Source organism: Chaetodon trifascialis, chromosome 12, assembly GCF_039877785.1.
Source record: "Chaetodon trifascialis isolate fChaTrf1 chromosome 12, fChaTrf1.hap1, whole genome shotgun sequence".
In the NCBI taxonomy this organism is placed as follows: Eukaryota; Metazoa; Chordata; class Actinopteri; order Chaetodontiformes; family Chaetodontidae; genus Chaetodon; species Chaetodon trifascialis.
In genome coordinates, this window is record NC_092067.1 from 355,757 (window position 1) to 416,704 (window position 60,948).

Sequence of the window (60,948 nt, forward strand, 5' to 3'; positions counted from 1 at the left end):
TCACGGTTATAGTGATATATAAATGTGGTGATTTTCAAGTGGAGACTTCGGAAAAAGGACCTGCTCTGCAGGCACAGCGCTTCTCTGCCACGCAGTTGAGACGCAGTATCCATGGGTTTCATGTGATGTCACACAGCAGTCGCGGCGCCATCTTTAGGACCAAACATCAACAGGTCGCCTATATTCTGTATGTTGTATCATATATGACATATAGTCTCATCTTCATGAGAGTAAATTGCCTCACAATAGGAATTTCATGTCCTATTTGGTTGTTAACTGTTGTATGATTGATCACAAAATTATTTGCATTTGCATGAAATCAGTAACTTCATGCAAACGGGACTAGGAGAAAACAATACACTTTGGTGTAATATCGCTTGATTAACAAACTGCCGCTGAGCCTTCCTGTGATGGAGAAACGTTTTTTCTCGTCCAGATGAAACACTTTCGGATCATTAAACATCCTAAGGTGACGTACCGGAAGGCTTCAGTGCTCTTGAATGTCTTGAGGGACTCTTCGGTGTACAAAGAAGGATTCTGGACTAGATAGATGTAAATGAAAGCGTCAGCTTCGGCAAAACTCCCGCAGATGAGAGCAGAGTGAGCAGTTCACTGCTGCTGATTTGGTCTGCTTGTCTTGATCAGCGATTGGGCGCAGACACTTCAAGTTGAGTGGCTGAGAGAAAAGAAGGGTGGAGATTATTATCATACTGGGAAAACGCCGTTTTTTATGCGCGTTGTGATGTGCACAAACACGCGTATTTTACGCGCGTTGTGATGCACAAAACTGCGTATTTTATGGGCGTTCTCGGAGGACTTCATTACGGTGTAAAAAGCGACGTTCTTTTTGCGCATTATGGTGTAAAAAACGGCGTACAGTCTGAAAAAACAGCATTTTTTACGCCGTAATGCAGTTGAAACACGACTGAATGTGGCGGATTTCTGACAGAAATGGCTTGCCATAGTCGAAGCCACTAGAAAGTCTGTCGCGAGCGTAAAAGCGTTAGCATAAAGCGGGAAGTCGCTGCTAATAACCAGCATAAGGCTAGCGGCTTCCTGCATTCCCAAATGAACGTAGCATAAGGCTCGCCTTTATGCTGGCTGTTATCAAAATTAGCCTGGTTCGTACCTGAATTGAATCTTTATTCAAGGAAGTGTCTCTGTCGGAGGTAGAGCCAGGTTGGAGACTGAACGCCGAAGCAAAGGGGAGGAGGGAAATGCGTTCCTTGAGAGTGGATTAGCTACACGGCTTTCAGCAGCTGTGACATTGCAATTCATTACAGCATTCTGCTGTGGATTCAAACATAGACATAATAAGCAGTAGACGCCGCTCGGGGATCTGCGCAGCGAGAAATACGGCCGCCATCTTGGTCCGGTCGGGCTTCCCGTACGCTCCGGTCATTCATATGGTGATTCAGCGATGCCGTAGCACTGTGCGGCTTATTCCTGCGCCAACAGGCGGACGGTAGCGAGCAGGGCTCAAGGAATAACTTTTCACAGGTAGGATTAAACGTTTTTTCAACAAGGGAGAAATTCACAGTAAGTGACGCATCTGCGCTCTGTAGTGAACACTTCAAAGTACAAGATTTCGACCGGACAGGACAGGTTGTCCGTCTTAAGGCCCATTTATACCCTCCGGATCCGGACGAAATCCGGGTATAAATGGGCCTTCAAGGCCCATTTATACCCTCCGTAAATAACGAAAGCGTCCGTATCCGGAGGCTGTTTCATCCGTCAGTTTGTCCGTCGGCTCTGAGCTTAGCCATCCGGAGCTCTCCGGACGAAACCACTCGAAACCACCGGAAGTCGTGGGGGCAGTGTAGAGTCAAAATGAGCAAAATGAGTCAAACTAAAAACCGACGAAGAAGAGAACCGGCTCTATGTCAAAAAAAAGATTTGTCTAATCTTTTTTTCCTATTTCTCAGTACTGTCATTATAATAACCTCCTCTACTGACGCCATTACTGATGCCGGTATATGCTGACAGAAGCGTTGACAAGGCATCAGCTGCCATGACAACGGCTCTGTAATTTATGACTCGACATTGCCCCCTAGAGGACACACTGACAAAACACTGAAAACGGACGGAGGTATGAAGGCCCCCTATGGAGGCAACGTGTGGGACGGACGGACAGATTTCGTCCAGATCCAGAGGGTATAAATGGGCCTTTAGAGATGGCGTTATTCCGTCCATCTTCAAGTTTCCAGATCACCTCCAAAGAGTAGGTGCATCACAATAAGGCTGTTAGCATTCTTGAAGGGAAATATTCTATTGATTACAGAGCATAAATTACTTATCATTGTGAATCTATCTATCTATCTATCTATCTATCTATCTATCTATCTATCTATCTATCTATCTATCTATCTATCTATCTATCTATGTCTTTCTGTATTGTCGCAGCAACACATCTGCCTCCAGAAAATCTGAGGAGAGCCTGTCTGAGACTCAACAGGATGACCCAGCGGCCTCAACCTCACATTCAGAACATCAGCCTAAAGATGTGAGTATTTCAATTTGACATCTGAGCATGTCATAATGGTTTTAGAGACGGGTAGCAGATTTAACAGCTGATGACTTTTAGAAATGATGCGAGCCCATTTGTGTCATGTGTGATACAGCTAGTTTCAGGGCATTCAATCGATCGCAACTGGACTTTGTCAGTTTGTCTTGGAAGACGTTTCGCCTCTCATCCGAGCAGGCTTCATCAGTTCATGCGCACCGGACTAGATAGGACAGCTCTAGTCCAATGAAATGGTGTTAGGTTCAAGTATTTATCCTCTGAGTGAGGCTAAACCCCCAAAACCAAGGATGGTATCACTCTATTGTGAGGCAAACGATCCCCCATTAAGGTGGGGTAGGGTGCGACCCTTGGGTGTCAGCAACAGTCGTCTGCCTCGTTAGTGTCCCATTCTTGTCATTGGGAGGCTCCTTGAACCATGTGTGAATGGCTTTGTTGTTTATTTTCAGAGGCTAAGTTTTTGAATCTCTTTGGAAGAGATGAAAGGACAGCATTGTATGTGGGAGATAGGTGGTATCTCAGGCCTCCCCCTCTGTTCAGAGATGGTTTTTCAACCTTGACATGGATGGCTTCTCTCACTCCTCTTTCAAACCATCTGCCTTCTCTGTCCAGAATATGCATATTTTTATCCTCAAAGGAGTGTGCTTCCTCCTTGAGATGCAGGTAAACAGCTGAGTTTAAACCTGAAGAGTTAGCTCTTCTGTGTTGTGCCATGCGTCTGCTCAGTGGCTGTTTTGTTTCACCAATATATAAGTCTGTGCATTCCTCACTGCACTGGACTGCATACACCAGATTGTTCTTCTGAGTATGAGGTGTCCGGTCTTTGGGGTGCACCAGCCTTTGTCTGAGAGTGTTCCCAGGTTTGAAATGTACTGGGATGTTGTGTTTGTTAAAGATTCGCCTGAGTACAGCTAGTGAAACATAACTCAAACAATGTTCATCTCTCCTCATCTCCCCATCACAGCTATGTAATGCCTTCCTCCCCAGCCGCTTTAAAGGCCAGACTCACCGGGGCTCTGGAAAGAGTTGACATATTGGAGCGAGAAAAAAAAGAATGCCAAGGCACGTGAAAAGAGGGCAAAGACCAATGTGAAGAGTCTTCTTGCACAATTAAGTGACAAGAACCTCATTAATGAAGAGCTCAAAGACAGACTTGAGTTCTACTCAAGTACGATGAAATTACCACTGTGAAATGTATTTATTAGCTAAAACTTTTAGTCATAATTGAAGGTGACTTGTGAATTTTGCCTCATACTATTTCAGATCTTAAACTCGACTTCATGGCCAGGCGGGGTCATGAGTACTTAAAAGAGCACAAAGAATTTGGCCTGACCCTCCATCTTCATAGTCCTAAGGTATACAAATACCTCAGAGACACTATGAATTTTCCCCTCCCCCATCCACATACATTACTAAGGTAGTCATAATGTTATCAAATTCAGTTTCGGGAAGTTACATCCAATAGTATTTCTCAATATTTTTTGTACAGGTGGCTTTGTTCTGTGGATGACAAGCCTGGCCTGAACAAAATGATGTTGGACATGCTGGAGAAAAGACGGAAGGCTGACCAGGCTAAATATGGGCGTGTTGCACTCATGTTAGATTCCATGGCCATAAGAAAACATGTGCAATATAATCCACACAACCAGTCAATGTCTGGCTTTGTAGACATGGGTGATGGAAACAATGAGACTGATGTTGCTACTGAGGCGCTTGTGTTCCTGGTGGTTGGCCTTTGGAAGGCTCCCATTGCATATTACCTGACGAAGGCTCTGTCTCCAGACACACAAAGGGTCCTTCTCACTCATGCTTTGGAGGAGCTGCATGCACGGGGTATTCAGGCGGTATGTGTCACAATGGATGGCCATGCTACAAACATCAGCATGTTCAATCAACTTGGTTGTGAGCTGAGGGGTAACCCACAAGAGCCACTTAAAACCAGTTTCCCACATCCGTCGACTGGTGACCAAGTATTTATAATGATGGATGCATGCCACATGCTGAAGTTGGCACGTAATATGTTCCAGGTAAATAATTATTGTTGTATACCTATTTGTACAAGTTATGTCTCTGCTACTAAAAGTTAACTCTTAATATTTTTGTCTGTTCAGTTGCACATTTATTACTGGATGTGAAGATCAACATTGTGCTGTTTGTACTTGTTTTTGAGTAGTGACCAATTCTTTCTCTGCAGTCATACAGTCCGATTGCATCTACCAGTGGACAGATAAATTGGAGGTACATCGATCAGCTCAATGATGTGGAAAAAAAAAAGATGGACTGCATGCCGCAAATAAAATTACAGACAAGCATGTCCACTTTGAGAACCACAAGATGAAGGTTTCCCTAGCCGCACAAACACTGAGTCGCTCAGTGTTAGTGGCTCTCCGCACAATGCGAGATCTTGGGTACTCTCAGTTCAGAGACTGAGGCAACAGCAGATTTCATCGAGGTAATTCCCTAATAATTCTGATTGTATCATAGGTTTATTATATTTAACTGACATGACATTTATATGCCAATATTTTTTTTATAGATGATTGACAGTCTCTTTGATATTATGAATGGACGCAATCCTCGTGCCAAAGGATTCAAAGCTTGTATTAAGTGTGTTGCAGGTCTTAGAATGTCTCTCTAAATGGGTATGTATTACACAACATCATGTACATGTAAGTCAAAACGGTAAGTATTGCATGTGTTTGTGCGTGTGTTCGTGCATGTGTTCTTGTTCTCAAGTTCCCAAAAACATGGATGCAAACTAATTTTGTATCTGCTCTGGTAGCTGCTTTCATTCTCTGAGTTTTCACCCAAGAAATGCAACTTTTTTCTTTTGCAGGTATTTGTCTGTCATTGGATTTATCATTAACATCGACACATTGATGGTAAAGATTCCAGAGCTCCTCCAAGTTCAGCAGTATGTCCTAACATACAGATTTAGCCAGGATCACTTGAAGCTCCTGTTTAATTCCATCAGAGCGTCAGGTAGGCTCTTTTAATTAAATGAATTCAGAAAATATTCTTAATGAATCTTATGTCATGTGAGTAATGCAGTGAGTATTGTCTGCCTGTTTTACATGCAAGGTGGCTGGAATAATAACCCATCTGCGAGCCAGTTCCAGGCCATTTTCCGCCGCTTGATGGTTCGATGTGGTGTGTCACCCAGTGAGACTGGCAATGTTGCAGCCCAAGATGAGACTGTGTGCCTAGCTGCAGTACAGATGTCCTCTCCGGAAACAGCTGAAGAACAGCCATCTCCATTTGCAAACATTTCGGCCGTTGTGACAGATCACGGTTACCTGCCCTCTCAGTTTGGGGGGCTGGTGGAAAATGCCCTTGTCTACATCGCGGGATTTGTGGTCCGGCAGATTCTGCAAAAGCTGTCCTGTGATGTATGCCGTGCAAGCTTGGTGAGAGATGCTGTACCGTCATCATTTGATGAAAACTACCACCTGCTGACACTGAAAAACTGTGGCGGCCTTGTGATTCCATCACAAGGTACCATGAAGGTGTTAAGAGCTGCAGAGAGGGTCATCCGGCAAGCATCAACAAGGCAGGCACCAAAGTTGTCAACAGTCACCTACATTGTCCGGGAGGAGGTTGGAACAGAGGACATTTTTCATCTTGGGGAACACATTGAGGAGACACAGTTTGGCATTGACAACCTCCATTTTACACTGTTGTCATTGGTTGTGTCTGTGTTTCTGAAAATAAGGCTACACCACATTGCAAAACTCACCTCTCTGGAGCTGCAGAAAGGGAGCACTAGGAAAAAAAACACCAAAGCAGTCCTCTTTCAAGGCTTTTAGGGCCTGAGCAAATCGATGTAAATATGTAGTTTAGGTGCTGTCCTGTTAGGTAGGGTTGTGTTATGTACAAAAATAATACTTTTGGCTTCACAGTACTTGTTTGTTCACAGTGTATAGTGCTATGACAACAAATTGAATATCATCTCATCTGTTCTTGTGTGTGCATTTTTTTTTTTATATGTAGGCTATATATTTGTGTGTATTTCTTCATTTTTCCAATTATTAAAATAGACAGTCTGCTTCTATATGACATTATTTGTGTGTATACAAATAGATAAATAAAATTAAACTAAATAAAATATAATCAAATAAATATTAAATTAGCCTAATAAAACCGCCAGTTATTAATAATTATTGAGACATAGCAGGAACCTAGCTCTAAACCTAGATATACCCTTGATTAATTATTATACTATGGCATCTACAGCCACTGCCGCCATCCTCTGAAATATTATCTTATTATTCATTTTGAGTATTTGAAAACGCCAAAAAAAATTATGGTCTCTATCATGCCTCTTTGATGTTTGCAGAGGAATAAAAAATTGCGTAGTATTGAGCGAACTATGATTCATTTAATGCGCTGAGACTTCATTGTGCCGGTTAAACAGCAGTGCAGAGTGAGGCGGACAACTGGACCAAGATGGCAGCTGCATTCCTCGACAGCACCTATTCGTGGTAGCGGCCGATGCGGGGTCTACTCTTTATTATGTCTATGGATTCAAATATCGACGTGGGTTGTCCGCACAAGGCTCCCAGAATGCAATTTTCCTTGCAGCAAGTTGCCGTATTCCACAGAAACGGGAGTGGGCTGTAGAATTTCGCCGTAAATATACAGCAATCGTTAACAGTGCAGGATCCGATTGTAAACTGGAAACAAAACAAAAATAGGCACGCCTCACGCACACATTTGGTCTTGCCTGCTCGCTAGCTGTAAAAGAGTAGGCTACCGGTTTGTGTGGATGTCAAGCGCGAAATGCCAGAATGGATGCAAACAAGATTCTGAATGGAGAGTTTAGTTTAAAAAAGTTGCCAGATGGGTCAACTGACAAGACCAAAGTTATCTGCGTGTACTGTTGATGTGAACTGAGTTATCAGTTCACAGTTAGTTATCATCCAGTCTGAAATACCACTTGATAGCCAAACACATTGCTAATGTGAATTCTCCGCCACCTCCTTGTCAAAACCAGATGACCAGATGAGGCATATGGCCACCGCAACTAAGAACAAGCTTGGAGCCATAGCCAAGTAATGTTCATTCTTTCTGGAGAGAAATGAGAGACTGGGGTGATAAGCCTCTGGTGAATAAATAGAAGAGCATTATAGTCTGACTGCTTATATGTTCAAAGGAAACTTAAGAAAGGAAAGTTTAAGCCATGGTTTAACGGCACTATAGCATGAGTCCTAGTTTACAATGATGTGCACTTTGTAACTTTATCTTGTGTCACCCTGTTTTGATCACTTAGAAAGGGTTATTGAAGGGGCTTTTTTGTAACCAAGTATTTATTTTTTTATCACCTGTTTATTGACAGTGTTAAATTGTGTGAGATTTTGCTTCACATGTGAATGACTGCTCAAAGTGACAATGTTAGTGTGAAATATAACACTACATTGTTTTTAATAAAATACATTTGCACAAAGCAAGCCTATCCACTTTTCCATGTTGATAAGAGTATTAAAATGATAATTAATGGGACATGCAGAATAGATAAAAATGTGCAATTAATTTGCGATTAATCGCAAGTTAACTATGACATTCATGAGATCGCAATTAAATATTTTAATTGACTGACAGCACTAATATATATAATCTCTTTCATTTAAATCTCTTAGTGAATATTAATCAAAGATCAATTTGTAGATAAATCAACAATTTGAGCATATAGCTCTATTAAAAAAGTTGTAGCTAAAACATTAATCATCTAATTTAGAGAGGATGAGAGATTGGTTATCTGGCCAGTGCAATCTGTCTCTTCCTGCACAAGAGTGGAAACCCACAAATTGACTATAGTTTTTCTAAGTCCTCCTTTCTGCTGTCAGGCTCCTCATATTCTCCTTCTCATGAGTTGGCTTGAAGTTGAAGAGACTAAGGAACAAGAGCCATGTTTTCTACTATTTTATACGCCTGTCTCTTAATCCCTCCTCTTTATTGCACACATCCTTTTACACACAACATGTTAGACCAGTGCATGCGCCACTTTTACGTATGCATGTCCTTTTGGTAATTTTCCACTAAGCTTGAGTTTGGTTTGGCTTAGGCCACTGGTCACAGTCTTCTTCTGGCTCTCAACAAAGGCGGATGCTTTTTCTCTCGCTCCCTCCCCGTATTTATCTGCCCTGCTGCTGCTCTTTGTCTTGTGGATTTGATCAGCTGGTCCCTCAATGCAATCGACCAGATTTTCTCAACAAAGAGACTGGGTAAAGGAGAGCCCGTGTGCCCTGACGGAATGTCTCCAGCCGGATACATGATGGACTCCTGGGAAAAGTGGAGGATAGTGTGCCTGTCTATCCTTTCCGTTGAGGATGTTGAAGATGTCTACATATTGGAATTATGATAACAGGCATTCTGCTGAGGGCTGCACAGTGGCGCAAGCAGGTAGTGCGCGTGCCTCACAGCATTCCCGGGTCGGGCCTTTCTGTGTGAAGTTTGCATGTTCTTCCCGTGCATGCGTGGGTTCTCTTCCTGGGCTTCCTCCCACAGACAAAAAACATGCTCCTTAGGTTGATTGGTGACTCTAAATTTGCCCCTAGGTGTGAGTGTGAGTGTGAATGCTTGTGTGTTTGTGCCCTGCGATTGGCTGGCGACTGGTCCAGGGTGTACCCCGCCTCTCACCCGTTGACAGCCGAGATAGGCTCCGCCCCCCCCGAGACCCCGAAAGGGATAAGCGGCGTAGAAAATGGATGGATGAGTGGATGGCATTCTGCTGTTTGAGTAAGCAGCTTCCTGATCTATCTGTTGGCGGCACAGATGTTGGCTATCGAGAAGCTGCCCATCATGACTGAGGGAATGTGCAGGGCTGTCAACACTCAGACTCAAGCGATATGTGAGCTCCATCACAACAGGATGCAATTCTGGATCAAATTCACAGGCTGGATGCGATTCCTGAACTCCTTTGCAGGATGGATGCCAACTTGGAGAAGTTGTCAGCTCGGCTCGGCTGAAATAAAGCCACTGGGAGACTCAGAGAGACTCAAAGGCAGACGGAAAATTGCTGTGTCGGCCTGAACCAAAACAACTGTTATCTTCACTGGCTCCCCGAGATAACCGGCCTTCCCAAGGCGACACCTCCCCTCTCCAACACCCTTCCCCCCCTCCCACATTTGCAAGTCTTCAAGTTTTGTTGTAATGTCTTATTACATTGTTTATGTGCAGAGGTGTTTTTTCCTAATCCCACACTGTGCCCAGTGGTGATGGCGGGCCCCCCCACCACCACCACAGGAGCCTAATTTGGGAGTTGCTTTTTTTCCCTCTTCCTCTTGCTCTCCTCTTTTCTCATCTAAGTAAATGGGGTGCCGCTTGTGTGGTGACCCACAGTTCTCCCACTCCTGTCCTCCCACTGTTATGTGTCACTGTCTTTTTTATGTTTCTTGGACGAAATGTAACTGAAAGGCAATTTCCCCTCTGGGGCACCAATAAAGGTATTTGGATGTTGTTCAGTGGAAATTTACAAGATTCACTTGATTCCACACCCATGATCATAAAATTGTTTGTCATTATATATACAGTATGTATAGCAAGCACTACCCCCCATGGAGAAAGAGGCTAGAGGCCAGGGTCAAGCCAACACAGAGAGAACTTCTCTGAGTCAACTCTAAGAACTCCAGAAAAGTGTGGGGGAGAAATAGATTTGCAGGAAGTACCACCAACTGTCCTAACCAGAGGCACTAGCAACTGACAAGCAAAGACTCATAGCTCTGGCTGGCTACCCACCTTAAGAGATACACTAGATAAGTAGAAGCCAGGAGAATAAATAGGATATTCTCCACAGAACCATCCAAAGTGTACTGTCAGTGGCAAAGTAAGACCATGAGAGTAGATCCACCCAGAACTGAGACTGAAAGGTAGCAGAAGCATCTTGGGAAAAGGCAACACCTAACACCACTGCAATCTCCTAAAGTAAAATCCGGTAACTATCACAATGGCAGACATCAAAAAAAGAGTGTATCAGAGCAATGTATGAAGAGCTGGACAGCAACAGGCCTGGACATGATTAACATCTACTGGCTGAATAAGCTAACTGCACTTCATGAATGCCTGGCAGTACAGGCACCAACTACTGATGGATGGAACCCACCAAGAGTGGTTGACCCAAGGGTGGGTGGTCCTGATCATGAAGGGCCCCCAGAAGGGTGTGATCCCATCTGACTACCAACCAATAACCTGCCTCTGTACAACATGGAAGCTCCTGTCAGGCATCATACTGTCTAAGATGAATAGGCACATGACCCAATACATGAACAGGGTCCAGAAAGGAATTGGTAGAAAGACCAGGGGACCCAAGCACCAGCTACTGGTCAATAGAGTGGTCACCAGAGACTGCAAGGCCAGATAAATCAAACTGTGAACCGCCTGGACTGACTACAAGAAAGCCTATGACTCAATGCCACATACATGGAACGTGGGATGTTGGAAGACAGCCTTCATCAAGACCTCAATGGGGCTGTAGAAAACGACTCCGGAGGCCAACTCTAAGCCAAATGCATCAGTCACCATTAAGTGCGGCATATACTGTACCGAGGTGATACATTGTCACCACCACTGCTCTGCATCAGCCTGAACCGCCTCAGATCATGAAGAATGGCTAAGGATATATATATATATATATATATATATATATATATAGTGTGTGTGTGTGTGTGTGTGTGTGTGTGTGTGTGTGTGTGTATATATTTATATTTATATAATGGCACACACACACACACACACACACACACACACACACATATATATATATATACAGTACCAGTACTCCTCCTTGAACTGCCACCTTATCGTGGTGGAGGAGTTTGAGTACCCGAATGATCCTAAAGGCTATGTTGTCCGGGGCTTAATGCCCCTGGTAGGGTCTCCCAAGGCAAACAGGTTCTAGGTGACGAGTCAGACTAAGAGCAGTTCAAAAAGCCCCTTATGAAAGAAATCAAATCAAGGAAGTGTACGTCGCCCGGATTGGCGTCACCGGGGCCCCGCCCTGGAGCCAGGCCTGGGGTTGGGGCTCGCAGGCGAGTGCCTGGTGGCCGGGTCTTTGCCCACGGGACCTGGCCGGGCACAGCCCGAAGGAGCTACGTGGATCTGCCTTCCCGTAGGCCCACCACCTGCAGGAAGGATCAGAAGGGGCCGGTGCTATGTGATATGGGTAGCAGTCGTGGGCGGGGGCCCCGACGACCCAAACCCTGGACAACGACTCTGGCTATGGGGACATGGAATGTCACCTCACTGTGGGTGAAAGAGCCTGAGCTAGTGCGGGAGGTTGAGCGGTACCGGCTAGAGATAGTCGGGCTCACCTCCACGCACAGTCTGGGCTCTGGAAACCAACTCCTTGAGAGAAGCTGGACTCTCTTCTACTCTGGAGTTGCCCGCGGTGAGAGGCGGCGAGCTGGTGTGGGCTTGCTTATAGCCCCCCAGCTCAGCCGCCATGTGTTGGAGTTCTCCCCGCTGAGCGAGAGGGTCGCTTCCCTGCGCCTTCGGGTTGGGGATAGGTCTCTCACTGTTGTTTTGGCCTACGGGCCGAACAGTAGCGTAGAGTACCCAGCCTTCTTGGAGTCCCTGGGAGGGGTACTGGAAAGTGCTCCAACCGGGGACTCCATTGTTCTGCTGGGGGACTTCAGTGCTCACGTGGGCAGCGACAGTGACACCTGGAGGGGTGTGATTGGGAGGAACGGCCTCCCCGATCTGAACCCGAGTGGTGTTCTGAACACCATGTTCAAGCATAAGGGTGTCCATCAGTGCACGTGGCACCAGGACACCCTAGGCCGGAGGTCAATGATCGACTTTGTAGTCGTATCATCTGACCTTTGGCGGTATGTCTTGGACACTTGGGTAAAGTGAGGGGCTGAGCTGTCAACTGATCACCACCTGGTGCCGAGTTGGATTCGCTGGCAGGGGAAGAAGCGGGACAGACTTGTTGGGAACGTCTGGCGGAACCCGCTGTCAGGGAAGTTTTCAACTCCCACCTCCGGGAGAGCTTCAACCAGATCCCGAGGGAGGTTGGAGACCTCGGGCCTGGTTGGCTCATAGGACTCCTGAGGCAGCTGATGGGTACCGGCAGGCCAAGCATGCGGCAGCTCGGGCGGTTGTAGAAGCAAAAACTCGGGTCTGGGAGGAGTTCGGGGAGGCCTTGGAGGAGGACTACCAGTTGGCCTCGAGGAAATTCTGGCAAATTGTTCGGCGCCTCAGGAGGGGGAAGCAGCTTTCTGTCAACACTGTTTACAGTGGAGGTGGGGAGCTGTTGACCTCGACTGGGGATACTGTTGGGCGGTGGAAGGAATACTTCGAGGATCTCCTCAATCCCTCTGTCATGTCTTTTCCGTAGAGGAAGCAGAGACTGGGGACTTGGAGGTCGATTCATTCATCACCGGGGCTGAAGTCACTGAGGCAGTTCGCAAGCTCCTCGGTGGCAAAGCGCCGGGGGTGGATGAGATCCGCCCTGAGTACCTCAAGTCTCTGGATGTTGTAGGACTGTCTTGGTTGACACACCTCTGCAGCATTGCGTGGCAGACGGGGACAGTGCCTCTGGACTGGCAGACTGGGGTGGTGGTCCCTCTTTTTAAAAAGGGGGACCGGAGGGTGTGTTCCAACTATCAGGGGATCACACTCCTCAGCCTCCCTGGGAAAGTCTATTCCAGGGTACTGGAGAGGAGAATCCGGCCGATAGTTGAACCTCGGATTCAGGAGGAACAATGCGGTTTTTGTCCTGGCCATGGAACACTGGACCAGCTCTATACCCTCCGCAGGGTGCTTGAGGGTTCATGGGAGTTTGCCCAACCAGCCCACATGTGCTTCGTGGACTAGGAGAAGTCATTCGACCGTGTCCCTCGCGTCATTCTGTGGGAGGTGCTCCGGGAGTATGGGGTTGGAGGCCCTCTGTCGAGGGCTGTACAGTCCCTGTACAACCGGAGTAGGAGCTTGGTCCGCATTGCCGGCAGTAAGTCAGACCTGTTCCCGGTGCATGTTGGACTCCGGCAGGGCTGCCCTTTGTCACCGGTTCTGTTCATCATTTTTATGGACAGAATTTCTAGGCGCAGCCAGGGGCCGGAGGGGGTTCGGTTCGGGGGCCGGCAGATTTCGTCTCTGCTTTTCGCGGATGATCTGGCTACCTCGAGCCAGGACCTTCAGCATGCGCTGGGGCGGTTCGCAGCCGAGTGTGAAGCAGCTGGGATGAAAGTCAGCACCTCCAAGTCCGAGGGCATGGTTCTCAACCGGAAAAAGGTGGCTTGCTCCCTTCAGGTTGGGGGAGAGTTCCTGCCTCAATTCAATTCAATATTCCTTTATTAGTCCCACGAGGGGAAATTCAAGTGGAGGAGTTTAAGTATCTTGGGATCCTGTTCACGAGTGAGGGAAGGATGGAGCGTGAGATTGACAGGCGGATCGGTGCAGTGGCTGCAGTAATGCAGTCGCTGTACCGGCCTGTCGTGGTGAAGAAGGAGCTGAGCCAAAAGGCGAAGCTCTCGATTTACTGGTCAATCTACGTTCCTACCCTCACCTATGGTCATGAACTTTGGGTCATGACCGAAAGAACGAGGTCCCGGATACCTCTGGATGGATGGATGGATGGATGGATGGATGGATGGATGGATGGATGGATGGATGGATGGATGGTGAGAAAAAGAAAGAAACTAAATCAACTTAAACATGCACAAAACAAAGCAGACCAAAAAAAAAAAAAAACAATCTGGTGCAATCAATTTACGAGAGAATCAAATATTTAAATTAATCGTGTGTGTGTGTGCGTGTGTGTGTGTGTGTGTGTTATTTATTTGTTTCTTTTTATCTAAGGTACCTCATGTCTGTAGTAGTCTGTTACAAAGAGTGTGGAGCATCTCTTTGATTGCCCCTAGTTCAGACATTGGTGTAGTGATTAGGAGGGGGGTAGGACTGTTCATCATGGACGCGTAGGTCATTTGTTGGTGATGATGATGAGTCCTCTGTGGCTGGGTGGGGTAGGAGGGTGGGATGTAGGATGGGGATGAAGTGCTGTAGGGGGATGGAGTGCTGTCGGGGGGCATGGTCTTGCAGGGAGGTGGGAGGTAGGGTTCCTCTGACTTTCTTGTTGGTATCTCGGTGGTTTATCGTTCCTGGGAGTAGCAGCTCTATGGGTGGGGCTGTTGGTGTTGCGTCCGAGTGTAACATCCTTCATCCTTCAGCCGTTTGGTATCCAAGTATTTTCCATTGGAGTCCATGTGTAGGACCACTTGGGATTCTGGTTTGGTTGGTCTGTTAGGGTTGGGTACTGTGTTAAATACGGACTGTACAGTAGGGAGGGAATCTATGTCATGGGGGGTGGGGGTCTGAGTCATAGGTAAAGGCTGTGGGAGGGGGTTGCTGCTGGTGTCGGAGGGAACTGGTGGGTTTGGAGCAGGGGACAGGGTAGGTGATGGGACAGCGGGATGTGTGTTGCTGGGTGGAGACACATGTCTGTACCTCATCTACAAAGATCACCACCCCTCCATCCATCCTTGCAGCAGACTTAACGGTGGAGGCTCCCACCACCTTTGCTCCTGCTAAACTACAGTCCCTGTGGACTACAGTCCAGTGCATGTGTGCACTTGCATATGCGCACCCACAGATGTGAAGAATTCATGTCATCATAAAAGGTTGGGTGTCTTACCTGAGCACTGGTCCTTCCACTTTCTTCATCCATCATCTCACATAACTCTCACACACACAGACACACACACACACACAGCCCAAGAGACAAAAACACACAGACACACAAACACACAGAGAGACAGAGATGCACACACAGTAACAGAGAGACAGAAACACGGTCCAGCCTGTGTGTCAATTTTGCAAAGTGAGGAAAGAAATGTTTAGGGAGGCAAGGTTTATCATTGGGTCCCCACCACATTGCGTTTTTCCTTGTGGTGTGGCAAAGGATTGTATTGCTGTAAGGAAGCTGGAAATAGAGACTGGGGTTGAAACAAACAATGACTCAAGGATAGTGGGTTGGGTTGCAGCTCTTTTTTGCAGCAGCATCAGCTCCTGCTTTTCCTAAAGAGACAGAATCCGAGTTGTTAGTATGAGCAAGGCATTTGCAAACGACAATTGACTGGTAGCAAAATGGCATCTAGGAGAGCTGCAACCTTGTCATGATGGAGAATGGGTTTTCCATCAGATTTTAAGAATTGTCTGTGTTTCCATAGAGTGCCAAAATCATGCACAACACCAAATACATAACTAGAGTCAGTGTAGATAGTTACAGTCCTGTTGCTTTCCAGTTTGCATGTCTCTGTCAATGCTGTCAGTTCTTCCGCTTGTGCAGAATAGTGAGAGGGGAGTGAACCTGAGACAAGAGTTTCATGATTAGTTACAACAGCAAATCCAACTCTGTTGTGACCAGTTTGTGGGTCACGTGAAGCAGATCCATCTACAAAAACAACCAAACCAGTGTTAGTTAATGGTGTTTCTTGGAGATCCGGTCTTGGGGAGGAAACCTGTTCGAGGGCAGCAACACAGTTGTGTTCTTGTCCATCATCTGGTGAGGGAAGGAGAGTGGCAGGGTTTAAAACATTGCATCTTTTGACAGTGATATTTGGCATTTCTATAAGCAGTGTTGTATCTTAGCCATCATACTGTGGAGAGGTTAGAATTTTTTTTGTTGTTGTTCAAGTAAAATCATGGACACAGCATGTGGAACCAGCAGAGTTACATCAGAGTAACCCTCTATGTCTCTGGAGGCTATAACTGCCTTTTCAGCAGCAGCCAGAGCTCTGAGACAACTTCACAAATTGAAGTTTAGACAAGCTGGCTTTGTGACCACTATTTGCCAGATGTTTCAAGAGTTTCACTGTGTCGACTTCACACTGCTTTTCAGTTGAACTGCAGATCAGGTCATCAACATACTGGAACAAAGCAGTGCCTGGGGAGAGAACAACAGATTCAAGACTTTGTCTGAGAGCTTCATTGTAAATGATGGGACTTTCACAGTAACCTTGGCACAGGCGAGTGAATGTGTAGCCCCGCCCATTGAAGTTGAAAGCAAACCAGAATTGACTGTCTGGATGAACTGGAATATGAAAGAAAGCATTTGAAAGGTCCACCACTGAAAAGAATTTTGCATTGGGTGGGACCTGAGACAAGATGGTATAAAGATTTGGAATGTTTGGGGCTCTGGGTTGGATTGCTGCATTTACTGCTTGCAGATCCTGAGCAAAACGCCATTCTGTTGGTTGATCTTTATCTCTCATTTTTTTTGACAGGGAACAAAGGTGTATGTACTGGAGAGTAACCACAGGGAACAATTGCTCCTGCTGTTTTAAGAGACTCAAAAAACAGTGTTATGCCATTGATGGCTTCTTGTTTGAGTGAATATTGAGTCTTGCAAGGTCTGAAGTCTGATTTTGGAGTGATGACAACAGGTTCAGTCTTTGATGAGGCCAACTTCATACTTACTGACAGCCCACAGTGTCTTAGGCACCTGATGTAGGGCTGTAATAGAAATTCTACAAAAAAGAACAAGAAAAAGGTTTGGAAGCGCTTTTTGGTACCAGCTGGGTTGTTCCTTGAGTGTGCACAACAGATGTTAAACTCTTAGAGTAGCACTGCAGTGTTGGTAAAAATAAAATAAAATAAAATAGATCGATCAGATGTTCGGCTGTGCGCAGACATGATTTCATAAATGGGCCCAAATCTTCCCAGTTATCTGATGTGTGTTTTGCAAGTGTGATGTGTGACCAAATGGTCCATGGTGTACACATCACATTGATCTGGTGTGAGAGAGACTGATATAGCGCATTTATGCTGTCCAATAAATGCGTGTTAATGTTAGTCTATCGAATCTCTCTCAACCAACATTCCTCATATGGCTCATCAGGTCCTGGTGACACATGAGAGATACAGTGCAGATCGTCTGGTGTCATGAAATGTGTTGCAGCTGTTAAGACTACTTTTCTAGCTTCTGCAACAAGCTCAGAAGAGGCAGTCAATGATTGCAATTTCCACTGATATGCATACTGCAGGTTTAGGGTGTGGTGAACAAAGGAGTGTGAGAAATTTGGTTCCAGATCAGATAGTCTGTGAACTTTGATACCTCCTGGGGTTGAGATCAGACAAAGGCCTAATTTGCACATCAAATCTCTGCCCATCAGGTTAATGGGGCAGACTTTAGAGAGCAAGAATGCATGTTTGAAGCTTTTATTCGGTCCATCCGCACATTTGAGTGGGACAGTGATGTTTCTTTGTTTCTTTGCTTTGTTTTCTTTGACCTGATGAACCAACAGAGTACACATAATCTCCACTCAGTTGTGGTTTTGTAGTTAGTTTTAAATCTTTAAACACAGAATGTGTGGCCCCTGAATCAACTAGGAACACAACATTTCGTTCTGTCATGGTCAATGTATGTTGTGGAAACTTCTTGAAATGATCAGATGTGTACTGCACAAATGTTAGAGAAATTGTATACCTTCTTCCGATCTCACAAGTTGGTCTGGCTTGTCAGCAGGAGTCCATCCCCCTCCGACAACCCCTGGCCATTGTCAGTCCTGTGTGTTTGCTGGATTTGATGATTCAATTCAATTCAATTCAATTCAATTCAATTCAATTCAATTCAATTCAATTCAATATACCTTTATTTGTCCCGCAAGAGAAAATTCCAATTTACAGCAGCACCAGTAAAAGATAGAATTAGGTAAAAAACAGCAAGTATATACAAAAGAGTGTAATAAAAATAAACATTATCTTAAATTATAAATTGTATTTGCGGACTGTTATGTACAGGATGAATAGCACAGATTATTGCACCAGTTATTGCCCAGATTATTGTACTGATAATTTGCAGATAAATTACATATAAATGCACAGATTATTGCACCGGTTATTGCCCAGATTATTGTGCAGGTAATTTACAGATGGTTTACAAATAAATTATCAAAAAATTACTTTCAGCAGTTCTTGTTGTGTAGTCTGACACCTGCAGGAAGGAATGACCTGCGATACCACTCCTTCACACACTTTGGATGTAGCATCCTATCACTGATGGAGCTTCTCAGTGCAGTGAGTGTGTGTTGGAGTGGGTGGGAGTCATTGTCTGTCATGGGGAGAGGAGGATGTCAGCTTGGCTGTCATCCTCCTCTCCCCCATCTCCTCCACCTGTTCCAGAGGGCATCCCAGGACAGAGCTGGCCTTCCTGATGAGTTTGTCCAGCCTCTTCCTATCAGCTGCTGTGATACTGCTCCCCCAGCAGACTACACCATAGAACAAGGCAGAGGCCTCAACAGAGTCAGAGAAGGTCTTCAGGAGTGCCTCACGCACCCCAGAAGACCTCAGTCTCCTGAGCAGATAGAGTCTGCTCTGTCCTTTTTTATAAAGTACAGTGGTGTTATGAGTCCAGTCCAGTTTGTCGTTCAGATGAACACCCAGGTACTTATAAGATGTCACCATCTCAATGTCCCTTCCCTGGATGTTCACTGGTGATGGGGGAGAGTGCGGGTGGCGGCGGCGGAAGTCCGCATTAATCAGGAGGTGGTTCTACTGACACCAGTCCACAAAATCCTGGATGAGTCCTCTGTATGACCTATCGTCCCCATCTGTGATGAGGCCGACAATGGCAGAGTTATCAGAGAACTTCTGCAGGTGGCAGGTGGGTGACAGGTGGGAAAAGTCAGCCGTATAGAGGGTGAAGAGGAATGGTGCCAGCACAGTTCCCTGGGGGACCCCCACACTGCAGAGGACAGTCCCTGACACACAGTCCCGTGTCCTCACATACTGTGGGCGGTTGGAGAGGTAGTCCACTATCCAGCATGTGAGGTGTTGGTCCACACAAGCTCCAGCTTGTTTCTCAGGATGGCTGGCCTGATGGTGTTGAAAGGACTGCTGAGGTCCAGGAAAAGGATCCAAACAGAGCTCCCAGGTGACTCCAGGTGAGACAGGGCTCGATGGAGGAGGAAGATGAGGGCATCGTCCACTCCGATGCCAGGCTGGTACGCGAACTGTAGCGGGTCCATGGATGAGCTCACCAGGGGGCGCAGGTGGGCAAGGACCAGCCGCTCCAAGGCCTTCATCAGGTGTGATGTTAGTGCCACCGGCCTGTAGGAGCTAGGGTCCTTGGGATGTGGGGTCTTTGGTACAGTTACCACGCAGGACGTCTTCCAGCATCGCGGCACCCTTCCCAGCCTCAGACTCAGGTTGAACAGATGTCCAATGATCCCGCTCAGCTGATCAGAACAGGATCTGAGGAGCCTGGGACTGAGGCCGTCTGGTCCTGCAGCCTTCCTGGTCTTTAATCTCCTCAGTTGATTTCTCACCTGGAGAGGTGTGAGAGACAAGTTGGAGCAGGGGAGCTGAGTGTCTTGTGATGTGGATGAGGGGCTAGGAGAGGCAGTGGGGGATGGCGTTGGTGACGGTGAGCTGAATACTGTGGTGGGGGGGTCAGTAGGGTACTTGGGCAGAGTGCTGGCAGATCAAAGGAGGGCTGCTGCAGGGTTGATGTAGCTGGGGGAGGGGCAGCTGCATCCTCAAACCTGCAGAAGTAAGTGTTCAGCTCATCTGCCCACTTTGAATCCCCAGCTGCCTGAGAGTTTGGCTTCTGGTGGCCTGAAATAGTTTTCAGGCCTCTCCAGACTCCCCTGGTGTTGTTCTCCTGCAGCTGTTCCTCCATTCTCCTCCTGTATTTGTCCTTCCCCTCCCTGATTTACTTTCTGAGCTCCCTCCGAACAGTTTTCAGCTCCTCTTTGTTTCCTGACTTAAAAGCCCTCTTCTTCTCCTTTAAAAGAGCCTTAATGTCAGGATTAATCCAGGGTTTGTTGTTTGAGTGACACCGTATAGTCCTGGTGGGTACAGTGTTCTCCACACAAAAGTTTATGTAGTTCGTGATGCTGTCCCTCAAACTGTCCTCCTCATGAGAGTCACTGAATATATCCCACACGGTTGTCTCGAATCAGTCCTTCAGAGCCTCTTCAGCCTCCTCAGACCACCTCTTCACTCTGCGGGACACAGCTGGTTGCCTGTTAACAAGGGGCTTGTAGACAGGCAGGAGATGAACCAGGTTGTGATCAGCTCTTCCCAGAGGAGGGAGGGGTGATGATTCGTATGTCTCCTTGGTGTTGGCATAGAATAGGTCCAGTGTTTTATTGTCTTTGGTGGCACACGTGACATACTGGATGAATTTTGGCGGAGTGGAGGACAGAGAGGCATGCTTAAAATCCCAAGAGATCAGTAAGAGGGCCTGTGGTTTCTGAGTCTGCAGCCTGCTGATCACGGTGTTAAACTCCTAAGAGTCTAGAGAGCTACTGTAAAAGGCTGCCACTCGTACGGCGCTGGAAGTTCCACATTGTTGTTGATGTTGATGAGGGACAGTCACGTCTCCAATGTCCAACTTTGCCACAGCTGAAACCGATATCATTGGGAGCTCTTCTTCTCCAGTTCCCGTCTCAACCATGTCTTTTCCGTCTGTGTCCATGACTTGGTTGTCCTTGTTCTTGGAATGTGTTACACATGGTTATTGTGCCATGTGAGGTTCTTTCTGTGTTGTCTTTTTTTTTTTTTTTCCTTGGAGAGTAGTTGGTCATGGGTGTGTATGGTATATCGGCAAAGTTCAAACAGGCGTGCATCACGCCAACCAATGCAGGAAATTGTAAAAGTTTGATGCAATATCTGGTTTCAGTCCACTTAGTCAATCACAAAGATGAATTTCTCACACATCTGAAGTGTTGCTCAACTCATCAGGCAGTTGAAGGCCACTGTAGGTGTTGAATACCTCTGTCAGGTGAGTGAGATATTCGTCAGGGTTTTGTCACCATCCTTTTGCTTGATGCTGTGGGGTTGGCCAGATGATGAAAGGCTGCTGTGAAATCAGCAGAAGTCCATGGAAGGTAAACAAGTGTTGCAACTTCTGGTCCAGCTATGTGCAATTGAAGAAAAGGGGTAGGTTGTAGAGTTTTGTGGTGGAACAGACACATCAGGATGAGCTGCTCCCGAACTTGTGTTTTGTTGTGGCATGGTGGAGTCTGCTTCTCTTCTTTCGTTTGATGTTGCAGGGTTGTATGGTGGTGGAGTTGAAGAATGAATTGGTGGGTTGCTGTCAATGTCTGGATCCAGCTTCAAAGCCGCCAGCTGTGGAAACAAAAAAAGAAGAGATCTGCGAGTCTGGTGTTATTTGTGTGTGTAAATTTTGTTTTTTATTGGTTTCAATTTTTTTTTGTTTCGCATGAAAAGGGTAGTTGTTTCTGCATTACTTTCCAGTTTCATGCTTCTGTTTCCCCTTTCCACATTTGTAAACATTCTTTTTGACCTTCTATAATTTCATTTTTTTTACAGAAAGTTTCTCATTTCTTGTTCTTTCCCCTCAGTTTTACTTCTACCTGTAATATGTTTTTCAAACTGAGCGATCCCCCTATTGGGAATCCAAACTTAGCTGTCCAGACATTTAATATTTCAAAATTTTATCCCCTTATTTCCTTCTCATGAAATCCATAGTCGGAGATCCAATCTCAACAGAGCCTTGCTCCACAAACCAGCTGTGGAGGTTGTGCACGACAATTACAATACAGACATCTCTGTAAGGACTGCTTCGTCCCTTGTCACAAGCAGTAAAAAGCCCTCAAAGTTTGTACACTTTGACCTCTGAGTCTTGTTACGACTGCAGTCATAATTTCTGTTAGTTCTTGTGTTTCCTTGTCTGTGTTATATAATTTTCTTTATGCAGATTGGAGTGTGTCATGGCAGAGACGTGATTGGTCAGTGGTTCCCGGGCTTGGCTGGTGGATTGGCTGTTTCCAGAGGTGCCAGCTATAAAAGGATCCAAGATGGCGGCCTGCAGTGGGACAGTAGCAGGCATTCAGCATCTCCCTCTTCTCCCAACTGGCCACACGTTTCCTAGTAGGGGTGGGCTGCCAGTTTTGTTAACTTATTGTTTTCTCCTGTGTTGTGTAGTTAGGGAGGTAAGTTTCATGTCTTTTGGTTCTTTTATTTTGGTAGGTAATTTATATCCTCCTCAAGTAGAATTGTTTTGTTTGTTGTTTTGGCCTTGGTCCATCCTGAAGCCATTATTGTTTGGAACCTTCTGTTCATAAATTTTCTGTTGTAAATAAATCTTTATAATCACTGGTGAAACTTGCACTGGATCTGTGACTACTTGGGACTTGGGAATGATGGGGGGCTCTTTTCCTGTTGTGCCTGTGCTCCCCTAGGCCAGGCATAACATGAATTGGGGGCTCGTCCGTTTTCTTTTCACGCCTTGTTTCTTGGTAAGTAGGGTGAGTATATTTGTTTCTTCTGGTTGGCAGTTTTTTTAGGGGGGTGTGTGTGGGAACTATGGAATTTTCTTTGGATGAGTTGACCAGCCCATCATTAAAAAAAACTGAAGAATGCAGAAAAACAGATTTGTTGATTGTGGCCAAGTTTTATGATGTGCAGGTGCCTTACAATGCCAGAAAAGCGGAGCTCAAACGGGTGCTGTGTGAGCAGTTGGTGGAGCAAGGGGTGCTACCGAGGCTAGCTGATCCGGCTGAGGCTGCTGATGACATGCCAGTGGTGAATGCGAAAGCGGCGGAGGTTGCTGGCGTGCTCACTGCTGGTGTGGAGCCTGTTGCGCCCGGTGGTAATATGTCCATGGAGGATCTCCGTTTGGCCTTGCAAATAAAGGAAGCGGTGAATCGGAATAAGCAGCTTGAAGTGCAAGCGATGCCTCCGTATCAGGGCTCTTGAGCTAGAAAGAGGAGCACCTATGGTCTCCACCAAAATGCCGGTTCACCAAAGCACAGTTCCCGCTCCTGCTTTTGACATCAGTAAGCACATTGCATTGGTTGACTCGTATTTTAGTGCGTTTGAGCACATAGCTGTTGCATTAAATTGGCCTAAGGAGTTCTGGTCACTTTTGCTGCAGTGCAAGCTTGGGGGGAAGGCTCAGGAAGTCTGCGCCAGTCTGTCTATTGAAGAGAGTCTTGATTATAAAACGCTAAAAAAGACTGTGTTGCAGGCTTATGGGCTTGTTCCTGAAGCTTATCGACAAAAATTTAGAAATAGTGATAAAACTGCCAACCAGACGAGTTTGCGTGTGACAAGAGTGTATTATTCGATAAGTGGTGCCAAGCATCTAATGTCAAAACTCTGGAGGAGATGAGAGAATTGATTCTTTTGGAAGAATTTAAGAAATGTCTCCCTGAGCGAACCGTTGTCTACTTAAACGAGCAGGAGGTATCGTCAGTAACTAATGCAGCCACGCTGGCTGATGAGTTTATTCTAACACATAAAAGTGTTTTTTCTATGCCGGCACCTCACGTTTCAAATACGAAGCTGGAGCGCCGAAACCAGTCCCCAAAGCTTGCGCATAAAAGCGTCTCACCAACTGCGGGTGAGAGCCGTGAATGTTTTTATTGTCATGAGCCAGGACATCTCATTGCTGTCTGTCCCGCTCTGCCTGAAGTATGAAAGTTCCCTCATCTATTGTTCTAACTAAAACTGAACCACTCTCCACAATGAGTACGACAGAAACTGACGCGGAGAGAGATGAGGTCGATGAAGCCTTTAGGCTGTTTATTTCCTAGGGTTTTGTTTCTTTGGGGGATAATGCAACGCCAGCGCCTGTCACTATCTTGCGAGATTCTGCGGCAAAACAATCGTGCATTCTCAGTCACATTCTACCCTTTTCATCACAGTCCTACTGTGGCTCTGACATTTTAGTGTGGGGAGTAAAAATGAGTGCTGTGCGTGCGCCTCTACACTTCGTTCAGTTAAGTTCCAAATTGGTGGCAGGAAGATTTTAGATTGCTATACGTCCTAGGTTTCCAATAGCCGGTGTCGATTTTATTTTGGGTAATGATTTGGCCGGAGGGAAAGTGTTTCCCCCGAAGTCGTAGACAACCCCATTGCTGATGCGTCTGCCCACTGTCCTGCTTCTGTCTCTGTGCCAAGTGTGTTCCCTGTGTGCGCAATTATGCGGGCCCAGGCTTGTAAAATGAGTGAGGTGGTGGATTTGTCTGATTCGTTTCTGGCTACATTAGATGAGAGCGAACCTTCCTCGTTAGTGTCTCCCACCACTGAAATTGAAAAAAATGTGTTAAAGGTTAGCTAGAGTTTGAGTGTTTTCCATCTGACTCAAAGCTAAGTTTACATGTGACAAGAGAAATGCTGATTGATGCTCAGAGAAATGACCCGTCTCTAACGTTGTGTCTGTCCTCTGTTGTAGCCGGTGAGGGAAACGAACTCCCATCGTTTTTTTTAGATAATGATGTTTTGATGAGACGGTGGAGCCTCGACTCCTGTGAGATAAATGTCATTAACCAAGTGGTAGTGCCAAAGGACTACCGACCGCAAGTGCTCAGTCTCGCACATGACTCCAGCTTAGCTGGACACCTTGGTGTTAAGAAAACTTATCATCGCGTGCTGCGCAATTTGTTTTGGCCCGCGTTAAAAACTGATGTGGCGAAATACTGCCGCTCCTGTCACACCTGCCAAGTTGCAGGGAAGCCCAATCAACCTGTTCCGCCAGCCCCCCTGCATCCGATCCCTGTGCTCAGGGAGCCGTTTGAACAGGTGCTGGTAGATTGTGTGGGTTCGCTCCCATAAAACTAAATCTGACCATCAGTACATTTTGACTTTAATGTGTGCTGCGACGCAGTACCCCGAGGCCATCCCAATGTGCACTCTGAAAGCTAAACCTGTGGTGAAAGCATTCACCAAATTCTTTTCAACTTTTGGTTGTCCTAAAATTGTTCAAACTGACCAGGGCACAAATTTCATGTCCAATGTATTTGCACAAGTGATGACAGAACTAAAAGTGAAACACATAAAATCGAGTCCTTACCATCCAGAGTACCAAGGTGCACTTGAGAGGTTTCACCAAACGCTCAAATCCGTGCTGCGAAAGTTCTGCCATGAGTCTAACAGAGAGTGGGATGAGGAAGGAATCGTTAAGATTTAGCCCTTGTGATTTAGTTTTTGGCTATACCGTATACGGTCCTCTTCGGCTCCTCAAAGAAAAGTGGCTGTCAGAGTCGCCCAAAATGGAGCATAGTGTGCTAGACTATATCAGTTCTTTCCGTGAGCGTCTCCACCAGCTGTGTCAGCTGGCCAGAGAAAATTTGACCCAAAGCCAAATAAAAATTAAGCGTTGTTATGACAAAAAGTCTGTGTTCCGTGTTTTCCACCCAGGTGAAAAAGTTTTGGTGCTGCTTCCTTTACCTGGATCCAGTTTACAATCCCAGTTCTCCGGGCCATTCATGGTGGAGAGAAAACTTAATGATACCGATTATGTCGTTCAAACCCCAGACCGGAAAAGAAAGTCCCGTGTTTGCCATATTAAGATGTTGAACGTTACATTTCCAGAGAAAGTATTCCCCAGCCGCCGCCTCCTGCTGCGCCCATGATGTCCATGTCCGCTGCTCCTTCCCAGTATCACCTGTCTGATGACGGGTTGTCAGAGAAAAGTGGTTTGATGCCAGCTGCTCGCTTGAGAAATTCAGAGGTACTGAGTTATTTGGAAGTTTTCTTGTACCATTTGTCTGAGTTGGCTCATGCAGATATCATTGCTTTGATTGAAGATAACTTGCTGCTTTTTTCGGACCATCCCAGTCAAACCTCTGTTCTGTTCCATGACATTGATGTGGAGGGCCACAAACCCATTAAGCAGCATGCATAACGCATTAATCCGACCAAACGGGCTATGATGCAGCAAGAGGTGAGTTATCTGGTTGAACACGGATTAGCTGTTCCCAGTACGAGTGCATGGAGCTCTCCGTCTGTTCTGGTTTCCAAATCTGATAACACTCGCTTCTGTAATGATTACAGAAAAGTAAATTCTGTGACTAAGCCTGACTCTTTTCCGTTCCCTAGGATGGAGGATTGTATAGATCGAGTAGGCTCTGCTAAATTTGTGACCAAGTTAGACCTGTTAAAAGGCTATTGGCAAGTTCCTTTAACACCACGGGCCTCAGAAATATCGGCTTTTGTCACCCCCGATTCTTTCCTCGAGTACACCATTATGCTGTTTGGGTTGTGCAATGCTCCCGCTACATTCCAGCAGCTCATGCATATCGTTTTGTCTGGTGTTAAAAATTGTGAAGCCTATTTAGATGATGTGGTTGCTTATTCCTCCACCTGATCCGACCATATCCACACACTGACATGAATTTTTGACCGTCTCTGCGGAGCTTTGCTCACACTTAACCTCGCAAAGTGTGAATTTGGCAAGGCTACGGTAACCTACTCGGGTAAACAGGTGGGTCAAGGACAGGTGTGTCCCGTAGCCGAGAAAGTATAAGCGGTTATTGATTTCCCAGTCCCACAGTCCAAGAAAGCTTTGCGCCGCTTCCTTGGGATGTGCGGTTATTATCGAGGTTTCTGTAGAAACTTCTCAGATGTGGTGGCTCCTCTATCTGGTCTTGTCAGTCCCGTGAAAATCTTTGTGTGGTCTCCCGCTTGCCAGGCTGCTTTGGAATCTGCCAAGGCGTTACTGTGCAGTGTGCCCGTCTTTGCTGCGCCCAATTTCACGCAGCCCTTTAAGCTGGAGGTAGATGCCAGTGCGGGTGGCGCAGGTGCTGCTCTTATGCAGGAGGATGATCAGGCTATTGATCATCCTGTCTGTTATTTCTCTAAAAGGTTGAACAAGCACCAGTTAAACTATAGCACCATTGAGAAGGAGGCTCTTGCTCTTCTGCTTGCCTTGCAGTATTTTGAAGTGTATCTCGGTTCGAGTTCACAGCCTGTCAAAGTTTTCACTGACCACAACCCATTAGTGTTTCGTGCTCACATGCGCAACTCCAACCAGCGGCTCATGCGTTGGTGTCTTCTCCTGCATGATTTTAACCTGCAGATTGTTCATAAGAAAGGCACAGAAGCCATTATTGTTTGGAACCTTCTGGAATTTGGAATTTTCTGTTGTAAATAAATCTTATAATCACTGGTGAAACTTGCGCTGGATCTGTGGCTACTTGGGACTTGGGGAAGATGGAGGGCTCTTTTCCTGTTGTGCCTGTGTTCCCCTAGGCCAGGCGTAAGAGTCTACTCTGGACTCAGACACGATTGTGGATAAAATAAAAATAAAAATATTTAGCCAATTTAAAATCCTAAATTTAAAAGTCAATATAAACATCCCAAATTTAAAAAACAGATAAAAAGTTTCCTGAGAATATAAATTGGCTGAATATCTTCAGTCTGTAAGAGATACGAAGCAGAGATGGATCCTGACCAGATACAGGCTCAGTGACCACCAGCTGGCAGTACAAACAGGAAGACACAGACAGACATCGCTGCCTCGAAACAAACGTATGTGGTCACTGCTCGACAGGGGAGGTAGATACAGAGATGTACTTCCTCCTCCACTGTAACAAGTTCTCTGCAGTAAGAGACTTCCACTATGGGGAAATAGCCAAGAAATCCCTGACATAAAGGCTCTCCTTAAGGAGAAGAAGAGGGCCTTTAAGTCAGGAAAAAAGGATGAGCTGAAGGCTATGCAGAAGAAACTGAGAAGGAAGATCCGTGGGGGGGGGGGGGGGCACCTACAGAAAGAAGATCGAGGTTCAGCTGCAGGAGAAAAATGTCAGTGTAGTCTGGAGAGGCCTAAAAACCATCTCTGGCCACAAGGAACCTGACTCTCAAGCTGCAGGGGACCAAAAGTGGGCGAATGACCTGAACTTATTCTTCAACAAATTCAGTCATCTGCCCCACCCCCAGCCCAGTCCTCCATGCTGCAGCCCCCCCTTTCCCCCTCTACAACACTCAGCTCACCGCCACCCCCCACTGCTCATCCCATCAACTCAACCCCCCCACCCACACCCTCCAGCACACAGCCCCCCTGCACCAGCCTGTCCCTCACAACAACCCAGGTGAGAAACCAGCTCCGGAGGATCAAGGCGAGGAAGGCTGCAGGCCCAGATGGCATCAGCTCCAGGCTCCTCAAGTCCTGTGCAGATCAGCTGTGTGGGATTGTTGAACACATGTTCAATCTGAGCCTGAAGCTGGGGAGAGTGCCACAGCTATGGAAAACATCCTGCGTGGTACCGGTGCCTAAGACTCCGCACCCCAGGGACCTCAGCAGCTACAGGCCGGTGGCACTAACATCCCACCTAATGAAGACCCTAGAGCGGCTGGTCCTTGTTCATCTCCGCCCCTTGGTGAGCCCATCACTAGATCCACTTCAGTTTGCCTACCAGCCTGGCATCGGGGTGGACGACACCGTCATCTTCCTCCAACACCAAGCTCTCTCTCACCTGGAGAAACCTGGGAGTACTGTGAGAATCATATTTTTTGATTTCTCCAGTGCTTTCAATACCATTCAGCCTGCACTTCTGAGGGACAAGCTGAAGCACACCGGGGTGAACCATCACCTCAGACACTGGATTCTGGACTATCTCACCAACCGTCCACAGTACGTGAGGACCCAGGACTGTGTGTCCGACACGGTCGTCTGCAGCACGGGGGACCCGCAGGGAACGGTTCTGGCTCCATTCCTCTTCACCCTCTACACTGCAGACTTCTCATACAACACACCCACCTGTCACCTGCAGAAGTTCTCTGACGACTCTGCAATCGTCGGCCTCATCACAGATGGGGATGACAGAGAGTACAGAGAACTGACGCAGGACTTCATGGACTGGTGCCAGTGGAACTGCCTCCAGATCAACGCAGGGAAAACCAAAGAACTGGTGGTGGATTTCCGCAGACGACCACTCTGCCCCCTGACACCGTTGAACATCCAGGGAACGGACATTGAGATGGTGACATCTTATAAGTACCTGGGTGTTCACCTGAACAATAAACTGGACTGGACTCACAACACAACCGCACTTTACAAAAAGGCCAGAGTGGACTTTATCTGCTCAGGAGACTGAGGTCATTTGGAGTGCAGGGGGCACTCCTGAAGACCTTTTATGACACTGTGGTGGCATCAGCCATCTTTTATGGAGTGGTCTGCTGGGGGAGCAGCATCTCGACAGCTGACAGGAAGAGACTTGACAAACTGATCAAGAAGGCCAGCTCTGTCCTGGGATGCCCCCTCGACTCAGTGGAGGTGGTAGGAGAGAGGAGGATGATGGCTAAGCTGTCATCTGTGATTGAGAATGACTCCCACCCCCTGCAGGACACTTTAACAGCACTGAAAGCTCCTTCAGCGAGAGACTGCTTCACCCAAAGTGTGTGAAGGAACGCTATCGCAGGTCCTTCCTTCCTGCAGCAGTCAGACTCTACAACCAGCAGTGCTCCCAGTAGACCACACACTTACAAGACTTTCAGTATGACTGCACTATAATACACATTAACTGTGTTCATTCATACTGAGAAAATATTTGTATTTCAACTTAAGGTGCAATATATCAATTCCTATGTGCAATATAGGAAACTATTCACTATCAATACTCCAGTCAGGAGTACTATCATTCAATGTGAAATGTCAGTACTGATGGTTCATATTCATATCAATGTGTAATCATATCAACCATATCAATGTGCAATATCAGTATTGTTTGCTCATATTTCATTACTCCTTGTTTATATTGTTTGGTTTATATTTAATATTTAATGTCCTTTTACTGATGCCCTCTATGTTTGCTATCCACTTTTGCTGCTGTAATACCTGAAATTTCCCCACTGTGGGACTAATAAAGGTATATCTTATCTTATCTTATTTCCTAATGCTAACCCCAGAGGGGAAACTGTCAGTCTTCCTGGGTGAGGGGACAGCAGCTCCTCTAGCAGCTAAATATGTCTCTGTCTGCCACAGACTGAGGGACTCACAACCACCACAAGATCCCTGAAATGTCAAGAACTGTACTTCAGACAGAGACAGAAACACACAGACATATACAAACAGAGACACAGACACAGACACAGAGAGAGAGACAGAAACACACAGACAGAGAGAGAGAGAGAGAGAGAGAGAGAGAGAGAGAGAGAGAGAGAGACAGACAGACAGACAGACAGACAGACAGACAGACAGACAGACACACACACACACACACACACACACACACACACACACACACACACCGACAGAGACAGAAACACACATGCACACAGACAGACAGACAGACAGACAGACAGACAGACAGACAGACAGACACACATAGAGACAGAGAGACAGAAAAACACAGACACACACACACACACACAGAAACACAGAGAGACAGAAAGACACAGACACAGACAAAGAGAGAAAGAAACACACAGACACATGAACAAAGACAGAGACACACACAGACAGAGAGACAGAAACATACAGACACAGAGAGAGACAGAGACACACAGAAAGACAGAAACACACAAACAGAGAGAGAGACAGACAGACAGACAGACAGACAGACAGACAGACAGACAGACAGACAGACACACACATGCAGACACATGCAGACAGAGAGACAGAAATACACACACACAGACGGAGAGGCAGAAACACACAGACACACAGACAGAGACAGAGAGACGGAGACACACAGACCGAGAGAGAGACACACAGAGAGACAGAAACACACAGACACACAGACACACGCAGACAGAGAGACAGACAGAGACACACAGAGAGACAGAAACACAAAAACAGAGAGAGAGACAGACAGACAGACAGACAGACAGACAGACAGACAGACAGACACACACACACACACACACACAGACATACGCAGACAGAGAGACGGAAATACACACACACAGACGGAGAGACAGAAACACACAGACACACAGACAGACAACCATCCACAGTACGTGAGGACCTGGGACTGTGTGTCCGACATGGCACACACGACGTCTGCAGCATGGGGGGCCCGCAGGGAACGGTCCTGGCTCCATTCCTCTTCACCCTCTACACTGCAGACTTCTCATACAACACACCCACCTGTCACCTGCAGAAGTTCTCTGACAACTCTGCAATCATCGGCCTCATCACAGATGGGGATGACAGAGAGTACAGAGAACTGACGCAGGACTTTGTGGACTGGTGCCAGTGGAACTGCCTCCAGATCAACGCAGGGAAAACCAAAGAACTGGTGGTGGATTTCCGCAGACGACCACTTTGTACACACACACAGACATACACAGACAGAGAGATGGAAATACACACACACAGACGGAGAGACAGAAACACACAGACACACAAACAGAGAGACGGAGACACAAAGACAGAGAGAAACACACACACACACAAACACACACACGCACGCACACACACACAGACAGAAACACACAGACAGTGAGAGAGACAGAGACACACACAGACACACACACAGACCGAGAGACAGAAAGACACACACAGACACACAAATATTGACAGAGGGACAGAAACACACAGACACAGAGAGAGAGATAGAGACACACAGAGAGAGAGACAGAAACACACTAACAGAGAGAGCAGCACAGGGTAGAACCCTGGGCAGACTCTTTTTGACCATCCATTTTGGATATGGTGAGTCACTTTCTGCAGCAGTGGATCTTTTGCGTCTCCTGCACAATTTGCTGCAACATGATATCTGACGTTGGGAGAGAAGCAGTCACCGTGTTTACTGAAACACCAGCATCATCACACACAGGGCTGACCAGCATGTCACTGCTTGGTGCTGGTGCTCATGACAAAGCGTCTGCCAGTAAAATGTGTTTTCCTGGTGTGTAAATAAGGTCAAGTTATAACACTGCAACGCCGTCATCATGCACTGAATTCTGGGTGACATGTCATTGAGGTTTTCTTTTCTGATTGCGATGAGCGGTTTGTGGTCAGTCTATGTCATAAAGGTCAGCAGTTCGTACACATAACTGTAAAACTTTCTACACCCAAACACTAAGCCCAAAGTCTCTTTTTCAATTTCAGCATAGCGTTGCTCGGTCTCTGTCACTGATCGACAAGCATATGCTACAGGCTGCCATTTGTCTCCATGCATTTGGAGCAGTACAGCTCCCAAGTCATCTTTTGAGGCATCAGTGGAGATTTTTGTTGGTTTTGATGGGTCAAAGAATGTGAGGACTGGCTGAGTGGTCACAGTTTTCTTAAATTTTTTCCACTCTTTCTCATGTTGCGCAGTCCACTCAAACACTATGTTGTGCTGTAGCAACTCTCTGAGGCATGCTGTCTGGGCAGTTCCACCCCTTCACTTGTGACCTTGTTTCCCAACAAGGTCATCTCTGTGACACCAAAGAGACACTTGTCCCTGTTTAGTTTTAGTCTTTTTGATTCTCTGTAAGAGTTTCTCCAGTCTCTCATCATGTTGTTGTTGTGTTGTTCCCCAGACAACCAAGTATATAGACTCGGATGCCTTCCAGATCCTACTATTATGAACTCCATTGCTCTGTGGAAGATCTCTGGCACTGATTTGATGCCAAATGGGAGCCTCAGGAAACAGTAACATCCAAATGGCGTGTTAAAGGTAGTGTATTTGCTGGTCTCTGGGTCCAGTTTCAGCTGCCAGAACCCATGTGACCCATCTAATTTGCTAAAAAACTTAACATGTGCCATTTCACGCATCATCTTTTCCCGTTTTGGGATCTGATAATGCTCTCTTTTAATATTGTCATTTAGATCTTTGGGATCAAGGCAGACTCTTATGGCACCTGTAGTCTTCTTCTTGACACATGTGATGGAGTTCACCCAGTCTGTGGGTTCTTCCACTCTCTCAATGACACCTATTTGAGTTATCCTTTCCAGCTCTTTTTTCAAGCCAGCTCTGAGTGCTGCTGGCACTCTCCTTGGGGCATGCACACAGGCTTGGCATTGTCCTTGAACTGAATTTTGTAAGTGTACCGTAATGTCCCATGACCTTTGAAGACAGAGGGAAACTTATCCACTATGGCTGTGGTTCCCTTACACTGTTGGTGTTCCAGTCTTTTGCCTTGCTTGATTATTTTCATGTTGTCAGTGTTTATCTGATGGATCCTCTTTACCAGACCTAGGTCCTCAGATGCTTTATCTCCGACTGACTCATGTCCATTAGGCACAATGGTGAACAACAGGTTATTCTGTTTGCCTTTATCTGTCACCTTCAGTCTGCATCCACCTTTTGTTTGTATTAGCTGATTATTATAAGCCCTCAGGGGTATGACTTTTTCTGTGAATTTTCAAGGCTTCTGTGTCAGTGCTTTGAATTCTTTCTCACTGATCAAATTAGCTTTGGCCCCTGTGTCAATTTAAATGTTACAATAGTCCCATTAAGTAACAGTGGAGCAGTCCATTTATCTTCAGTTACCGAATTAACAGTCTGGCCTGTATCATCTGCTCTTGAGGACCATGTGTTAACATCTTCAACATATGACACCATCTTTATGAAAAATGTTTCACTCAAATCATCACTGTCTGTGTTTTGTCATCAGGTTGAGCAAACACAAATTTGTTGAGGACTTCTATTGCTTCTAGGCAGGCGATGGTGAGCAGCATTTTTTTTTTCCTCTGCTCGTTGATCCACTCCAACTGCAATAATATACAGCTGGAAATGCTGTTCGAAAGTCCTCCAACTTGCATCTAATGTTTCCAGTCAGTTTCAATGGACCTGGTGGTTTTACTGCTTCCATTTTGTTTTGTTGCTTCTCTTTCTTAACCCCACTCCTGGTACCATGTAAAGTTCTTGTTTATCCATTAATAAAACATCAAATGGAAGTTTATGTTTATGTTTATTCTTATACTTGCACTGGGTAACTCACATTTGCTAATGCCTTGCTGTCACAATATTTATTCTGTATATGGCCAACTGATGCAATGCTGCCACCTATGGGTGACAACTTTGTTAGCACTTATCATTACAATGGGGACCACGTTTTTTCAAAAGCACTTTTGCCAGACTCGCTAATCGCAGACTCACAATCCCATTATGGTGAGAATGCAGCACAGCCAAACAAAAAAAACAAAAACAAACCACCACCTGCTTTCTACCTATTCCAACACACATGAAAATACAAGTGAAGCAGCCATAATTTTACATCTTAAAAATCAAACCCACATACAGTATATCCACCATACTATATGGCACATTAGCCTGCAATAAGTTCGGTCATGTCTGCAAATGGGGACCACGTTTTTTCCAAAAGCACCTTTGCAAGACTTCAACTTCACAACTGCTTCACCTCAAACTGGCACACATCTAGCATGAAACTAGCAGCATAACGTTAGATAACGCAGTGTACTATGGCATATTAGCCTGTAATATGTTCAGTCATGCAGGGTAATGGGATCCATGTTTTACCAAAGCACTTTTGCATCAGTAGTCACAGACAATTTTGGTGGTGACAAAAAAGAAAATAAATCCTTTCAGTGTTAACATGGCTTAACATGCATAGCATTAATGTGATCTGGCTGGACATGGTCTGAACTCTGGCCATTTGAAGCATAAATGCATGGATAATCTTAATGATTCCAATCATATTACAGTGCTTACTTTGCTAACATTGACTTGACCTTCCTGGTAACTGAAGATGGGCTGTAACAATGTCCAAAAAATTTAGACGAGGACAGTGAGTGCTGTCTCTCTTGACATTACCAAGGTCTCGCAGTGCATAGTTAATGTGTTGTTTGAATGATGCATCAAGATGTTTGAATGCAAGTGCTCTTTCTGTTCACAACCTGTACTTAAATGTGCAATGCATTTACAATCCTCTGACAAAGAAAAAAAAAAAAACTCCACCTGGACTCCAGAATAGAAACATCTTTGATGTGCAGTTCATCCAGCACATCAAAGACATCTTTGAAGTATTCTCAGTAGAAGTGACGTCAACATCTCTGCCCCCATAGTCCCTCTGACTTCTCTGGACTTTGCTGTTGTTCCAGCCCATCTTCCCTTGCTGGTCAGGTCAAGTCAACGTTAGCAAGGTAAGCGGTTTAATATGATCTGACTCACTTAGATTATCCTCTCTGGGACATAGGCTAAATTGATAGCACTTTGTCGTCTTTCTTTCGCTGATGAAATTGTGTTTGATTAGCAAGTCTTGCAAAGGTGCTTTTGGAACAAACATGGTCCCCATTTGCAGGCATGACTGAACTTATTACAGGCTAATGTGCCATATATCAGTAACGTTACACTGTTAGTTTCATGGTGGATATATGCGGATTTGATTTTTAAGATGTAATATTGCAGTTTCACTTGCAGAGAATCTGTTCACTTGTATTTTCATGTCTGTTGGAATAGGTAGAAAGCGGGCTTTTTTTTTTTTTTTTTTTTTTTTTTTTGATGTGCTGCATTCTCACCATAGTGGGCTATTGTGAGTCTGTGATCAGCGAGTCTGGCAAAAGTGCTTTTGAAAAAATGTGACCGGTCCCTGCTCTGCAGTAGGCGGGTTCGTGATTGTAATGAGATCCCCCGCGATGACGTCATCGGCGCGGGGCCAACTCGTAACGCCCCTAAGCTCCATTTGCGGAAACTACCTGCACTCGCTCGATCAGTCCACCAGGAGGAGCAGTCATTATTACCGTGTCAGCTGTGCTGAGTCGTTCATTAGATCTGCACATAGCCTCCACTGCTGTAAGAAAAACTGCTTGTCTAGTGGAGCACCCTGTGCAGTTTTTTTAAATATAATTATGCTTAATCATCCACATTATTGTAGTGCTCGTTCACAAACTTCTTGGATCTGCTCATCTGCCCATCCTGCCTTTTCCTCCACATCTCTCTCCACCTTTGGAGAGGCTCCCAGCGCATCTCCGCGTGCCGAGTAATTTGTGCCCAGAAAATTAATCGTGAATAACAGAAGTTGTGCGTTGCGTTTTTCTAGCATTCTGAACTGCTAAACAGTTAAATGTTTAATACTCTGCCTGATTCGCGGAGCCACTCTGCTTTTCAGTTGGTGGGTTTCCTGTTTGTAGCGCATTTTAGATTTGCGGGTCGCTATTTGATGCGGTGACCAGCAATACACAGAGTCCTGTATGTGTGTGTACAGTATATTACTGGACAGAAATCATTTACAGTGCACTGAAGAGGGAGGGACGGGAGGATGAAATGCCAATTTCAGCCTGTGATCTGTTAATGTCTGACTGAACAGCCTCATGGAAGTGATATTTTACAGTTCTACATATTCAATCTAACGAAATTCGTTAAAACAAGTCACTTGGTGTTTTCAAAGCCATGTCATTGAGCTGAAAGGTTCCAGATTTCGTTCGCCTTCACAGGCGGCTGCGGAGCGCCGCAGACGGCTCGCACTGCGCACTGCGATGTTTAACATCATAGGCTTAATATACTGTAGTTAATTATTAGTGATCTTTTTCATCACTCTGTCTGTGTGACTGTCTGTGTCCTCTCTGTGTCTCTGTCTCTTTTTTCAGACTGTTCACGCAATGAATATAAACAGTAACTATTAAAAAAAGTTATAGTCGCGGGTAAACATAGTGCTCAGAAGCACACCAAGAATGGATTTTTTACGTCAGGCGTTGTGCACGCGTGTTTGATATTAATATTGTGCCGCTGCACCTCAAATAAATGTTTTTTTGGGAAACGGAAATGTTCAACATGACTTCATCATGTTAGACCAGGCAGACAGGTTCTTACTACAAGATCAACTCTCCCTCCGCAGCCAGCGAGCCTCATCCCCCGCACGGACACCTACATTCAATCATGAATAATCCTAATGGGCCAATCAGACCCATGAAAAAAAACAATGTTGTGGGGCATAAAGGGCCAATGGGCCGATGTAGATGGGCCAATCTGATTGTTTTTATTGGCCAATCAGTTGGCCGTTTTCACACACATGAAAACGGCCAATAAACAGTGAAATCAGTATCATGAGTATTTCTCAGATGATGATTTCTGTATCTATCTAATCCGTGGCATGCAATATTTCACCCCGATTTTGGATAAAGTATAAATCCAATTGTTTCATTGTTTCAGCTGTCGTGGCCAAATCTCTTGTTAACTTATTAAGCTCTTCCGCACAGTGTGACATCTATTTTAATTATTAGAGAGCTGCTCTAATGGCCACTGATAAACAGTCCATTCTATTCTATAAACTGTTGGTGGTTTGTGAACTTCACTGCATTTGTGCATTTGAAGCGATTAACTCCCGGCACATTTCAGAGCTGAGTAAACCTGTAGTTTCACTGACACATCGCGCATCATCACCACAGGCGTCATGATGTTCTCCTGTCTGTCACTCTGTCAGGCATGTGTAGTGTCGAGCCGGCCGCGTTGTTGGCTGAAAAGTCATTATTTGCATTACAGTGTATCCTTTGTTCTAACTCAATGGATGGTCGCCAGCCAAACAGGCTCCCATCCCCCACTGTCCCACAGACTAGCTATGGCCAGTAAAATAGGTGGAGGGCTGAGGGGAGCGCGTACCCCCAGTAATTAAAAATCAATTTGTGCCACAGATATTAATATTGTGTCGCTGGCTACTTTATAGACTTCACTAAATGTTTCCATTACACCTAATTACATTTATGGATAAGCCAACTTTCCCACCTCCCTCATGCATCAAAATGTATATTATCAGTCCGACCAGGAAATCTTGCGATCGCAAAAATTAGCGCATATTCAACCAATACTAATATGACTGTCTATTGGCCGCTTCCTGGTCTATTTTTGCCGAGAGCCGCGCGCCTGTTGCAGTAAACACAGGCAAGCCCTGGAATCTCCAGATGATGCGCTCTGCTCCTGCAGCTCTGTCTCTGTTCCAGTGCATGTAAAGTAAAATTAGGTCATCATTTTTGTTGATAATTATCAAAAGCAAACTCTATGTAAACAGATGGAGCCTGTTTATTCTTGGAGTCACAGGCTGTTTTGTAAAGCTACATCACTTTTATGACTCAGGAATGATTTTGTAACTTTTTTTTTTTCGAAGAAGAAGATAATATGCAGCAAAGGGCTGAATGACGGAATCGAACCTGTAGCCGCTGCAGAGAGCTTCATACATGGGGCGGACGCTCTACCAACTGCGCCAAATCTCCGCCACATGATTCTGTAATTTTGAGCTGATGCTTCTCATTCTCAAGTTAAAACTGTTTGGGTTTTTTTTAAGATGGGAACTGAATCTTTTCGACTGTTTCTGTAATGTGAAGTATGGTTATTGTCATATATGAAGTGATTATATACAACTTTTTTACATGAGTTTGTTTTTTTTGATCGCAACAATCACAAAAACATTCATACAGTATATTGTAAGAGAAAAACTTAGGAATTTTCTGTTTGCAAATCGAAAATATGCATTAAAACAGGCTGATGGAAACACACATTTAAGACTTTTTTAAGACTTTGTGCGAGAAATATTTTTCTAAGTTGATCTAAATAATCAACGTAAAATAGTTGAGTAACTGTGACTGCCTAAGTACAAATAAGCCTACTAAAGCAGATGAATGTAGTGGAGTAAAAATCTTTGCCCTTGAGATGTGTTCCTGTGAGGGACACGCCATCTCCTGGTGACACCCTGCAATTGAATGAAGAGGCGTGTTTATAGTGGATTCTGGGCACACCCCCAAGAGGAGGGGGGGACTGGTAGCTGGCTGGCAGCCGGCTGGGAGCCGGCTGGGAGCTGGATGGCCTCTGGCCTGGAGGGGAATTTCGAGGCCGCTCCATCTGTAAATTTAGAGGGATAGTATCTTATCTGCTATCATTGTTAGGCTGGTAAGCCAATAACTAACTGGACCCAGTAATGCAGACCCGGAGACAGGACTTAAATGAATCAAGAACTAATTTATTAACAAAACGAGAACACAAAACACGCTCACCGAGCGGAAATGGAAACAAACAAAAGACGCACTCAAAAGGAGTGGAAAACGATAAACAAAAGGCGCACTCAAACTGAAGTGGAGGAAAACTCAAGGAGCTCCGACGAAGCGGGTATGAGGCATGCGTGGAAGCGGCAGGAGACACTGAAAGAACAAAAAACACAGCACACAATAAGTGGCTGGAACGTAGACGGAAGAACACAAAACACTTTCTCTGAAATGAGATGGAACAAGAGATGTAGTACTTACAACCAGTAGACCGAGAATAATCCGGCGACTGGGAGAAGACTGTCAGCTCTTTAAATACTCCAAACAATGAAGGTGCTCCAGGTGAACACCTGGAGGCGGAGCCAGCTGCAGGTACAGGGATGCCCAGCCGCGGGAACAGGGGTGACAGACAGACACACACATAGGGGAAAAAGGGAGAGGAGACACAAGCAGAGAGACAGGAAGCTAGGATCTTAACAGTACCCCCCCAATGGTCGCCTCTTGGCGGCCTAGCAGGTCGATCCGGGTGTCTTCGATGGAAGTCATCGATGAGGGTGTGGTCAAGAATGAAGGATCAAGGCACCCAGGAGCGCTCCTCCGGCCCGTACCCCTCCCAATCGACCAGGTATTGGAATCCCCTGCCCCGTCTTCTGACGTCCACCAGGCGTCGCACAGTAAAGACTGAACCCCCATCAATGATTTGGGGCAGAGGGGGGGATCAGAAGGAGGACACAGAGGGCTGGAGGAGACAGGTTTAAGCTGCGAGACGTGGAAGGTAGGATGAATCCTCATCGTCTCCGGGAGTTTGAGTGTGACAGCCTGGGGGTTAATGATCTTGGTGATGGGGAAGGGTCCGATGTACCTGGGCGACATTTTGCGAGAGTCTGTTTTAAGTGGAATGTTTCTTGTAGACAACCAGACTGACTGACCTGTCTTGTACTCCGGTGCCGGGGATCTGTGTCGGTCTGCCGCACGCTGTTTCACGCCCTGGTTACGTTCCAGTGCCCTGGTAGCCGTCTGCCAAAACCCCCTGATCCTCTTGACATGGTCGGCTATGGAAGGAACAGAGATTTCAGCCTCCTGAGCAGGAAACAGAGGGGGTTGGTAGCCTAGGGAGGCTTCGAACGGAGACAGGCCACTGGCAGATGAAGTGAGGGAGTTGTGGGAATACTCCACCCAGGGAAGGAAACGGCTCCAGTCTGCAGGGTCGTCAGCGCAGATGCACCGAAGCGCTGTCTCCAGATCCTGGTTCGCCCTCTCCGTCTGCCCATTGGACTCGGGATGGAACCCAGAGGTGAGCCTAACCTTGGTGCCCAGGGCCTTGGCGAAAGCCTTCCACACCTGCGAGGAGAATTGGGGCCCGCAGTCCGACACAATGTCGACAGGTATACCGTGCAGCCGGACCATGTGGGTGACCAGTAGCTCAGCAGTCTCTAGGGCAGAGGGAAGCTTGGGGAGGGCAATGAAATGTGTGGCTTTAGAAAACCGGACCACAATAGTGAGAATAGTGGTGTTGCCTTTAGAGGGAGGTAGTCCAGTAACAAAGTCTACAGCGATGTGTGACCAGGGTCTGCTGGGGACAGGGAGGGGAAGAAGAAGTCCAGCTGGAGCCTTGTGGGAGGCCTTACCCCTGGCACAGGTGGACAAGCAGCAACGAATTCCCATGTGTCTGCTTCCAGAGCGGGCCACCAGAAGTAGCGACGCAGCAGGGAGATGGTGCGATTAGCTCCGGGATGACAGGCCAGCCGGTGAGCATGAGTCCATTGTAACACCTGCGAATGAACGATAGGAGGGACAAAGAGCTTATTGCGTGGCCCATTACCTGGGTCAGGATGAAGACGCTGGGCCTCCCTGACCGCCCCCTCAATTTCCCAGGAAAGAGCGGCGATGATGCGATCATTGGGAAGGATGCTTTCCAGCTCGGAGGTGGACTCAGCGGGAGAGAATTGTCTGGAGAGGGCATCAGGCTTGGTGTTGCGGGAACCTGGTCTGTAGGTGAGAGAAAAGTTAAAGCAGCTGAAGAAAAGCGCCCAGCGGGAGTTGAGGCGCTTCGCCGCTCTGATGTTGGCAAGATTCTTATGGTCCGTCCAGACCACAAAGGGATGTTCAGCCCCCTCCAGCCAGTGTCTCCACTCCTCCAAGGCCAGTTTAACCGCTAACAGTTCCCGATTGCCCAGATCATAGTTCTGTTCAGCAGGGGAGAGACAACAAGAGAAAAAGGCACACGGGTGCAGCCGGTTGTCTGGTTCAGCATACTGCGACAGGACAGCCCCTACCCTGGTGTCGGAAGCATCGACCTCCACCACAAACGGTCTGGAGGGGTCGGGCTGGATGAGGACAGGAGTGGAGGTGAACAATGATTTGAGCTTACGAAAGGCCTTGTCAGCCTCCGCTGACCAGTCAAACTTCACCTTAACAGAAGTCAACTTGGTCAGGGGGGTGGCTATTTTACTATAATCCCTAACAAACCTCCGGTAGAAGTTGGCGAAGCCGAGAAAATGCTGCAACTCCTTCCGGGTCTCAGGGACAGGCCACTCTGCCACAGCTCTGGTCTTTTCTGGGTCGGCCCTCAGGTTGTATGATAAAACCCAGGACAGAAACAGTTGTGGCATGGAATTCACACTTTTCAGCTTTAACAAAAAGCTTGTTTTCCAGTAACCTGGAGAGGACCTGCTGGACGTGGTTGACATGCTCCTCTGGGGACTGAAAGAAGATGAGGATGTCATCCAGGTAAACAAAGACAAATCTGTTAAGGAAGTCACGCAAAATGTCATTAATTAAGGCCTGGAAAACGGCAGGGGCATTGGTGAGCCCAAAAGGCATAACAAGATACTCGAAGTGGCCCAAGGGTGTGTTGAAGGCCGTCTTCCATTCGTCCCACTCCCTGATGCGAACCAAGTGGTAGGCGTTGCGCAGGTACAGCTTGGTGAAAACTTTGGCCTGCTGGAGAGAGTCGAATGCGGAGTTAATGAGAGGGATAGGATACTTGTTAAGTACCGTGATTTCGTTAAGTCCACGATAGTCAATGCAGGGTCTGAGGGACTTGTCTTTTTTCTCCACGAAGAAAAAACCCGCTCCAAGAGGAGAAGTGGAGGGTCTGATGATTCCTGCCGCCAAAGACTCCTGGATGTACTTCTCCATCGCTTCCCGTTCTTGTCGTGAGATGTTGTGAAGAGAAACCTGGGATTGTTCTTATTTTCCTCTATTAGTGCAGAGTAATAAGCCGCCCTGGCACTGCGGAGGGCTTTCCTGTATATTTTAAGACTTTCTTGCCAGGCGAACCGAAATTCTTCCAAATTTGTAGAGCACCATTTCCTTTCTATTTTCCGTGAAGTTTGCTTTAATTTGCGGGTTTGAGGAGTATACCATGGAGCTAACCTCCTCTGTTTAATTATCTTCTTTTTTAGGGGAGCAACAGTCAAGTGTCATATGCAATGAACCTGTAGCACGATCAACCAGGTAGTCAACCTGGGAGGGACTAATGTTAGCATAGGAATCCTTTGTTGTATTGAGACATAGCATTGAATTAAATACTGATGGGATCATATCCTTAAATTTAACTACAGCACTGTCAGACAGGAGTCTGGTATAAGAATTTTTGCCTACTGGCTGGTAGTCTGGTAATATGAATTCGAAAGTTGTTAAATGATGGTCCGATAAAAGAGGATTCTGTGAGGAGACTATTAAGTCTTCGATTTCAATGCCATATGTCAGAACAAGGTCGAGGGTGTGGTTAAAACAGTGAGTCGGTTCATGTACATTCTGATGGAAGCCAACTGAGTCTAATACTGGGATAAACACAGTGCTAAGGCTGTCATTATCAAGGTCAACATGTACATTAAAGTCACCTACAATAATTACTTTATCTGCTTTAAGGACTAAACCTGATAGAAACTCCGAAAACTCAGCAAGAAATTCGGAGTAAGGACCAGGAGAGCAGTATACTATAACTAATAAAACTGGCTGCACTGTTTTCCATTTTTCATGAGAAAGAGTGAGAACAAGGCTTTCAAATGAGTTATAGTCGAGTTTAGATTTAGGGTTGATCAAAAGGCTTGAGTCAAAAATGGCTGCAACTCCACCTCCTCTGCCGCTGCCTCGAGGAATGTGAGTATTAATATGGCTTGGAGGAGTAGCTTCATTTAGGCTCACATACTCTTCAGGACACAGCCAGGTTTCAGTCAGACAAAATAAATCAATATTATGGTCTGATACTAACTCATTTACTAGAACAGCTTTAGAGGACAGAGATCTGATGTTAAGGAGTCCACATTTAATCCTATCTTGTTGTGCTATCGCAGTGGTTGTTTTAATTTTGATTAGATTTTTATGTTTAACTCCTATTCTCTGTACTTTTGGTTTACTTAGTTTATGTGGTCGGGGGGAACAGAGATTACAAAGGTCAGAGGTAACTGACATTTAATCTACGCATGCATGTTTATGCACCCAGGGATTAAAGTAAAAAAATCTCACAACTGAAACATCTTGTTAGTGCACAGAAAAATACATAGAGTATTGACATGAGGCACGAGGGCTCACTGAATAGTTTGAGGATGAAAATAACGTAAATCATATGCAATGACCCACAGTCACCTGAAATGAGCACCTGTGGGAGATTTGAAGCAAACACCAAATGAGGGAATATCTTTAGGAAGAATGGTGCTCCATCGCTCCCTGTAGTGTTTATAAACTTGCAGAATCTATGCCAAGGTTCACTGAAGTTTACTAAGACACTTTATGTTGCCTTTTCTTTCAAATTGTCTCATTTCTGGTTCTATCCTTTGCCATTCTTGAAGATTAATTGTATTAATGGCATGGATATTGATGCTTGAAATAATTTAGAGAAAGGGAATGCAAACATTACAATGGTCAAAAATGCAACGTTTAATTTTTTCTGACCACTAGAGGGTGACGGTGACTGCATCAAGATAAGATAAGATAGACTTTATTTATCCCACAATGGGGGAAATTCACATGTTACAGCAGCAACAAGACAAAGTGCAAAAAGTAAGAGGACAAGAAGACAAAAAAAAATATTGCACAAGTGTTATAACTCAGGTGTGTGAGTTAGTGTCTCCCTCTTGAGGATGTGCTGACGTGCTGAGATAAGCATATCGTCCCACTTCCTGTTTCCGGCTGCTGCGTTAGTAGCAGTATGCGTTTGTCGCTCTTGCTCCTCTGAGTGTAATTTGCTCTGTGTTTTGTGACAGCAGCCTATTATCCGCTCTCTAAAGTAACATTAGTTCTGCTCAAGCACCCATAAATCTGTTTATTTAGCGACCGTTAATTTTATTTGTCTGCACGCTTGTCTGCTCTGCTAACTACACCAGCTTAGCCTAGCAGCTAGCGATGGCTTCTCTCTGTCCCTCTCCAGCTTTCTCCTGCTTGGTGTGTCACATGTTTAGCTACCCCTCTGCCTCCTTTAGTGATACTGGTATGTGTAATAAATGTAGTTTATTTGGTGAGTTGGAGGCGAGGCTTAGTGAATTGGAAGCTCGGCTCCGCACTATGGAAACCAAACCATTAGCTGTGGTTAGCCAGGCCCCCGTAGCCGGTGCGGACTGACCAAGTGCAACTTGGTGTCCCTCGACAGCTCCCGAGCAGCCGGGAAACCAGGGAGGCTGGGTGACTGTTCGAAGGAAGCATAGTCCCAAGCTGAAGCCCACGGGTCACCACCAACCACTTCATGTTTCTAACAGGTTCTCCCCACTCAGCGACCCACCCACTGAGAAACCAACTCTGATTTTTGGCAGCTCCATTTTGAGAAGTTAGCGACAACAGCGACCATAGTCAAATGCCTGCCGGGGGGCAGAGCGGGTGACATTGAATCATATTTGAAACTGCTGGCTAAGGGTAAGTATAAATACAATAAGATTGTTATTCACGTCGGCAGTAATGATTGCGCGAATCGGAGGTCACTAAAATGAATGTGGAATCAGTGTGTACATATGCAAAAACGATGTCGGACTCCATAATTTTCTCTGGACCCCTACCAAATCTGACCAGTGATATGTTTAGCCGCATGTCATCATTCAATCGCTGGCTGTCGAGGTGGTGTCCAGCAAATGGTGTGGGCTTCATTGATAATTGGCAGACTTTCTGGGGAAGACCTGGTCTGATTAGGAGAGACGGCATCCATCCCACTTTGGAGGGAGCAGCTCTCATCTTTAGAAACTTTGCCCGATTTTATTTATGAACCTTACCCCTGACAGCTCAGAGTTGAGACCTTGTTCTGACATATGGCATTGAAATTGACGACTTAATAGTCTCCTCACAGAATCCTCTTTTATTGGACCATCATTTAATAACTTTTGAATACATATTACCAGACTAACAGCCAGTAGGCAAAAATTCTTATACCAGCCTGCTGCCTGATAGTGCTGTAGCTAAATTTAAGGATATGATCCCATCAGCATTTAATTAAATGCCATGTCTCAATACAACAGAGGATTCCTATGCTAACCTTAGTCCCTCCCAGATTGACTGATAGTTTATAGTGCTACAGGTTCATTGCTAATGACACTTGACTCTGTTGCTCCCCTAAAAAAGAAAATAGAAAGGAAATGGCGTTCTACCAATTTGGAAGAACTTCGGTTCACCTGGCAAGACAGTCTTAAAATATACAGGAAGGCTCTCCGCAGTGCCAGGGCAGCCTATTACTTTGCACTAATAGAGGAAAATAAGAACAATCCCAGGTTTCTCTTCAGCACTGTAGCCAGGCTGACAGAGAGCCATAATTCTGTTGAACCATGTATTCCTTTAGCTCTGAACAGTAATGACTTCATGAGCTTCTTTAATGATAAAATTCTATTTGTTTATTAGAAACAGAATTCATCAGCTCCTGCCGTCAACAGGTACTGTTTTGTCTTCAAACACAGAAACCGTAGAAACTGTTACTCAGCCTGTCGCGGTTTTAGACTGTTTTACACCTGTCGACCTTCACCAACTAATTTAAATAATTTTATCATCAAAATCATCAAGTTTTAGCCAACTATAGACCGAAATTCAACCTTCCCTTTTTCTCAAAAACTTTTGAGAAAGCAGTTGCTTATCAGCTGTGCGACTTTCTATGCAAAAATAGTTTATTTGAGGTTTTCCAGTCAGGATTTAGAGTACATCATAGCACAGAGACAGCACTGGTTAAAGTTACAAATGACCTTCTAATTGCATCTGATAAAGGATTTGTCTCTGTACTAGTCTTATTGGATCTTAGTGCTGCATTTGACACCATTGACCATGGTTTCCTATTGCAGAGACTGGAACACTTCATTGGCATTAAGGGAACTGCGCTAAGCTGGTTTAAATCCTACTTGTCAGATCGCTCTCAGTTTGTACACGTTAATGACTCCTCTGTGCTCGCTAAAGTCAGCTATGGAGTTCCACAGGGTTCTGTGCTTGGACCATTTCTATTCACCTTATATATGCTTCCTTTAGGTAAGATTATCAGGAAGCACTCAATAAATTTTCATTGCTATGCAGATGATACCCAGCTATATTTATCAATGAAGCCAGAAGATACTAGTCAGTTAACTAGACAACAAGCATGTCTTCATGACATAAAGACCTGGATGACCTGCAATTTTCTGATGCTAAACTCGGACAAAACTGAAGTTATAGTAGTAGGCCCTAAACATCTTAGAAAGTCACTTTCTGATGACATAGCAGTTATGGATGGCATTGCGCTGGCCTCCAGCACCACTGTAAATAATCTGGGAGTTATCTTTGATCAGGACATGTCTTTTCACTCCCATGTAAAACAAATTTCAAGGACTGCCTTTTTTCACCTACGTAATATTGCAAAAATCAGGCATATTTTGTCTCAAAATGATGCAGAAAAACTAATCCATGCATTCGTAACTTCCAGGCTGGATTATTGCAATTCCTTACTATCAGGCTGCCCAAATTCATTGCTGAATATTCTCCAGTTGCTCCAGAACGCTGCAGCACGTGTTCTGACAAAAATCAGGAAGAGAGATCATATTTCTCCAATACTAGCCACTCTGCACTGGCTCCCTGTAAAGTTTAGAGGAGAATTTAAAATTCTCCTCCTTACTTACAAAGCCATAAATGGCCAGGCATCTACTTATCTTAAAGAGCTCATATTACCTTATTACCCCAATCGAACATGGCGTTCCCAGAATGCAGGTCTACTTATGGTTCCTAAAGTCTCCAAAAGCAGAACAGGAGCCAGAGCATTTAGCTATCAAGCTCCTCTCCTGTGGAACCATCTTCCAGTCTTGGTCCGGGAGGCAGACACTGTCTCTACATTTAAGAGTAGGCTTAAAACTTTCCTTTTTGATAAAGCTTATAGTTAGGGCTGGCTCAGGCTTGTCCTGGACCAGCCCCTAGTTATGCTGCTATAGGATTAGACTGTTGGGGGACCTCCAAAGATACACCGAGCTCCTCTGTCTTTCTCTCCCTCTCCATCTGCACGCTTTCATGTCCCACCACGGCATGTTACTAACTTAGCTCCTTCCCCGGAGTCTCTGTGCTTTGTCATCTCGCAGGTTCCCATGGACAGTAGCTGAATCTGGATTGTGGATTGCAGCTACGTCATCTCCTGCCTTGGCCCTGCCTGACGTCCACTGCAACTGCTACTACTGTTATTACATCCACTGTCACTGTTACTGTGACTGCATGTCTGTCTGCCTCTCTCTGTCTGTCTGTCTGTCTGTCTCTCTCTCTGACTGCATTTCTGTCTGTCTGTCTCTCTCTCTCTGTCTCATTCTCTCTCTCTTGCTCTCCCCGTCTGACCCAACTGGTCGAGGCAGATGGCTGCCCACCCAGAGCCAGGTTCTGCCTGTGGTTTCTACATGTTAAAAGGAAGTTTTTCCTCGCCGCTGTCGCCAAGTGCTTGCTCATGAGGGAATTGTTGGGTCTCTGTAGGTAAAAGAGCTTGGCCTGTACCAGCTCTATATGGAAAGTGTCCTGAGACAACTGTTTTTGTGATTTGGCGCTATACAAATAAAATTGAATTGAAAATTGAATATACCCTATGGTAATTTACAATATATACAAGACATACACATTTAGGTAATTTAAATATGATGATTGCAAATGAAAACAGAGGAAAAATGTGAGATGTGATCAGGTTATCAGTACAACTTGCATTTGAGTGGATGTTATTAGGGCCACGGGGCAATAGCCTCGAGCCCTATTGTTATAATGCGTGTTTTTTCTTCTTATTAGTGATACAGTGCTGAGCACTGAACACTCCTGTTCCTTTGCATGTTTCTGCGTGTGAGGGCCCATCACCACGGCGAGCGCTGGAGAAATATTGAGATTATAATGGGGTGTGTATTGCACGGCATGTTCGTGTCAGAGTGGGTGATGTCATTGGTCAGAGTGGGAGAGAGCCAAAAAAATCTCCAGATTTTTTCTCTTTCCACACTCCTCCCGGCCACAATTTACACTCTACACGTTTGTAGACGTACAGAATTTAATTTTGAAGTGCGGCCACGTCTGTCTCTGTTTCTCCTTGACTCCAATACAAAGATTTTCTGAGAAAAGCAGAACGGACCCCTTTTTTAAACTTGCAAGTGTCTGCAAAATACTGACTGTAAAAACATCGAAATCACACTGAATCGTTCAGGAGGTCCTTACTGCGATGACGGTCTGTGTTTTTTTCTCATAGGAGCTACCGTTTTGTCAGCATAAGCCCAAATGTCAAACCAGTGCAGAGGCAGAAAATCACTTTTTCTCCATCTGAATGCATGTGTCTGCTGCACTGAGAGTAGGCGTGTGTGCGTGTGCACCTGTGTCTGAGCGGGTGATGTCATCGGTCAGAGTGGGAGAAAGCCGAAAATTACTCCAGATTTTTTCTCTTTCCACAGTCCTCCCAGCCACAATTTACACTCTACACGAATGATTTTTTTCCCCATTTGTAGACAAATTTGTTTTGTCTCTCACGATGTGCTCAAAAAAATCAGAGAGGCTTACAGAATTTGAATTTTCCCATCCCAGAGAAATTGTTTTATCATTTTGTCATATCTAATCAATAATTGTTTTGGAATGCATATGTTTATCATTCCAGTTAGGTAATTTATTTGTGGTGCCACAACCATTTTTATTGCATTTACTTTACCCCATAACGTCAGATGTAATTTACTCCAATTATCCAAATTAGCTTTAATTTTGTTTAATACTTTTTCCTTATTAGTTGTCATAATTTCCCTAATATCTGGATCTAATTCTATACCTAGATATTTCATCCCTTTTGGTAACCATTTGAAATTAAAGGCTGATAGCTGGTTATGTGAACAGGTTTGAGACACTGGCATGGTTTCTGATTTGTGCCAATTAATGCAATAACCGGAGACTTTAGAATATGCTTCAATAATTTCTAATAAAATTGACACAGAATTGGCTGGGTCCTGACTCAGTACCAAAATGTCATCAGCATAAAGAAATAATTTATGCTCCCTGCCACCTCCGATGACACCCTTGATTCTTGACTCTGCTCTAATCGACGTGGCCAAAGGCTCCAAAAAAATTGTGAACAATAGTGGACTTAGACTGCACCCCTGTCTAGTTGACCTGGTTATACTGAAAAACTGAGATATTATCCCATTAGTAAAGACTGCAGCTTTAGGGCCGGAATATAAGACTTTTATCCACCTGCAGAAACTATCACCAAACCCAAATTTTGAAAGAGTTGTAAATAAAAAAGCCCATTCCACCCTATCGAATGCTTTTTGAGCATCAAGTGATATGGCTGAAACAGGGTGAGAGTTAGTTCTGTTCATCCAAATTAAATGCAACAGTCTCCTCATATTATCGGATGAAAATCTATTTTTTATAAATCCAACTTGGTCCTTGTGAATAATATTAGGTAGAACCTGATCTAATCTTAGTGCTAGTGTCTTGGAGAGTATTTTACAATCAACATTTATTAGGCTTATAGGTCTATAATTGGCTGGGTCCATTGAATCTTTATCTTTCTTTGGTATCAGTGATATAATAGCCTGGTTAAAACTTTCTGGGAGTGAGCCATATTGAAACGCTTCCTGGAAAACCTCTGTGAGAAATGAACAAAGAATATCAACATACTTCTTATAATACTCCACCAGGAAACCATCTATGCCAGGTGATTTCCTGGTTTTCATACCCTTAATTGCAGTTCTAACTTCAGCTTCCGTTATGGGAGCATCCAATCTATCCTTTTCCTCTGAAGACAGTTGTGGTAGCTCAACCTTCTGGAAGGAAGAGTTCAATTCTTCAGCTCAGCCGAACATGTAGTCGTATACAAATCTTCATAAAAGTTTTTGAAAACTTAGTTAATTTTTTTAGCTGAAGTGAACAATTTATCATCTTTTCTAATAGTGTTATTTGAATCTAGGTGTTTTAATTGTCTTGCCAATAATCGTCCAGTCTTTTCCCCACTTTCATAAAAATTTGTTTTGAGTCTAAATAGTGAATACTCTGCCTTTTTATTGTATAATTCATGTAATTCACATTTTAGTTTACAAATTCTTCTGAAGTATTCTTCACTGTATTGTTCAGCAAGTTGCTTCTCTAATTTACCTATTTCTTTTTCCAATTGTTGTACTTTTTCTTTATTGTCCTTTTTCCTCCATGAACTATAAGCTATACATTTTCCTCTGATGAACGCCTTGAGTGCATCCCAAACAGTAGCTAGTCTAGTTTCTGTTGTTCCTCTATTAATATCCAAAAACACCCTAATATCTTCACCAAGTCTTGTAGCAAACTGTTCATCCTGCAATAAACTTGTATTTAGTCTCCACCTCCCACCATTACCATTAGTAGAGTGTAAATTTACATGTAATTCGACCAGAGCATGGTCTGTTATTGCTATAACTCCTATCTTGCAGTCTATTACCAGGTCATCAAGTGAGCTGGCAACCAAAAAAAATCTATTCGTGAGTAAGATCTATTTGAGTGGGAATAAAATGTGTATTCATGTTTTTTTTGGGGGGGGGGGGGGGGGGGATTTATAAGTCTCCAAATATCTGTCAGACCTAGTTCTTCCTGTAAATTATCTAAAGCTGCTCCGTCTTTGGGGCATGTCCCTGTTCTGACATTACTGCGATCCAAATGATCATCTAATGTTTGATTGAAATCTCCCCCTAAAATAATCTGACCATCTGAATCGACCAGTATTTTATTGACCTCATGAAAAAATTATGTGTTTTTTTTGCTTGGCGCATATAAGTTGCATTGACAGCCAAGATAGGCTCCGGCCCCCCCGCGACCCCGAAAGGGATAAGCCGCATAGAAAATGGATGAATGGATGGCATATAAGTTGCAAAGTACGACTTTAACTCCATTAATAAGTGCTTCCACAACTAGGATCCGTCCATGAGAGTCCTTATATTGATTTACTATAGCAAAATTCAGTTTTTTGTTGATGAGGATAACAACCCCACAACTCTTACTCAAGACTAAGTTATGAAAGACATGTCCAACCCAATCACATTTCATTTTTAAAGCTTCATCTTGGTCCCTGAAATGTGTTTCCTGAATATATGCAATATCTGTGCCTTTAGATTTAAGGTAGGTGAGTATTTTTTTGTGTTTAATTGGTATGCTACAACCATTAATATTCCATGTCACTATATTGATATGTCCACTGCTCATTACTTCCAAAGAATAAATCTTAGTCTTATTTTACCCTCGTCCATAACTGTCCCTCGCTACCTCCACACATATTGATGCCTCATTCCTGCCATTATAAAAATGTAAATGAAAATGCCTCCATAACCAGTGTCCCTGAACAGGGACATGTACAATACCAAATAACAGTAACTCAAAAAACACCGCCTATAAAATGAACATGACAGTGTAGTCAGCCTTGGGCTTGATATGATTCCGGTCTGCGTGGGCCCTATAGACGGTACCTTCTCCTCCTCTCATTGTCCGGTAACAGCAGCGTCCCAGAGTCTCCGTCTCCGCCGTGCCTTCAAAATAAAGTTCCACTCTCCTTCATATTCACGTCATACAGTCAGTCGTTCTCCGTGCTTTGAACGTTTTCCCGAACATAAGTCTCAGCTTTCTTTTGGTCAGTGAAGCTCAGTCTCTTCCCCTTCCATGTAAACCTCAGAATTGCCGGGTGTGCCAGCGTGTGTTTCACCTGATGATCCCACAGAGCTTTCATTATCGGGGAGAACCGTCTTCGCAGGTCGGAGCGCTCCTTGGTCATATCTTCATAGATTGAGAGAGTGCAGTCCTCCCACCATATCCCTCTCTCTCTTTTCGCGGCTGCCAAAACTTTCTGCCGAGCCGTGTAGCATAGGAATTTCACCAGTATCATCCGCGGTGGCTGGTTGTCACCTGGCCTGGATCCCCCACTTCTGTGCCTCCTCTCGATCTCATACTCCTCCCCCTGTAGCCCCAGTCCTTCGTTCAGTATTTTCTTTATGTAATCATTCATTGCATTTCCTGTTTCTTTTCCTTCTTTCAGTCCAAACAGTTTAATGTTCTTACGTCTCCCTCGATTTTCTTGGTCATCAACACGGCTCCAAAGTTGCTCCACTCTCTGTCTTAGCACTTTGTTTTCATTCATCATGCTAGCATTACTGTCCTCCATATCAGAAACATGACTTTCCACCTCTTCAAGCCGTGTTTGCAAAGCACTTACTGTGTTTTTGAGTTCTGTTGTGTCCGACTTAATCGTCGACACATCACTCGCCACTTTATTCAGGGTTGAGCTCATCTTTGAGATTTCTGCGAGGATATCCCCCATGTTGTTCCTTTGGCTAGCTTCGCTGCAGGTGGGGCTAACAGGGTTAGCTTGTATGGTAGCTGAAGTCAAGCGCGTTTGTACACTTCATTTTCCCTGGTTCATTACGTGGTAGCTTCGTGTAACTTTGACTGTACAGGAGTATCGACTACTTAAGACATTAATTAAACTTCCACAGAGAGTTTATATAAGTTAATTGTTATTAGTTGTCGGCGAAGAACGGGAGCTTATCTAAAACGTGGCCATCCCCCAGGTCTTCCTCATGTGACTCCCCAATGTTAGCTTAGCATTAGCCACTATTAGTATTGTGGCTAATGCTAACATGAGGTCCTATGAACAGGTTTGACTTTTGATATCAGGTTGTTGTGCTAATATGCTAATGATTAGCATGCTAATGCTAACATGCTAACCTATGTTGAAATGATTCTTAAATGGGGCTGTACGGTGGCGCAGCAGGTAGTGCGTGTGCCTCACAGCAAGAAGGTCGCAGGTTCAATTCCCGGGTCGGGCCTTTCTGTGTGAAGTTTGCATGTTCTTCCCGTGCATGCGTGGGTTCTCTCCGGGCACTCCGGCTTCCTCCCACAGACCAAAAACATGCTCATTAGGTTGATTGGTGACTCTAAATTGCCCCTAGGTGTGAGTGTGAATGGTTGTGTGTATGTGCCCTGCGATCGGCTGGCGACCGGTCCAGGGTGTACCCCGCCTCCCGCCCGTTGACAGCCGAGATAGGCTCTGGCCCCCCCGCAACCCCAAAAGGGATAAGCGGCATAGAAAATGGATGGATGGATGGATTCTTAAATGCATTTTGATGGTATTTGAGATTTTTTGAATGTGTTATTTGACATGCTAATATTAGCTTAGCATTACTTGTTTGAAATCTCTGATGAAATCTCATCATAATGTACTGCATTGCTATAGAGGTCAGTATTCTGTTTTTAGTACTGGACACTGACCTCCACAGCACTAGCCACACACCCCGGCGTTCGCGCACTGTATCACTCTCAAAATTTCCCGTCGGGGGGAAATTTTCTAGTTCTTATTATTCTTTTTCTTCTTCTTCTTCTTCTTCTTCTTATTATTATTATTATTATTATTATTATTCATCTTCCATACAAATTTCAGTTTGCTACTAGTCAAAATCAATAGCGAGCACAGCACCGCAGCTGATTCTCACAATGTGCCTGGCTAAACAATAAGACTTACGATGTTTGACTTCTGCTGCTCTGAGCGAGGAGAGTAACTCTGACCTGGCCCATAGGGTCAGGAGAGACAGAAGCCACCCATTTTTTAACTGGTTATAAAATCCATATTTTAGACCCCAGCAAGAAAATAATTTAATAATTTCGGCAATAGCAGTTTTGTTGTTTGCGTGAGAAGTGTTTGTTCGAGGGGTGCACTGAGGCCAAATTCAGACATTTCTCAGACCCTCACAGAGCCAAAAGGGCTCATCCCAAGTTGCCATGGCAACCTCTGAGCCTCATTGCTTCTCTGAGCACTCCTCTGCCACACACACACACACACACACACACACACACACACACACACACACACACACACATATACGTAGCTTCAGCTGCAGCTATGCAGCCTATTCAAATGATCAGCTTGTCATCAAGCTCTGCAGTGGCTTGATAACAAGCCGCTTGTCTTACTATTATTGGTGTTTGAAATGAGGTCCTATGAAGTTGTTGGTGTAAACAGGTTTGACTTCTGATATCAGGTTGTTGTGCGAATATGCTAATAATTAGCATGCTAATTCTAACATGCTAACCTACAGAAAAATGATTCTTAAATGCATTCTAAAGGTGTTTCAGATCTTTCTAATGTGGTATTTGACATGCTAATGTTAGCTTAGCATTAGCCGATGCTAAGCCAATGCTGTTCGCATTTTCACAATGTACACACTCCAGCAGTAGCCCCCATGGCCCTTTCAAAATTTCCCCAGCGGAAATTGTCTAGTTGTTAATTCTCTGCATAAATTATGTGTTACAAATCATAAAACAAAATTACATTGTCAAAACACATTTACAAGCACTGAAACAAAATTACATTTCAATAAACAAATTAAGACGAAAAACACCTTTACAAACTCCGAGACAAATTTACAAATGGCGAAACAGTTTTACAAGTTCCAAAATCTAACGGAAAGGGAATGTACCAACTCCGTGGATGACCCGGAAGGGATAACCGGTTATGATGTGGCAGGTACTCAAACAAAAGTACAATCCTCGAGGGTGCGAGAGAAGAGCAAGGAGAAGGTTCACAAGAAGAACTTACCACTCCATGGGACCAAACTATATGTGGCACGCGGACGGCTATGATAAACTTAAGCCATACGGTTTGGCAATTTCAGGCGCGATCGATGGATTTTCACGTAAAGTTCTGTGGCTTGCATGTGGACCAACAAATAATGACCCAAGTGTGATCGCTCACTATTTCCTCTCATGTGTGCGAAACCTCGGTGTCATTCCCATGAGACTGAGGACTGATTGCTGCACAGAGAATGGGACCATGGCCGCAATTCAGTGCACTCTACGCCATCACCACACTGACTACTACTCAGGAGCGTCCAGCCACATGTATGGCTCATCCACAAACAACCAGAGGATTGAGTCCTGGTGGTCCCTATTGAGAAAGGGAAGGTAAGTGTCCTTCATTAAGTAACTGTAAGTATTATGTATAAGCTTTGATTTAATTAATTCAAACATATGCTTAACATTTTTTTTTATTATTATTTCTGATAGGTGTCAGTTCTGGATGGAGCTATTTGCAGACCTTAGAGATGCTGGATACTTCAACGGGAGTCACGAGCATCAGTGTCTACTGAGATACTACTTTGGTGATGTCATTCAGAAGGACTTGGATGAGTGTGTGAGACTGTGGAACAGTCACAGGATTCGCCCCTCCAGAACAGCATCATGTCCAGGTGGAGTGCCCAATGAGCTCTACTACTTACCACACAGGTAATATTCGAATAGATTGATGTTTGCATTTGTTTTCCTTTTATCTTAAAAAATAAATAAGTGAAATTATGTCTTCTGTTTAACAAAGGTCTGGCTCCAGAGACTGTGGATTTAAAATCGAACAGGCTGCGATGGATGCTTTTCCTGAGGCTCTCCTGACAAGAGCTCCATGTGGGGACGCAAACATGCAGGAGTACCTGGACTTAGCCATGGCGCACAGTCATTTACAGAAGCCAGAGAGCTGGCAGTCTGCAACTGAGCTCTGTCTGAAACTAAAAGAAATTTCTCAGCTATGAATTGAGGAGAGGTTTATTGTAATGGTGGAGCATGTACACAAAGTGTCTGAAATAGTGAAACTGTGGGTGACAAATTCAAAGTGTGAAATACATGAATAAGAATAAAGCAAAGTAATGACTGTTACATATTTGTAATTCAGAGAACAAAATAAAAGACTTTTTCCATTCTAAATCTGAAACAGTTATTCATAAACAGACCAGTTTGAGAATCATGGATGTAAAACAACTGCCAACATGGTAACTGAGAACAAAAGCCACAAAGAACAAACAATTTTTAGAGTCTGAGCTCTATGGTTCATCCAGTCATATGGCTTAAAAACAGCCAAATCCTGGACTATTTTGAATTCCGAAGTCCATTTGTGACTTAAATGCACTATATGAATCTAGGAGTGGTAATTTCAACAAGTTTGAACATGTATTTGCCATTGGGAATGTAGAGTCATCAAGGAACTCTATTTGTGGCGATGGTTCCAACCCAGAAGGGGGAAGTGATGTCAGCCCAGTCACAAACATCAGAACATCCTCCACAGACACAGCAGCATGTATAGGTATATGTATAGGTATATCATGGTAATGTGGTTTTCAATTCAATTCCAATTTTATTTGTATAGCGCCAAATCACAACAGAAGTTGTCTCAGGACACTTTCCATATAGAGCTGGTACAAACCAAGCTCTTTTATCTACAAAGAAACCAACAATTCCCCCATGAGCAAGCACTTGGCGACAGTGGCGAGGAAAAACTTCCTTTTAACAGGCAGAAACCTCGAGCAGAACCAGACTCTGGGTGGGCGGCCATCTGCCTCGACCGGTTGGGTGAGGGAGGAAGAGCAAGAGAGGGAGAGTGAGACAGACAGACAGACAGACAGAAATGCAGTCAGAGAGAGAGAGAGAGAGAGACAGAGAGAGAGAGACAGAGAGACAGACATGCAATCACAGTAACAGTGACAGTGGATGTAATAACAGTAGTAGCAGTTGCAGTGGATGTCAGGCAGGGCCATGGCAGGAGACGCAGCTGCAATCCACAATCCAGATTCAGCCACTGTCCATGGGAACCTGCAAGACGACAAAACACAGAGACTCCGGGGAAGGAGCTAAGTTAGTAACACACCGTGGTAGGACATGAAAGCGTGCGGATGGAGAGGGACAGAAGGACAGAGGAGCTCGGTGTATCTTTGGATGTCCCCCGACAGTCTAATCCTATAGCAGCATAACTAGGGGCTGGTCCAGGACAAGCCTGAGCCAGCCCTAACTATAAGCTTTATCAAAAAGGAAAGTTTTAAGCCTACTCTTAAATGTAGAGACATTTTCCAAGTAGTTAAAAAAAAATCATACAAACCTTCACAGTCAAGGAGATAATCTGCCCAGTAGGCCAAGGTTTGGCTTTCTCTTAGCCTCCTGTTGCTTCCTGAAGGGCTGAGGTCAGGTTTGAAGAGTCTCTCAAGTTCAAAGCCAGTGAGTCGCTTTGCAGAGTGGCACAGGACAGGGGTCAGCAAGGAAGGGTGTTGCTGTAGTGCAGTAAGAAACTGAAGGGCTGAAAGACCATCTTTAAATCTACAAAGTGAACACAAACATTGTTTCACTGCTGTGCAGTGCCAACTGCATTTAAATTATCTAAAGAAAACAAAACATGAATGACATAGAGGGAAAGGTGGCAAGAGACTGGCACAAGGCAGGGAATGGAGAGACAAACATCACATATCAGTTGTAACACACTACGGCACAAATTTTGTCACAGTGGCTGACTGATTACAGATATACATCCCATAAGGAATTTTAAAAAACAATTTCAAACAAAAATACATAAAAAAGAAAATCATATCATTAAAAATATGATACCTGTCAATTACAGATGAGTTGCGGTCAATAATATACCATCGGAGGTAGTCTGCAACGATTTCATTCTTTTCTTCCACGGCGGCCACGTGTCTCAGACAACCTGCTGTCTGTAACATTGTGCTGTATCTCATGATACATTCTTGCAGAGCATCCACTGAAGCAGCATTCTCAATCTTAAAGACACAAAAAGAGGCATATTCACCCAAGTAAAAAAAATTGTATGTACTGTATATCCTTGCATATTTTCATTCAGTGACATACATAGCATGGTGTAACCCTGCCCTATAAAAAACTACTAAAATAAATGATAGCCAATTCTGTGTATGCAATATAGGAAGTAAAAATTGTCTTAAAACACTACAGGAATCATGTAAAACTGTAAAACACACAATAGCTTTATGCTATTCTCACCTCTCTCAAAGCTTTCCCTACTTCTTCATCAGTTATTAAATTAACTGTTGATTTGAATGGCTGGCCGGCAAGATAATGTACAAGATCTTCTGACAAGAAATGGGGTCCTGGACCTCCATGTACAACTGACACTGCGATCATCTTTCCTGCCAGGAAGTATTCATCCTCCCTAACAGCTGTGAATGAATTTATATTGCAAAATAAAACAGAGAATACATTATATAGTTTAAGGCATTGAGGAAAAAAGCGTATGCCACGTGATATTTATGTTAAATTATCATTAACCAACCATTAGCATAGTACACATCAAACCCTATGCATACCATTTGCATTGTAGACCAAGAACCGATGTCCTTCTGGTCCATCAAAAATGGGCCGGTCTTTCAGGTGTTTCATTAGCAGAGTTAAAATTTTCTCGTCTTGGACCACCTGTGTCAATCCCCTCCTCAAAAACACCAGCATCATCACTAAATCTGATCAGCATGTCACAGGTTTCAGAATATGTTGTATGCTTGAAACCTCTGACAGCTCCATCCCAAACATTAGCCCTTGAGATGTTGAACCTGCTGACTCTTTTGTGATCAATAGGAAGTGACAGGTACTGTTACATTCGTCTCCTCCCTGTAATGAGAAAAAGTGACCTAATCAATGGATATCCGAGACAGTGCACACTTTTAGAACAATTACTTAAATACCATCAATGTTGCACATTAAAAAACTGGAATGCCACCGTCAGAAGTTCATTTTACACTGCTGTGTGTTGGAAATTCTCCACACTGACTGCAAACAGCTCCTCGTCCTCTTCCTCAACACCTGGTGCATACAGGTCAGTGTATTTACTGTTGGGAAATTACAATTTCCACGTTAAAACATTTTTCAAACACAAATTTCTTCCCAGTAAATTCAATTGGAATGATGTGATTCACTATCATTTTTTACTTACCTGTAGCAAGAAGTTTACTCTCAAACAACACTGAGAGTAAGAAACATCAGGCTGCAATAGTCTGCCTTATTACCTGCTCAGGCTGAATTGTTGCTGAATATCCCAGTGCATCTCTGAAACATGACCAAAGTGATAAAATTATTATATTATTTATTATTGTCCTTCAAGCCTACAATAGTCATCTAAGAATGTAAACAAATAAAAAAGGCTGGATAATAAATAATAAAGGCTAGATTGCAAAATGTACATACCTTTCATCTTCAGGTTTGTGTTTGGGAGTACTTTGGTTTTGTGGTTCAAAAACCTGAGAGGAAACACATAAATTGTATCAACAATTTATAATAGCTTCCATAACTTTTCGCTTAACATGGAGAAAGGTTGTCAGTGTTGTCATAGATAAATCAATAAATATTCATATGTAAATAGGAATTAGAAAAAAATAAATTAATAATTGATGCACCACAGTGTCAGCTCGATTGAATTTAGCTGTGCTCCTTGAAGTGATGACAATTTCAGAATCAGAGCCTGAGGTATCAAACTCTGCAGTAAAAAACAAAAAAAGAATTCAACAGATCATGTAGATACTATAGAGGTATCCTTCAGTAGAGTTTAAAATTTGTAAAAATATTGAATCATGATATCAACTAACCTCCTTTAAAATGTGTCTCTAAGCAAATGAAAAAGGTGATCCTGGAATATGGCTTCCCTAGTTCCTTTTTAATTTCAGCCAATTTGAATGGCCTTTCTGACCCAGGCACATGGACCACCTCTGAGCAGTCTGGATACAAAAGGATATACGGTCCTTCTTGCATGTCTTTGTTAAATTTTCTCATTTTCTGGACAGCTTGTTTCAGTACATCAGATGCTGCTACCTCTGGGTCCACAAATAACGGGAGTGTTTTCCCTCTAAGAGGTCTTAAATCAGCTCCATCAGTTTAATTTCGCACCATCAATCCGATATTTATCTAAAAAATGAAAAAGATGTGGTTAGTTTCATGTATTATACATAGACAATATAAACGATTATACATACATCAGTGTTTCCCATTAATTATGGAGAGTGTGGTGTCCTTACATGATCTAATTTGTGCCACCACAGTTTCATAGTGAGCCAAACATGACTACAAGTTACACTTAAGATCGTTACACTGTTGTGCCTGGTTGCTTTAGGAAAACATCTTGTGTTGCACAACAGGTGCTGTTCTACGCACAGATGCCTGCATCAAAGATATTACTTTTTCTTTTTAATTTAATTCAATCTGTACAATAAATCTAATATGAAAGAGTATTGATAAGCTAAGACAGTCAGTACAACCTACCTGGACGCGCTCTCGTTCTTTAACCAGATGTCTTCCTCTCGGCCCGTAGTTAAAAGACTGACACTCTTTTGACTTGGAGTTTCTGTACTCAAGAAACTGCTTATATGACGGGCAAGGTCTTTCTGCTGAGGTTAACAAAGTGCCATTTCATAATAGAAAGTTAGCTTAACCAATAGCGCTATTCACATCCACTCACATACTTCAGGTAGCGAGCGCTATGCTACACTTACTTTGATTAGAATTTGACGGCTGTAGGGATGTCCCCTGGGTGCTCGGTCCTTCTATCGGGTCTTCACCATGTAAAAAATGTAGAGATCGTCCACATGAAGAACAGAACCGCGTTATGCCGTTCAGATGTTGTCCGCAAAATGGGCAAAACACCACCAGACCACTGTCCATCTTAGGCCAT

General features: G+C 44.7%; 2 long non-coding RNA genes across 2 annotated transcripts; one reads left to right on the forward strand and one right to left on the reverse strand.

The window, feature by feature from the left end:
- The first annotated feature begins 55,065 nt into the window (after window positions 1-55,065).
- On the forward strand, window positions 55,066-55,946 carry LOC139340774 (uncharacterized). The gene is made up of 3 exons (XR_011602958.1): window positions 55,066-55,412; window positions 55,515-55,733; window positions 55,822-55,946. It is a non-coding gene; the product is annotated as an uncharacterized lncRNA (long non-coding RNA).
- A 1,420-nt stretch (window positions 55,947-57,366) lies between these two features.
- Window positions 57,367-58,871, reverse strand: LOC139340576 (uncharacterized). The gene is made up of 3 exons (XR_011602954.1): window positions 58,601-58,871; window positions 57,867-58,039; window positions 57,367-57,581 (listed from the first exon to the last, which is right to left on the reverse strand). It is a non-coding gene; the product is annotated as an uncharacterized lncRNA (long non-coding RNA).
- Between the last annotated feature and the right edge of the window lie 2,077 nt (window positions 58,872-60,948).